The 71,892-nt window shown below is 40.4% G+C and overlaps 2 protein-coding genes across 2 annotated transcripts; one reads left to right on the top strand and one right to left on the bottom strand.

Annotated features, from left to right (window-relative positions):
- Positions 1-18,904: 18,904 nt before the first annotated feature.
- Positions 18,905-29,342, bottom strand: ANKRA2 (ankyrin repeat family A member 2). Its single transcript, XM_052659152.1, has 9 exons — positions 28,903-29,342; positions 26,488-26,879; positions 25,704-25,862; positions 23,591-23,656; positions 21,469-21,566; positions 20,854-20,979; positions 20,531-20,597; positions 19,937-20,017; positions 18,905-19,364 (listed from the first exon to the last, which is right to left on the bottom strand). Exons 2-9 carry the CDS (start codon positions 26,774-26,776, stop codon positions 19,309-19,311), a joined length of 942 nt encoding a protein of 313 aa, XP_052515112.1. The 5' UTR covers positions 26,777-26,879; positions 28,903-29,342; the 3' UTR covers positions 18,905-19,308.
- A 209-nt stretch (positions 29,343-29,551) lies between these two features.
- Positions 29,552-46,800, top strand: UTP15 (UTP15 small subunit processome component). The gene is made up of 13 exons (XM_052659236.1): positions 29,552-29,660; positions 34,396-34,559; positions 35,533-35,625; positions 35,713-35,897; positions 36,988-37,166; positions 37,627-37,752; positions 39,538-39,673; positions 41,340-41,424; positions 42,796-42,945; positions 43,668-43,769; positions 45,224-45,357; positions 45,525-45,583; positions 46,040-46,800. The coding sequence occupies exons 2-13, from the start codon at positions 34,470-34,472 to the stop codon at positions 46,258-46,260; spliced, it is 1,560 nt and encodes a 519-aa protein (XP_052515196.1). The 5' UTR covers positions 29,552-29,660; positions 34,396-34,469; the 3' UTR covers positions 46,261-46,800.
- The last annotated feature ends 25,092 nt before the right edge of the window (positions 46,801-71,892 follow it).

The raw sequence follows: 71,892 nt of genomic DNA, 5'->3' as shown, positions 1-71,892 counted from the left end.
TTATTAAAATGTCTTTATAATGAAACTATTATATAATGTGTGTATACATGTGTGTGTCATGTTCATACATCAATATAAGCATATTGACATTTATGGGAAGTTTTGATTACTGGAAGTGACTGGCAGTGGATGTACCTGAGCCATTCTTGTGCAGAATCTTCAGTCCCTGGGAACCCCAAGGACCTAAGTATGACCCAGGCAGCTGATTTAACACCCACCAGCTTGGTTACTCAGGGTTTACCTGCAGCTGCCCTCCAGGTAAAGTTGTCCAGGAGCCAGAGTTTGGAAAACCCCTATTGATACTTTAGGTGCCTTGAAGCCATTGGCTGAAACACAGAGAAGGTATCATTGGGTGGCTCCGGGATGTGACCCAAATGTTCTTGTTTTGCAAAACTATTTTATTTATTTTCCAAAAAATTAGAAATGCCACCTTTTTTACGACTCAGATCTGAAGGCATGTCCTTCGCAGTGGAGGAAGCAGAGACTTCCGTCACCTGTAGGAGAAGGAACAGGCCTGACTGTTCTGATGCACAGTGATTTATTGGGGTTACAGAACATGCTGGAGCGAAGCGAGAGCTCTCTGAGGGACAGCTGCGCTGAGGCTCTGCCATCTTGCCTCATTAAAGACTGCGCTGTGAATGCTTGTGAAAGAGAGGGAGAGGGGAGGGAAGGAGGGGAGGAGGAAATTGGCAGGTCCAAGCTTTTAGGAAGCAGGTGTCAGGTTCAACAAGAATCATTTCGTCCCACTAAAGATAATCTAGAAGGGTCTTTTGGGGGAAAGTATACCGTTTCTCAATATGTAGGAGTTCTAAGCCAAACTGTGTCCTCTCCAGGCAGTTAGACATGTCTGGGCAGATGGATGAATTGTAGGAGCCATGTTGTTCGGGGTGGAGGCTCTTCTCTGGGAAGGTTAGTGAAGAGGTTCAGACAGGGAGGGATGGAGAGAGAGCAAGCTGAATGCGCCTGATCCTGGCTCCTGGGCTGGTCCTCTGAAATCTGAAATTATACCCGGGCCTTAGAGAGAGGGGAGGGGTGGGGAAGGTGAGCAAATGCAACCAGGACTAAAGGAGCTGGGTTTGAGTTTTTTAAATTGAAGTATAATTGATTTACAATGTTGTTTTAGTTTTAGGTATACAGCTGAGTGATTCAGTTATTCATCTATGTATATTCTTCTTCAGATTCTTTTCCATTGGAAGTTATTACAGGATGTTGAATAGAGTTCCCCGTGCTATATAGTAGGTCCGTGTTATTTATTTTATATATAGTAGTTTATATCTGTTAATCCCAAACTTCTAATTTATCCCTACCCTGCTACCCTCTCTGGTAACCATAAGTTTGTTTTCTATGTCTGTGAGTCTATTTTAGTTTTGTATATAGATTAATTTGCATTACTTTTTAGATTCTGCATATAAGCGATATCATATGATATCTGTCTCTTTTTTACTTACTTCACTTAATTTAATAATCTCTAGGCCCATCCATGTTGCCTCAAATGGCATTATTCCATTTTTTTAAATGACTGAGAAATATTATCCTGTATATATATCAATCACATCTTCTTTCTCCATTCATCTGTAGATGGACATTTAGGTTGCTTCCATGTCTTAGTCACTGTAAATAGTGCTGCTATGAACATGGGGTGCATGTATCTTTTTGAGTTAGAGTTCTCATCTTATCTGGATAAGATGCTCAGGAGTTGGATTGCTGAATCATATGGTAGCTCTATTTTTTAGTTTTTTAATGAACCTCCATACTGTTCTCCATAGGAGGCTGCACCAGGTTACATTCCCATCAACAGTATAGGAAGGTTCTCTTTTCTCCATACCCTCTCCAGCATTGGTTATGTGTAAACTTTTTCATGACGGCTCTTCTGACTGTTATGAGTTTAGGGTTATCATGGTTTTGATTTGCATTTTTCTAATAATTGGGCTTCCCTGGTAGCTCAGCTGGTAAAGAATCTGCCTGCAATGCAGGAGATCCCAGTTCAAATCCTGGGTCGGGAAGATCCGCTGGAGAAGGGGTAGGCTACCCACTCCAGTATTCTTGGGCTTCCCTGGTGGCTCAGCTCGTAAAGAATCCTCCTGCAATGTGGGAGACCTGGGTTCAATCCCTGGGTTGGGAAGATCCCCTGGAGAAGGGAATGGCTACCCACTCCAGTCTGGCCTGAAAAATTTGTCCATGGGGGTGGCAAAGGGTCAACACAACTGAGTGACTTTCACTTTTCACTTTCTAATAATTAGCAGTCGTGCCTTTTCATGTGCCTATTGGCTGGCTGTATGTCTTCTTTGTATGTTTTCTAGACTGAGGTTGTTTTTTTTTTTTGAGCTGTATAAGCTGTTTGCATGTTATTGGTATATAAGGAACTGTTTTTGTGAAGTTTTTAATGTTCAGATGGCAAAGTGGGACAGAGTCTGGGAGAGGGATTTTCTCCTTGTTTCCTTACACCTGTTAAAAAGTTCAGCATCAAAAATCAACTGTGGTTAAACAGAAAAGGAATGGACTGAAAAGCCATCATTTCACAGAAATGCCAGGAAGCTTGAAAGGCAGGCTGGTGGAAGGCTGGAACAAGGGAGACCAGGCATCTGTAAGCCCATAGTGATGTCTTGCCATTGAGGATATGGCTGTGACACTTGGTACAGAATCTGCTTCTCCCAGAAACTGGACATTGCTGTGCTCACTGCTGCCGCTGCTATGGACTCCACTGTTCTTAGTGCTCTGTGTCAACAGACACCAATTAAAAAATCTGGAGTGGGAGCATCTGATTGGTTAAACCTTCATCACATACTTGCATTTTAGCTGCAAGGGAGGCTGGGTAAAGGAGTAGCTGGGCCTTCTGGCTTCTTTAAAGGGAAGCGATTTGAGGCATTGTTTTAGGAGTGTTGCTGCTGCTTTATTGATTACGCCAAACCCTTTGACTGTGTGAGTGAGCGAGTGACTGTGTAGATCACAACCAACTGGAAAATTCTTCAAGAGATGGGAATACCAGGCCACTTTATCTGCCTCCTGAGAAATCTATATGCAGATCAAGAAGCAGCAGTTAGAACCAGACATGGAACAACAGACTGGTGCCAAATTGGGAAAGGAGTATGTCAAGGCTGTATATTGTCACCCTGCTTATTTAACTTCTATGCAGAGTACATCATGAGAAACGCTGGGCTGGAAGAAGCACAAGCTGGAATCAAGATTGCCAGAAGAAATATCAACAACCTCAGATATGCAGATGACACCAGCCTTATGGCAGAAAATGAGGAGGAACTGAAGAGCCTCTTGATGAAAGTGAAAGAGGAGAGTGAAAAAGCTGGCTTAAAGCTCAACATTCAGAAAACTAAGATCATGGTATCTGGTCCCATCACGCTATGGCAAATAGAAGGGGAAACAATGGAAACAGTGAGAGACAATATTTTTGGGGGCTCCAAAATCACTGCAGATTTTGACAGCAGCCATGAAATTAAAAGACACTTGCTCCTTGGAAGAAAAGCTATGACCAACCTAGACAGCATATTAAAAACCAAAGACGTTACTTTGCCGACAAAGGTCTGTCTAGTCAAAGCTATGGTTTTTCCAGTAGTCATGTATGGATGTGAGAGTTGGACTATAAAGAAAGCTGAGCGCTGAAGAGTTGGTGCTTTTGAACTGTAGTGTTGGAGAAGACTCTTGAAAGTCCTGTGGACAGCAAGGAGATCCAACCAGTCCATCCTAAAGGAAATCAGTCCTGAATGTTCATTAGAAGGGGAAGCTGAAACTCCAATACCTGATGCGAAGAAATGACTCCATGGAAAAGCCCCTGATGCTGGGAAAGATTGAAGGCAGGAGGAGAAGGGGAGGACAGAGGATGAGATGGTTGGATGGCATCACTGACTCAATGCACATGAGTTTGGGTAGGTTCCAGGAGTTGGTGATGGACAGGGAAGCCTGCCATGCTGCAGTCCATGGGGTTCCAAAGAGTTGGGCACAACTGAGTGACTGAATGACTTCAGGAGCACCAGGGAATGGGTGAATTTATACAGGAAATAAAATGTGCCTGGTCTGGAAAAGTTAGCATAAAGCCAAAGATAATGACAAACTGATTGTCAGAATAAATTTGTTTTAAGATGAATCAACCAGTTATCTATTTACTTACCTTTATGTACAAAAGAAAAGTTCTAAGACAATTTGTTTTTTAACAAATATCATTTGTTTGAATGACATGTATACATGCCATTACACACTTGTCCAAACCCATAGAGTGTATAACACCAGAGGTGAACCCTAATGTGAACCATGGACTTTGAGGGATTAAAGTATGCCTCATATTTTAATCATCCTTTGTAGCAAGGGTTCCGCTCTGGTGGGGATATTGATAAGGGTGCATGTGAGGGAACAATGATATATGGGAAATCTCTGTATCTTCGCTTAATTTTGCTGTCAATCTAAAACTGCCCTAAAAACTTAAGTTCTTAGAAATTAAAAAGTAGGGACTTTCCTGGTGGCACAGTGGATAAGAATCTGCCTGCCAGTGCAGGGGACATAATTTCAGTTCCTGGTCCAGGAAGATCCCACATGCTGTGGAGCAAGGAGCAACTAAGCCGGTGTGCCACAACTACCGGCCCACGCCCTAGAGCCTGTGAGTCCCGGCTACAGAGCCCACGAGCCCCGAAGCCTGTGCCCCACAGCAAGAGAAGCCACCACAGTGAGAGGCCTGGGCCCCGCAATGAAGAGCAGCCTCCACTCTCTACGCAAAGCCTGCACAAAGCAAAGAAGAGCTGGCACAACCAAAAATAAATTTGTTTTAAACATTAAGAAATATATACATTTCCCTAGTATATAAAGTACTTTTTACATAAGAAAAAGGACAATAACCTAACAGAAAAGTGGGACAAATGAACACTTAAATACCAGTGGCTTAGCTTGTGAAAAATTATCCAATCTTGCTTGCAGTTAAAGTGGGAACGAGCCACCATTTAAAATCATTAGCATGAAGATTAAAAACCTAGAAACCCTGGAGGGATGATGAACAGCCTTCACCTACTTAAAGATCATGACGGTATTCGCCTACGTTTTCCTCCAAAGATTTGTATTTAGTCTAGATCTATAATCCGTCTCTAGATAACGTTTTAGTAAGATGTGAGGTCTGAAATTTAATTTTTTCTCACAGTGATATTTAATGACCCAGGGCTGTTTACTTAAAAAAAAAAAAAAAATTTCCTCCACCGAGTCTCAGTGGTGTCTTTGTGTAAATTAATTGACACATATGTATACATCTGTTTCTAGATTCTCTATTCTGTTCCATGGGTTTATTTGCTTTGTCAACACCTGTCTTAATCACTGTAGCTTTAGAGTAAGTCTTGAGATTGGGTAATTTAATTCTTCTACATTGTTCTTCAAGTTTTGACCATCCATTTCCATATGCTGATATTAATCAAAGTGTGTTTTTTAAAATAGTCATCAGTGATTCTTGTTGGTTTCTTGTCCAGTCTCTCAACCAGAATGTTTAGAATTGTACATTGAAGATTGAATTTAAGTCTACCATTTTGCTATTTGTTTTCTATTTGTCCCACCTATTCTTTGTTCCCATATTTTTCATTTCCTGCCTTTTTGAACCAATCAAGTGTATTTTTAAAATTATCATCCCGCTTTATCTTCTCTGTTAGCTTTTCAGTTCTGTTTTATTCTTATGCTTATCTGCTGGTCAGGCCTCGCCAAAGGGCATTTCGTATATATTGTGTTTGTTCCTCTTTCTCCTGTATGGAGAAGCCAGTGCTTCTCCCCATTCAGCCCAGGTGCTCCACAAGATGCTGACTCTCAGTTGAATGGGTATGACTGGTGGGTACTAGGGTAAGCTGTCTCCCTGACCAGTTCAGAGACAAGCACGTGCCCTAACTGCAGTGAATGAGGCTAGAGGAGAGGTTTCCTGGAAGCTTCTGAGGACATTCTTCCTCACTCAGTAGAAAGGGATATGGGACACCTCTTTCTCCCAATGGGCTGGACAGAAACTAAGAAGCATATAGTCCCAGTTACTGGAAGTCACACTGTGAGACCTAGGGCAACCAGACAGAGGATAAAGCTGGACTGCAGCCAGCAGAGTGCAGAGTCTGAAGAAATCTGGGTCTTACTTGACACACTGCTGAGCTGCTCTAAACCAGCCTTGCAGTGCGCCTAACTCTGGGCTTCCTCCCATGTGAACAAACACATTCGCTTGTTTATTTAAGCCATCTTAGGTGGATCTTTCTTTCTTTTAATTAACTTTTATGGGAGTATATTTGCTTCACGATGTTGTGTTAGTTTCTGCTATACAGCACAGTGGATCAGCCGCACACAGGCACATATCCTCTCCTTTCTGGACTTCCTTCGCATTGAGGTCGCCACAGGGCATTAAGATATATCCTCATTGTGAGAATAAATATTCTCTGTGCTCTAGAGTATATTCTCACTGTGCTGTGCTCAGTCGCCTCAGCTGTGTCTGACTCTTTGTGACCTCATGGACTGTAGCCCGCCAGGCTCCTCTGTCCGTGGGATTCTCCAGGGAAGAATACTGGAGTGGGTTGCCATTTCCTTCTCCAGGGGATCTTCCCGGCCCAGAAATCAAACTCAAGTCTCCTGCTTTGCAGGTGGATTCTTTACCCTCTGAGCTACCTGGGAAGCCCATAGTCTCATTAGTTACCGGTTTTATACATAGTATCAATAGTGTTGTCTTATTTTACAGCTAAAAACATCCTAATAACAGATGCAAGAAGTATACATTACTTTTATATTCAGAAAAATAATAAAAGTCAAGGTTTTAAAATGTCAAAGTACTAGAGATCTGACATTTGCTTCCTAAAGCCACAGAAAGAATTTTCTTCCCCCAGTTCTTTCCTGCTAGACAATGGGTTTTGTTATCTACTATATCATAGTGGTTTGTGGTTGGTTAATCTGTATAACACTGAGAGCCGTGAGGCACTGTAACAGTGACCCCAGCAGTCAGCACAATGCTTGACGTTTGTGCTAAGCTGTAAAGCAATAGTGGTTGATCTATTTGATTTGTCCCCAAGTAGGAAGTGACTTCGTAGTAGGAGGAGGAGGAGGAGGCTATGTGGGAGAAGGAAATGGCAACCCACTCCAGTGTTCTTGCCTGGAGAATCCCAAGGATGGCGGAGTCTGGTGGGCTGCCATCTATGGGGTCACACAGAGTTGGACACGACTTAAGCGACTTAGCAGCAGCAGCAGGAGGCTACGTGAAAGCTGACCAAGAACACCGTGCTCTCTTGGAGAGGGCCCCATAACATCTCATCAGCATAGGCAGGGCAGCATTATCCCTAAAAGAAGAACCATGCAACAGCACAGAGTGGTTTATTTTCTAAAGAGGGTGGTCAAGCCAAACTCTGGCTTGGTTGGGTAGATGGGCTCTTCTTTAAATACGGATGCTCTGGGGACTTCCCCGGTGGTTCAGTGGTTAAGACTCCACCTACCAATGCAGGGGGTGAGGGTTCAATCCCAGGTCAGGGAGCTAAGCTCCCACTTCTTGTGGACAAAAACCCAAAACATAAAACAGAAGCAATATTGTAACAAATTCAATAAACACTTTTAAAATGGTCCATGTCAAAAAAAATCTTTTAAAAAAATACTGACACCCTGTTCCTGACACAGATGAGGCGGCCTCTGTGAAAGGGACTCACTGAGGCAGAGGTGTATGCAATTGACTTACTTCTTATCGACAGCCTCCTTGGAAGAGGAGCAAACACCATCACAGCAAGTAAGAGGAGAGAGTTTTCATACAGGCATGCATCAGGGAGGAGGGGTTACCTGGCCCTGTAGATGAACCCTGTGAGTTGGCATGGGTTCAGGAGGCCAGGGCTTCAGTCAGTGCCTGTGTCTCCAAGGAAATCCTAGAACACAAAATAACAAGATAAGCTCTTTGGTATTTCTGGGTGTCAACTTCTGTCTTGGGTGTTCAGGACTCCTTTTTATCCAAAAGGTAAGCAAGATAAGTAAGCAGTTATGAGGCATCAGATGTGGGCCTCTGTCTTTCAGAAATGCAGGTTAGCAAAGGATGTTGAGTCATAACCAATAGCTTGCTGAATGACAAGGTGAATTACTCACAAAAGGTAAGATTAGGGTTTCAAAATTCTTTATTTTGTCACATAGCTTTAAAAGGGAGCATGTTAATCTTTACCAAAAAATCAGAGCAGGTACCAACAGGCCAGAAAGGATAAGCTAGGTTCTTTATAAACAAAGATGGCGATGTGAGAGGCAAATGTTAGGATGTGGTTTGAAATATACTGGTTCCACCAGCCAAGAGCTAATCTCCCTTAGAGCACTGGTTCTGAGCTTTGACTATACATTAAAATCACCTGGAAAGCTATATGTTCCCATAAGGCATCCTAGACTGAAAAATCAGACTCTCTGGGGTTTGGAGTGGGGCAGGCCTCGGTGTTTTCTAAATCTCTCTAGATGATTCCATCATGGGAATTGAGAACCAGCTTCCCTTGGAATGGAACTTTCTGCCATCACTCGAAGTTTCTGGGCCCTCTGCTTTCTCTCAGGATGTAGGACTTTCTGTTGTGTCAGTAGGAGCAGTGATGCTTTGACACAGCGGAACAAGTGGCATATGGGAAACTCAGTAATAGACATATTCAAGACTCGAGGGGCTTCCCTGGTGGGATGAGAGGACGAGATGGTTGGATAGCATCACCAACTCAATGGATATGAGTTTGAGCAAATTCCAGGAGATAGTGAAGGACAGGGAAGCCTGGCGTGCTGCAGTCTGTGGGGTCGCAAAGAGTTGGACACGATGCAGCGACTCAAAACCAACAACAAGCTTTGAACATACGTCAGTTAGTACATGACATTTTTTCATTGAGGCATAGTTGATTTACAATGTTGTGTTAATTTCTGCTGTACATCAAAGTGGTTCAGTTATACATATATACATTCTTTTTTATGTTCTTCTCCAACCGTCTCTTATATCCTCCTGCATTGGCAGGCAGGCTCTTTACCACTAACACCACCTGGGAAGCCCTTGTCATAGGATATTGAATATAATTTTCTGTGCTATACAGTAGGGCCTATTGTTTATCCATCCTGTATATAATAGTTTGCCTCTGCTAACCCCAGCCTCCCAATCCTTCCCTCCCACAGCTCCCTGCCCCTTGGCAAGCACAAGTCTGATCTCTATGTTCCTGAGTCTGTTTCGTAGATAGGTTCATTTGGGTCATATTTCAGATTCCACATATAAGTGATATAATACGGTGTTTTGTTCTCTTTCTGAATTGCTTCACTGTGATAATCTCGACTTGCATCCATGTTGCTGCAAATAGCATTGTTTCATTATTTTTTTCTATCTGCGTCGTGTCCCACTGCCTATATGTAGCACATCTTCTTTATCCATTCGCCTGAGTGCATGACACTCTGAACTTGTGTGGAATGAGGGGAGATGAGTTTCAGCAAAGCCATACTCGCCTGCTATGCAGAGTCACTGCGTAAGATCTGCAGGACAGGGCAGGGCCCTGGGTCTATGCTGGTCTCCACCGCAGCCTTGGGGCCCAGCCCAAGTCAGCAGAGAGCGTGGGCTCGATACGTGTGTGTTGAGGGGGATTGAATGGCTGTTTCAGGGGGACATTTCTTGTTTCAAACATTAAACCTTTTGGAGGAGAGATGGTGAACATAAAATCACTGAGCACCAAGAAGCTATTTAAGATACTTTCCATAAACTGATTCTGGGATATGAATACATCTGACTATTCTCAGGGAATGTGAAGAAGGAAAATAACAGAAACATCTACAAGTTTAAGGCACTTCCCAGGTTCATAAAGTAACATGAACAAATCTGAGTGGAGAACAGTTTCACTGAGTTTATGAATAAGCAATAAAACGCAGGGCAGATGTACCATATAGTGGCCTGTACTCTGTTTCACAGAGAGGAAACTCAGCAGGCAGTGAGTTTGGGATGGTGTAGTCTCAGTGTAATAATTACATATCCAATCATAGTTTCAGCCTCGGAGCATAAGCTCACCACTAACATTTCACACTTCCGGTCATTGACATGATGGTAACGCAGGTCGATCATGATTAACGCAGGTCTATCATGATTGTGTGAACCAGCTCCTATTATACAGCTCAGAAAAGGCTTCACTGTCTGAACAGGAAAATCTACACAACAGGCCATAAACCTGTGACGTTTACTTTCATCAGAAAACTTTTACACGAATATCTGTGGTTTGTACTCCTTCTCTGAAGTGATTGCACCTCCTGTCTAAAGGGATACCTAAAAAAGTTTCAATCATGTTACAATCCCATTCCATATCTTTATTGCTATTTTAAAACCAACCTATACATATTGTAAACATTTCTAGGCAACAAAAAGTGTAAACAGTTACTCTTGCCATCCTGGGTTTTATCAGTAGTATCCACTACAAGGAGTAAGGTGGTAAACTTTTGAAGCTCTTATTAGGTGTATAAACCTGAGAAGCACTGTCACAGAGAACATTTGAATATTAAAGAGAAAGGACACTTAAGGTTTTTATAATAGCCAGAGTTGGCCTACCTTTCATTCTATTTATTCTTTGCAACTATCAGATTTGGAAACTGTATTTATCACACAGAAAATCACCTAATGGATAGAAATGTATTCAATGCCACCTACTGGAAATATAAATAGCGATATTGCAGGAAGCATGTAAAAAGATAGCATATGCATATGAAACCAGTTTGTTCTACCAAAATACATAGGTTTTAACTTTTGGTATGGATAAAGAAACATGAAATGATAATGAAATTATAGTTTTTTTTTTAAAAATATCAGTCGCTAATTATCATTTTAGGAGAAAATTCTAAGCTACAAACTTTAAAAATCTTTATAGTTTAGTGGTTAACACCCCCATTACATCTTCCATAAAAACAACCATTTTTCAAGCTATCGGCAATATTCTTTGAAAAGTTCAAGAATATTAACATGACTAACCTTTCTCACTGAGTTCTCTGATTCGCAGCTTCTTTAATCGTGGAGTGGATTAGTGATCGAGTCAGGAGGAGGATGTGAGCAAGGCCTTGTCACCAACACTAGCACGCTTACATTAGTTTACCTCTCAGCTGCTGACAGAAGAGCCGCTACAGGGGTGATGAGCTTATCGCCAGGCTGGCTTTCACTGAGGTACTAAGAAGGGTCGTGGCCACATGGGCTTCCTCGAGGCCATGTGAGATGAAGGCCGCCTGAGGGTTACCTAGAGAAATGTGGTTTGATTCACCATATACTGTTTATTCAAGGTCCCAGACTTAGTGAAGTTACATGTTAATTTGGGTATTTCTGTCTGCTAGAGAAGCAATTTCTTCTGTCATTTGGGAAAAGATCCCCCAGATGACAATTCCTGTCCCTGTCAGACTTGCATATAACCCAGCAATCTTATCTTAGCATTGTTACAAATGCCCAGCCTCTCAAACACTCTTGGAATCAGTTTTCATATCTTACTGGTTTCCTTACTGAAACAGAGCAAGACCCTGTGATCCTTGTCCCTCATGTCCTCTGCCTGCCTTTTATCTGTGGAAAACCTTTAGCCAAAAAATTAGTTTAATCAGAGAAGTGAGAAAATGTAGAAACAAAGGAAAACCGTCCAAGAATACCAATAATGCCCAATGCCAAGCAAACAAATATTAATAATTCAGCCTTTAAGCATAGTCAAGGACCTTTAGTTCCTTATCAAGGGCTATAAATAATATCCTGAGCCATATCATGTGGGCTGTCTTAGATACTGGAACTCCCGCAAAGTGGAAGAAGTTAACTACAGGATGGCCAGACGATAGTCATGACATAATCTGCCACAATTCTGAGAATTTGCCTCAAGAAATTGGGAACAAACTGAAGATTAATTGTACTTAAAACAATCACTGTGATGCTGGTCAGACCACTCAGGACCAATTTCAAGATGACTGTCAGACCTGACTGTACTGTTGATGTCTATAGCTCCCTCCACCCGCCTATTGAAGCTCTTGCCCAGTTGCCCACTGGTTGTAGGAGGGGAGATGGCCTTTGGATAGGTGTTCCCCGCCCCACCCACCAGTGGCCAGCATCCAGAATGGAGCTCACGTTCCTTTCCTCCACCCTTACCTCTTCATTGGCTTTTGAATGGCAAGCAGCCAGACGCCTTATACCATCAGTTAATAAGCTGAATTAAGTCTTTGTCACACGTTCATTTTATTCACTTTAGAGAGTCATGTGACCTTTCGAAAGTTGTATTTGATCAGTTTTGAAGGTCATCCACTGAGATGGGCTGAGAGGATTAACCCGATGGAGACACGCTTAATCTATTTGTGGGCACATGTTTTCTTGGCTTTTGAAGTGAATCCTGGGTGACAACACAACTCTCTAGTTATTTTTTTCTTTTTCTACTGATATTATCTGCTGGTTTTTATGTCTGGCTTGTACACCGTCAGTCAGTCAGTCTTGAGCAGCAACGATGGGTGTTTACTATCATGGTCTGACTAATGGGTGATCTCTAATGAAGACCTGTTCTCTGTTGGGTGAGAGATGACAGAGAATCCAGTTAGAAGTCTTCTTTGTTTTTGCTTTTTTAACAAATCTGTTTGTCTGCTTGCAACCTTAAATCAATTAAGAATTACATGCTCACTGTAAGAAAAGTAGCCTTAAGCTTTTGTGTTTCTGTTTCACTTCTAATCTGTAGCTAATGTGCAAAGATAGAAATTTTCCCTCTGTGTGTCTGCATGTTTATAATGGATAAATTAAACAAAAATAAAATTAAAAATATAATTAAGAAAGGCCTTCACCTCTTATTATATAATAGAAATATTTTCCTAACACTAGAGGCTATTAAAAAGCGAGATTATGATGTCTCTTAAAGGAGCACTGTTATGATTAGTTTTTAAACATAAGCACTTATATGGGTCAGATATTCCTTCAAAACCCAGAAGACAAAGAAACTGAACCTCCTCTAGTATTTTGTATGCTAGAATTTTAAGAAAAATATTTTTCTTACAGAAATTGCTAGGTTGGAAACATTTTAAGGATTCTGGTTTATATAATGAGAGTCCATTTCCAGCATTACCTGGAATCTTGTTAGAACTTGAAATTCTTGAGTCTCAACCCAGACTGACTGAATCAGAAACTCTGTGGATGGGACCCAGAAATATGTATTTTAACAAGCCTTTAGATGGTTCTTTTCATACTCTTCATGGGGTTCTCAAGGCTAGAACACTGAAGAGGTTTGCCATTCCCTTCTCCAAACTACCTTCTTCAAACTACCTCACAATTGCACTCATCTCACACGCTAGCAAAATAATGCTCAAAATTCTCCAAGCCAGGCTTCAACAGTCTGTGAGCCATGAAATTCCAGATGTTCAAACTGGATTTAGGAAAGGCAGAGGAACCAGAGATCAAATTGCCAACATCCATTGGATAATCAAAAAAGCAAGAGAATTCCAAAAAAAATCTGCTTTATTGACTATGCCAAAGCCTTTGACTGTGTGGATCACAACAAATTGTGGGAAATTCTGAAAGAGATGGGAATACCAGATCACCTGACCTGCCTCCTGAGAAATCTGCATGCAGGTCAAGAATCAACAGTTAGAAGTTGGCATGGAACAACAGACTGGTTTCAAATCAGGAAAGGGGTATGTCAAGGGTGTATATTGTCACCCTGCTTATTTAACGTATATGCAGAATACATTATGCGAAATGCTGGGCTAGATGAAGCACAAGCTGGAATCAAGATTGCTGGGAGGAATATCAATAACCTCAGATACACGACCATTATGGCAGAAAGTGAAGAACTAAAAGATCCTCTTGTTGAAAGAGGAGAGTGAAAAAGTTGGCTTAAAACTAAACATTCAGAAAACTAAGATCATGGCATCCGGTCCCGTCACTTCATGGCAAATAGATAGGAAACAGTGAAAACACTGAGAGGCTTTATTTTATTTTGGGGGGCTCCAAAATTACTGCATATGGTGACTGCAGCCATGAAATTAAAAGATGCTTGCTCCTTGGAAGAAAAGCTATGACCAACCTAGACAGCATATTAAAAAGCAGAGACATTACTTTGCAAACAAAGGACTGTCTAGTCAAACCTATGGTTTTTCCAGTAGTCATGTGTGAATGTGAGAGTTGGACTATAAAGAAAGCTGAGCACCGAAGAACTGATGCTTTTGAACTGTAGCATTGGAGAAGACTCTTGAGAGTCCCTTGGACAGCAAGGAGATCCAACTAGTCCATCCTAAAGGAAATCAGCACTGAATGTTCATTGGAAGGGACTGATGCTGAAGCTGAAACTCCAATACTTTGGCCACCTGATGCAAAGAACTGACTCCTTGGAAAAGACCCTGATGCTGGGAAAGATTGAAGGCAGGAGGAGAAGGGGAGGACAGAGGATGAGATGGTTGGATGGCATCACTGACTCGATGGACATGAGTCTGAGCAAGCTCTGGGAGCTGGTGATGGACAGGGAAGCCTGGCTTGCTGCAGTCCATAGTGTTGCAAAGAGTTGGACATGACTGAGAGGCTAAACTGAACTGAACAAATGGTTCTGATATACACTAAAATTTGAGAACTAATTGATTAATCCAGGGGAAACTGCTTAGTTCAACTCGTTGTTGTTCAGCCTCTCAGTTGTGTCCAACTCTTTGCTACCCCATGGACTGTAGCATGCCAGGCTTCCCTGTCCTTCACCATCTCCAGGAGCTTGCTCAAATTCATATCCATCGAGTCGGTGATTCCATCCAATCATCTCATCCTCTGTTGTCCCCTTCTCCTCCTGCCTTCAATCTTTCCCAGCGTCATGGTCTTTTCCAAGGAGTCAGTTCTTCACATCAGGTGGCTGAAGTATTGGAATTTCAGCATCAGTCCTTCTAATGAATATTCAGGACTGATTTCCTTTAGGATGGACTGGTTGGATCTCCTTGCAGTCCAAGGGACTCACAAGTCTTCTCCAACACCACAGTTCAGAAGTATCAGTTGTTAGGCATTTAGCTTTCTTTATGGCCCGATTCTTATATCCATACATGACTACTGGAAAAACCATAGCTTTGACTAGATGGACATTTGTCTGCAAAGTAATGTCTCTGCCTTTTAATATACTGTCTAGTTTTGTCATAACTTTTCTTCCAAGGAACAAAAGTCTTTTAATTTTGTGGTTGCAGTCACCATCTGTAGTGATTTTAGAGCCCAGGAAAATAAAGTCTGACACTGTTTCCATTGTTTCCCTGTCTATTTGCCATGAAGTGATGGGACCAGATGCCATGATCTTCATTTTTTGAATGTTGAGTTTTAAGCCAACTTTTTCATTCTCCTCTTTCACCTTCATCAAGAGGTAAAACTGTTTATTGTTGATTGAAAGTACCAGTTTTAGTGAAGTCACGTTAGCTTGTAGATTTCTGTCCTTAGAGATGCCAGTAATTTCTGTCCTATGGAAAAGATTATGGCTTATGATTAAAGGTTAGGGTTTATGGCTTTGTTGGGCATTAATCAGATTTGTGTCTCACTCAGCAATCTTTTACTAATATTGCCTAAAATACCTAGCTCCTGAAATTAGTTTTAACACCTTACTGGTTTCCTTACCAGTTAATTCAGTTCAGTTCAGTTTAGTCACTCAGCCGTGTCCGACTCTTTGCGCCCCCATGAATCACAGCACGCCAGGCCTCCCTGTCCATCACCATCTCCCGGAGTTCACTCAGACTCACGTCCATCGAGTCTGTGATACCATCCAGCCATCTCATCCTCTGTTGTCCCCTTCTCCTCCTGCCCCCAATCCCTCCCAGCATCAGAGTCTTTTCCAATGAGTCAACTCTTCTCATGAGGTGGCCAGAGTACTGGAGTTTCAGCTTTAGCATCATTCCTTCCAAAGAAATCCCAGGGTTGATCTCCTTCAGAATGGACTGCTTGGGTCTCCTTGCAGTCCAAGGGACTCTCAAGAGTCTTCTCCAACACCACAGTTCGAAAGCATCAATTCTTTGGCACTCAGCCTTCTTCACAGTCCAACTCTCACATCCATACATGAGCACAGGAAAAACCATAGACTTGACTAGACGGACCTTAGTCAGCAAAGTAATGTCTCTGCTTTTGAATATACTGTCTAGGTTGGTCATAACTTTCCTTCCAAGGAGTAAGCGTCTTTTAATTTCATGGCTGCAGTCACCATCTGCAGTGATTTTGGAGCCCAAAAAATAAAGTCTGACACTGTTTCCACTGTTTCCCCATCTATTTCCCATGAAGTGATGGGACCATATGCCATTATCTTCGTTTTCTGAATGTTGAGCTTTAAGCCAACTTTTTCACTCTCCTCTTTCACTTTCATCAAGAGGCTTTTTAGTTGCTCTTCACTTTCTGCCGTAAGGGTGGTGTCATCTGCATTCCTGAGGTTATTGATATTTCTCCCGGCAATCTTGATTCCAGCTTGTGTTTCTTCCAGTCCAGCGTTTCTCATGATGTACTCTGCATAGAAGTTAAATAAGCAGGGTGACAATATACAGCCTTGACGTACTCCTTTTCCTATTTGGAACCGGTCTGTTGTTCCATGTCCAGTTCTAACTGTTGCTTCCTGACCTGCATACAGGTTTCTCAAGAGGCAGGTCAGGTGGTCTGGTATTCCCATCTCTTTCAGAATTTTCCACAGTTTATTGTGAACCACATAGTCAAAGGCTTTGGCATAGTCAATAAAGCAGAAATAGATGTTTTTCTGGAACTCTCTTGCTTTTTCAGTTAATTAGCTGAATAAAATCTTTGACAGGTGTTAAAATTACATAAGCATAAAAGCTTTAAACTTTTCGAAAATTGGAGTTTTGTTTTTTTTTTTAAATTTTTGATCCTTCCATGCAGGATGTGGGATTTTAATTCTCCAACCAGGGAACAAACCCACACCCCTGCAGTGAAAGCAAGGATTCCTTTTTTTTCTATTAAAAATGTTTATTGTCAATATTTTGCTTTGTAGAGATAACAGTTGTAGCATGCTTTTCTACTTTAATACTTGATGATTATTTGATTTGCTATTTTTAAAAATTTATTTTTAATTAAAGGATAATTGCTTTACCATATTGTGTTGGTTTCTGCCAAAGACCAACATGAATCAGCCATAGGTATATGCCCCCTCCCTCTTGAACCTCCCTCCCCATTCCACCCCTTTAGGTCATTGCAGTGCCCTGGTTGAGTTCCCTGAATCATACAGCAAATTCCCATTGAAAAAGCATGAATTCTTAACCACTGGATGGCCAGGGAAGTCCCTTGAAAAATTTTGCTAATGTATTTCATTCACTCTGTGGCAGTAATGAGCCCTAGTCCTGTACTAGGCAGTGAGCACGTTGACACAGGACTGTTTTTGTTCAATATTTAACCCTCACATCAAGCAGTGTCTGGCACATGAGCTCTAAATAAATTTTTATGCAATCAACAAACACTACCTAAAAGGTATTTAATTTTTAAAAGGGGAATTTTATAACTGGCCCTAGTTATCATTCCTATTGTTTTAATTAACTTTGTCTATTTCTTAAAAGAGTTTTCTGGGGCTTGTTATCAGGGACCCTGGGGCTAAAAGGTATAGCATTGGAAAGGGGAATTTTATTCAAGATACTCTCTGAGATCTGTTGGTTGTCAACCTGAGTCAGACCAGGAGAGAAGTGGTTATTTTAGAGTCAATCCCAGCATATGTGTTTTGGTGCCTGTTCTCTTGTGGAGAGCACTTGCAAACAATACTCAAGAGTGATATGCCCAAATGGATCACTGGATTTTGTTACTTTATGGTTCAGCAGTAATGAATTAGCTTGCAATGCAGGGGATGCAAGAGATGTTGGTTCTATCCCCGGGTTGGGAAGATCCCTTGGAAGAGGAAATGGCAACCCGCTCCAGCATTCATGCCTGGAAAATTCCATGGACAGAGCCTGGCGAGCTACAGTCTATGGAATCACAAAGAGTCAGATCACAAAATGACTGAGTGCATATACCCACATAGACACACACACGCACTACGAATGGGAACTAACACTTCACGGGCTATTAGTAAGAAAAAGAACCAGATGGAAGGGTGAGTGGTGTTAGGTAAAATCAGTTTAAAGCATGTGCCTGACATGGTGGAAGCACTAGTACCATTTTCACATGACTGAGCTTGCCTTTGGAGCAAACATCTACCATTTTTTTCTCCCTGTGGTTTTCCTTAGGCAGTCTGTGCCTCCTGCCTTCCAGGTGGTCTAGGGGCAAGAGTGGGTTGTTAAACAGTCATCCCCTTTCTCCCCTCAACTCCATACAGTGGTGCATATATATCCAGGGGAAATGGATTTCTGCCTCCTGGAAAATTTAATCCTGAGCCCAATGATGAATGAGGGGATTTAAGCATTACAAAGAGGCACCCAACATGGCTGGCCATGACTTCCTGATTGAGATAGCTGGTCTAGTTTCAACCTTTGGGACTGGTTACTTCTTCAGCTTTTCCTTTCATTAATTCCCGTTTGCTTAAATGAGCTAGATCAAGTTTATATGGCTTGCAGCCCACTGTAGTAACTGATGTCACACGTTTTCCAGATGAAGTGACTTAACCCAAGTCCCACCCTCAGTGGTCACATCAACTGCGAGCTCCTGCTCTCTCTTCCAGATGCTGGTGCAGCGTGAGTTTATAGTGCTCCTGGAGTGGAAGTAAAGAACATCTGACTTTCATTGAAGAAATGAGTTCTCTTTCCCAGACGACTTTTCCTACCGAAAAGCTTATTCATGAGAGAAAAATATTCTCAATATACTTCTAAAAATGGTAATAAGTCTATGCTGATTAACTTACATTGAATTTATTTTAACTGTATTGTTTGATCTAATGGAGTACCCTGGTAGGACAGAAGGGTTAAACTAAAAATCCTAAACAATTCCCTTAATAATCTTATGTAATTATAAAGAAAAAGCTGCAGGCAAACAGCAAAAAAGGACTTTATTCATTTATAACATCATTTTGTAAACAATCACACTGTGCATTTTGAAATTCAATAATAACAAATTTTTTTCTATGGATTTATAGCAAACCCTATATAAAGTCAATGAGTTAATACAAGAGTGAAGATGAATAGGGAGGAATAATCTTCTGAAAACATTAAATTACAGCACTTGATACAAAGACAGATAACCATCTGTATCATAAAAATTTACATGCCACAAAACACTCACTTATAATTTTAAATATGCAGTAAAACACATTTATTTTAAAAAAAACATCAACATTAACTTTTTTATAAACCAGTGACTCAGAGGAATACTTATTAAAACTTACTAAAAATCAGTAAATATTGCAACTGAGGTAAAAATTTATAAGTAAACAAAACTATCATTTATAAGGGCCGAAGGTAAACTGAAGGGCAGACAACACTTTCTGACAACTCTGTCTACTCCTTGATGTTCTGAAGCAGTTTCAACAAATGGGACTCAATAACCTGTTGAACTAAAACAGACAGGTGATCAAGACTACAGCACGCTCATTACAAAATTTTAAAACCTATCCAATTCAACTTAACCTCACCAACTTTTTCCTAAAATAATTTCTAATTAGGATATACTCATAGTTTGAGGGAGATAAGATTACAATGCAATACGTGAAACTTCGTCTATCACTGGCTTTAACAGTTGTTCAAGTTATTGGATTTTTCTGTTTTGGGTTCTAAATTTTGGAACTGAAGAAGAGTCCAGAATATAAGGCTGTTCTAAGGAACAGAGAAAGGGCAACTATCAAGCATTGTCTAAACAGTGTGCTTGGAAACATTAAACACATCTGTAAACAGGTGCACACTTATCCTCCAGCAACTAATTATCTGGGTGGGTGAAAAGTAACAGTAACAGACTCATTTCTAGACTTTGTAGGAATCTGTTGATTTTGCCCACAATTAAAAGTATATGTCAGGAGTTAGGATAACATACATGTTCCATGACTGCAAGTGGTGAGAACAGTCTGGACCACTGGCTTCTATTATCATAGAACTTTACTAAAATGGAACCTGAGAATTCTAAAACACTTACCACTTCTATAGCCCAGGGCTACAGCTAGATCCATAGAATTATACCCAGAGTCGGTTTCAATTGTTGGGTCGGCTCCATTTTCTAAACCAAAATAGAAACATCTACATAAACAAAACGAACACCTGGATGTGTTTGTCTATGGCAGCTCATGTGCAAATAGCAGGACAGCTTTTAGCAAATCTGGAGGGTATTTTCGGGATGGTCTGACAAAGTACAGAGTACAGGAAGGGCATAGAATTCACTCTGGTGGGTCAGAGGGAAGACCCTTTAAACATACAGGCATTCTCTAGAGCAACTGAAACTAATACACAACTACAGATAGAACTTTGGCTTAAAGACATTGCAGATAGAGAAAAGAGAAAAAAGCCATGGGTTCACATGTGAGCTCTGAAAGCAAAGCAGCAGGGACAGATGCTGTGACTGCAGGCATGGCGTGGGATGGAGCTGTGGCTTACATGAGAGCCTTAGGGAAGGGGGTACTCCAGGGGTGCATAATGTATTCAGTGACAGCTCATGATGCTTGTGAGGCCAGCTTGTAAAAAAATAACATCTTCATGTGGCATTTTCTAAATATTTCCACTTTTGCCTGCTTACCTAAGAGCATTTTTACACATTTCACATGATTTCCGTGTACAGCGTAAAGCAAAGGTGTCCCTCCATTCTGGGGGGAAAAAAAACAGGTGATTTAGCTTTTCAAGGATAAGATTCAAATAATTTAGTGCTGCTGTGTGAAGCTTTACTAAGAATTGGGCATGTAAAAGTAGTTCAAGCTAATTTAAAAATTTTGTGAGGAATACTTAAATCAGAATTAGGACAGTAACTTTTTCTTCTAGGTGTTCCATTAACGAAAGGTATTCTTCTAAGTGTTTAATAAAATATAGTTTTCCAAAACCTAAAAATCAGTATTATAGACTCACCCAATCGTATTCATTTACATCAACTCCACAATCCAGCAGCATTTTGACAATATCTGTGTAGCCCTTACTACAGGCCAATGACAGTGCACTTTCTCGACCTTTTCCTAAAAGCTGAGGATCAGCACCCTGGAGTGGGAAATGGAGAGAAAAGACTTCTCAGTTTTTTGAAAATAAGAATATTGTTACTTTCGTCAATAATAATTATAGGTCAGGTAATGTTCTGGGGTTAACACAGTACTAACACAAACGTCTACTCCTGGATGCTCCGTTATCAAGGTCATCCGAAGGTCTTCCTTTCTCCCTTGTACCTGGATCCTAACTGTCTTGCCACTTGGAGCCAAATTACATCTTCTCCAAGAAGCTTCTCCTACAGACTTTTTCCCCATTGCGCTTAGGAGGGGCTGGGCATTCACTTCTCTCTCACTGCTTCATGAGTGACTAGACTTGCCTGTTTAACTAGATCCGAGTTCCACAAGAATATGAGGAAGAGCATGTAAACTTTCTGTTTTTGATCCCCTACCATTACATCTAGCTGGCTGGAGATACGAAAACTACTATATACTTAACTGAACTTGAGTAACTGTACATATACATTGTCTGAGGCGTTCTCCTTACATTCTGAAGTAGAAACTCTACCACAGCTATTTGCCCGTGTGCTGCAGCCCACATCAGAGGGGTAAATCCTTCTTCGTCCGTGTGGTTGATAACATTTTCTATTTAAAAGAAAAGCAATTTTTGTGATCTAATTTAACAACCACATATTAATATCGCTATGAAAATACTGGCATTCTAAAAAGGTGACTATTACGCAATGAGGTTCATACTGTGCTGATTCGGGTTCACTGAACTACTGCGTTTTTGCAATTTTCAGTCTGAATGTATTAAAATATGCCTCAATGTACATAGCTGAGTTCAAACAGTATATTACTAAAAGTATAAACTACCGAATACAACATAACGCTAGGTACAGGGCAGTCCGTAGAACACCAGACTCAGAATCAGGAGACCAGGGTTTGAACGCTGACTGGCGCTTTCCAGCAGTGTGACTCTAGGTGTATCATTTAATTTCGCTAACATCCAGAATAAGACCTTGCTCATCTCAACGTAAAACTGGGAGGATCACGATAAAAATTAGGTTAATGATAGCCCTTAGCATTATAAAAATACATAGTATAGAAAGTCCAAAATCTTATTAAAGCTAGTGAACATTGCTGCCTTTGAATTTTCTCAAATTTTTGGTATTGTAATGTGAATGAAAACGGAATCATTTGAAAAACAGCTTTATGCAATTCTACCTCTAAACCAATTTTTGTTCCCTAGACTCAGTCTACTGGGTCCACAGTTTCGTCCCTAAATTTATTTAGTATATTGAGAATAAGACCTTCATGTACTTATAAACAAAAGATAAAATAAGTCTTTCTTATAAAAGAATGACGTGATTCTAAATGATGAAATGAGCCTTCTTATAAAATAATGACATGATTAAACCACTCTTTAATCATATGCCCTGCATTCAACTGATAATGTTGGGACAATTGGCTAGTTTTTCAAAAAATGAAAATAAGAGTAAAGCTCCATATTTACCTCATTACATCAAAACATGTTCCACACAGGTTAAAGAAATGTAAAAAAGGAAACCACAGAAATTCTAGAATAAGGCATGAGTGAATTTATTTATAAACCTGGAGTAGGAAATCATCTCTAAGCAAGATATGAAACTCAGACGTCACAAGGATAAAAGTTTACCACTTAAAAATGTTAAGCTTTTGTTTGAAAATATAAAGTCAAAGGAAAAGTGGGAAACTGGGAAAAAATTATATGCAACATAAGCAAAAAGTGAACTTCTTTAATTTAGGTAAGAGCTCATATAAGTCAATATAAAACAGGCAGTTCATACAAAAAGAAATTCAAATGGGCCATAATTTTAAAAAGGCAAACAAAACCAGGATGAAATACCATTTTCCACCCATGAGATTAGCAAAGATTAAAGTCTGATAGTATTCCGTGTCAGTGAAGTTATGGGGAAGCAGAAATTCTAACTCTGGTGTAAGGACAGGGCAAACATCTGGTTATATATGTATACAAATAAAAATTCACGTACCTTTTGATTCAGTAAATATACTTATAGGAATTTACCCTATGGATATACTTTAAAACAATGCCAACAATATTGTTAAAATAAAAACAAACTGGAATCAACTACTACCAGGGGGACTCATTAAAAAATAAAGAACATAGCATATACACATGCAATACACTGCAAAAGTACAGACCTATTAAAAAAGAATGAAACAGATCTTTGTGTGTTTATATGGAAATATCTCAAAATTTAAGTGAAAAAAAGTAAAGTGTAATGCAGAGTGTATATTTTTTTTCAAAAAAAGCATATACATATTCTCATATGTAGCCCCAAGTATGAATAGAAATATTCTCCAGAAAAGTCTTCTGAAAATGTAAGAAACTTACAGTGTGTGCATTTGGAGAAAAGTCTTAGGGTGGTAAGTGAAGCTGCAACTTCTATACATGACATTACTATTTTTTAAATAATCTATATTATTTAAATAATCTTATTATTATTTTATTAATTATTTTAAAAATAATCTATTGGGTTATCTGCCTGGTGAGATTATGCAACCATTTCTTTTTTTATACTCTTTTGTATAAAAATAAAATAATAACAAATCTGACAAATCCTATTAAATTTGTTTTAAATACATTCTTAAAAATAGGCTAGTACCTTGTTCGATTCGAGTAGCCAGGTAGAGCATCTCTCCCTGGGCAGCCAGCTGGTGAACAGATAAAGCTGAAACAATACCATGAAGAAGTTTCATGTGTATCTGTAGGGTACACTATCATCATCTTATTGTTTATGTTCGTGTAGCAATATTCTTCTCCAAAACACAATCCATCATTTTATTGTTTAGGAGACGCGCGTTCAGTCCCTGGGTTGGGAAGATACCCTGGAGAAGGGAATGGCTATCCACACCACTATTCTTGCCTGGAGAATTACATGGACAGAGGAGCCTGGCAGACTATAGTCCACGGGGTTGCAAAGAGTCAGATACCACTGAGTGAGTAACACTTTCACTTTTCAACTTAAAATATAGCCTAACATTTGCAAATGTCAGCATTATCTTAAACATGTAAGAGTTTGAGAATTGACTCATATATGTTTAAGGTAATTCTGACAGCTGCAAAGTGTTACTGTCAATGAATATGCTAACTGTTTGATCAATTATTAACAATCTGAATTGTTACTGATCTTATAAATTAAAGAAATGGTTTAGGTACTGAATTTTTAAAATCTCTCTCGGAACTTTCCTGGTGGTCCAGTGTCTACGACTCTGTGCTCCCAATGCAGGGGGCCCGGGTTCAATCCCTACTCAGGGAACTAGATCCTGCCCCAACTAAGACCTGGCACAGACAAATAAAAATAATAAGTAAATAAAAAGTTTAAAATCTCTCTTTGTCCAAGCTTATAAGGAAGTTGGGTCTAAAAGACTCTTGTGTTTTAATTGACTGAATTCCTTTAAGTCCCAAATATTATTTCTTGAAATAATGGGCATTTCTTAACTTTAGGAGAACTGAAGAAATGAAAAACTAGCCTTGAGAGTAAATTCTTGAGTGCAGACCTAGCTCTGGCCAATTAGCTGTGGGAGCCTGGAGAGCTGATTAAACATTTTTGTCTGTTCATGAGGGTTGTGAACCACATGATCTCCAGCTGTTTTTTTAAGCTCAAAAACTCTTTGGTTTTGGGGAATTCCCTGGTGGTCTAATGGTTAGGACACAGTGCTCTAAATGCAGGGGCCTGGGTTTGATCCCTGGTTGGGAAACTAGGATCCCTTAAGCCTCTCAGTATGTTTAAAAAAAACAACAACAACTATGGCTGGAATATTTTAAGGTAATCTCTTTATTTTAAAGCCAAACAGGCACAGTTATATCATAGCTCACTTTAAAATTTGTATCACTCAATCCTTGACTGACTTAATACAGAAAGGAAAGCAATTGGGAGCCACATGCAAATTTACACAAATGTCAATAAAACAAAAATCGGCCTGAGGTGGAGTTAAGAGTCATGAACTCTTTCTGGCTTACCTGTCACGGCATATGATTCAAAATCTGGAAGGATATAATGTTTCCAAAGTAAAGACATATATTTCACCATGCTTTAGGATATAGATACATTTACCTTATATTCTCAAATACAGTTCCTAACATCAAACTGCTGATTGGTTTTCTCTCATTAAGAAATCTGAACTATATAGAGTATTTTCTAACTTACATAGAAAATCTTCATTTCTTTTAGAATAATTCTACATTTTAAAAATTGTAAATTCAAAGTTTTTAAAGAGGTGGTTTCATATTCATATTATATTCTGATTAAAAATTATATTAGAGATCACTCAGTTTTTACTACAAATCAGTTGTTGATCAGTGATCTAGTTTACAAGTAAAACCCACTCCAAGAACACAAAAAGACAATGTCTTGCTTTTCCCAAAGTTCAGAATAACTCATTTTTTAGTTTTATAATTCATTTTTTTACTATAGTTTTTTATTAAACTTTTTACTATAGTTTTTATAGTAAAACTATGAAGGTTTTAAGAGTTAAAGTTTCAATCCATTCTCAACAGAGAAACATAAAACATGATATATTTGAATATGCAATAATATGTGAAAAAATTTTTTTAATATAAATTTATTTTAATTGGAAGTTACTAAAACTATCAGGATATCACTTATGCTTTCCAAAACAGGATATGCATTTAATGAAAATAATGTTTCAGCCAAACTCTTGAAACTATTACATTAGCAATAACAATATTTTCATACAGCAGTGGGAAATACTTACAATTTGCTAACAGAGGTGTGGTTGAGACCTCATTTCCTCTGTGTTTGTTGGTTAAAGTAGTGGACTGCTTTATGGGTGAGAAGTGCTTTGTTGTAGACGGAGTGTAGACATGCCTTACTTGAATTCCCGGAGAAGGAGATGTATGGATATTGCATTCAGCTAGGTAAAATTAAGTTAAACACATTAAAACAATATTTAAACAACAAAGCATTTCAAAGTTCTATGTCAATGTTTACATTAAAAAAATACAATATGTATAATATCTTCAACTGGTTCTCAAGTGACATTATTTTTTGCCATAAAAAATTTGTACTAGTAAAAGTTCCAGAAAAAAAAAAATCAATATTAATCTTGAGCAATATTATCCAGAGAGGTTTTTTTACTTAGTAGATGGTTATAAAAGTAAATCTACAGTATGATGACAGATTTCACTGCATTAAAGCACAGGAAGCTAATGCCAATCACATATTCATGGAATTAATTCATTTATAAAAGGCACACATAATTATTTTTCTCCTATAATTTTAAAAGGTACAATAAGAAACTTTAGTAGAGAATTTGTAAGTAAACAAAGGTCAAACAAGAAATAAAAAAAAATCAACATGTACTTATGGACATTATATAACATGAAATTATTTAATTCTGGTTTCTGTGAGATTCTAGAAAACCATATTACAAGGTGACTTCCAAACTTTCTTCCCAAACTAAAATTTCATGAACAGAAAGGAAAAAACAAACAAACAAAAACAAAACAAATGCAGATATTTATACCATAACTTTCAACCTTTAAATAGGACAGATGCCACCTCCAGGTCAGAGTTAACTTGATCTTGAATATTTTTACTATCCTCTTCATTTAAGGACTTCACAAACCGAGAACAGACATTCATATCAAATCGGTTAGGCAGTATGAATTTCATTCCCATGGCAACACCCTGAGCTGACCCTTCTTCTGCACTTGAGTCCAGCTGATGTTCTATTTTAATGTCTGGCATGCCACTTAGACTGTAACTGCTAGGACACTCTTCCACTATCAGCTGCGCTCCAATATCCAGATTTGCTGATGTAGCCATGATTTCAACTGAGTTTCAACAGTTAAAAAATTTCTTCATGATTTCCTCTTGGTTTTAGAAGAATGGTACACTATGCATTCTTTGAATTTGGGTATTAAAACATCTGAAAGAAAAAAATTAAAAGTCTATCAACTTAATGTACAGAAAATAATCATTTTCAATCACATATGCAAACAGTGCTCTTACAAGCATCAGTAGAGCATACAATGTTCAAAGGTAGAAAAACCTGGGTCTGAATCCAAGTTTCACCATTTATTAGCTGATGTGAATCTGTATAAGTTCCTCAACCTCTCTAAGCCTCAGTCTCACTTGTAAAATGGGGATATACCAATAATCTCACAGGATCTTGACGAAGATCAGATGAAATACAGTAACATTTTCACCTCCATTACTAGGTCCCAACAAACCGTTCTTACCCTTACCTTCCCTTTCCTATTCCTGAATACCGCAAACTGGAGTTTTTAAAAATCAGGCTAACAACAAAAATAAACTTTTCACGTAAAAAATATTAACCTCTAATCTGAGGTTCATTTTTTAACATACTGTTTATAACTTGCTCTCAGTTTGAATTTAAGAAAAAGGTAGAACCCATTTGTACCCAAATATATCACGATTCCTGAGTAGTGAAAGGCTTTACAAAGTCTTGGTTATGATAACTGAAGACATATTAATCAGTTTTTAATTTTTAATTTTACTTTATTTTGCTTTACAATACTGTATTGGTTTTGCCATACATGGACATGAATCAGCCACGGGTGTATATTAATCAGTTTTTGTTCAGATCAAGTGTTGGCAACTTAATACAGGTTTTTATTAATATGAAAAATGACAATTTTCATTTTTATGAAAAATAAAAAATAGATTATGAATTGGTTTCCTTTGCTTTAGCATCTCTAGGATATTAAATTTAAGTATTACTTTGGCCCCAATCTTTGTAATTAGTAAGAAATAAGGATTAATGATTTTTATCCAAATATTGTCAAGACATAAACTCAAAAAATGTGAATTCTCAAAATACAGGTTATAAGCACACCTGTTAACTGAATCATTTACCACTGTTTTAAATGAGTTTTCATTAAGGTAATCACTGGCACTTTCCTATGGACCTTAATATATATAATCTGAAGAGAAATTTCATTTTTGTACCTAAATTTGCTTCTAAAAAAAGAACTCCAAGATATATAATTGTCCTAGATATATAGTCACTGAGACAGGAAGAAAATAAATAGCATCCAGTTAATTTTTTCATAGTCTTTCCAGTGGCTCAGTTGTAAAAAATTCGCCTGCCAATGCAGAAGATGCGGGTTCAATCCCTGTGTCGGGAAAAAGGAAATGGCAACCCACTCCAGTATTCTCGCTTGAGAAACCTCATGGACAGAGGAGCCTGCCAGGCTGCAGTCCGCGGAGTCGCAGAGTGGGAGAGGACTTAGGGACGAAACGAAACAATTTTATCACGTTAAGGCCACTGCCTCTTAGAAATTTTGAGGGTGCAGGGTGTTTCAAAGTTGTAATTAATTGGAACTAAAAGAGGATCACAGTGGAGCAAAAGTTGGCAAATCATACATTTTACAGATAGCCCCTGTTTACAGTTTTAGAACATCTTCCGAGATTTTTATAACAATCCTTTTTATGTTTTTATTTAATTTTTATAACAATCCTTTGAGTAGCCAGGGCAGGTAATCATAATCAATGTCCACCGTAGAGAAGAGAAACAGGGAGCTCATGACTCCCATCACTCGGTTCATTAAAATAAAAAGCAGCACTAAAGCAAAAGAAACCAATTCTTTCTAAACCAAGTGGAAATAGAATGCTTATCTTGGCACCAGTCTAGAGAGGAGGAGAGGCAAAATTGACAGGTTAAGCCATAATTTTTAAGTATACGAAAAGAAGGGGAGGGAGACGATCCAGAAGAGAAGGCGGGGAGATAAAAAGAAGTAAAGCTAGGGTCACCTCAACCAGTCAGAGCCCAGGGAGAAGGGGTAAAGCGGCCCTAAAGAAATAAAATGGGCAGCTGGGTTATTCCCCAGTGAGTGCTAATAACAGGAACTCCCCGCCCCCCGTTCTTCTTCATCCTGGAGCTGCCCTACGAGGAAAGGAAGGTGCTATGAGAATGAATGATGCCTCACAGGCGACAGGTGTCCCGGCGTCCCAGGACAGGAACCCGCTGGAGGGGAGACTGTGGCAGGAGGGAAGTCTCGTTCTGTCGCCACCCGCCAGCTCTGCCCGAAAAAAATCCCAGCGCGGCTCCGGCACGGCGGGCGGAAACTGGCTCAACCGCGGCGGGCTGGCCCCGGCAACAGGGCCCGGAGGCTGCCCGGGTCGGGGCGCAGGGCCTGGCGACCACTCTCGACAGTCCACAGCGAGTCGGGCCTCTCCATCTGCGGCCAGAGTCACTGCAGGACCTCAGCCAAGCCCCGGCCTGTTGTGATCGCGACGTCACTTCCGATTTCTGCTTTCGGTTTCCGGCCAAAAAGCGTTCGGCGTCGTTGCTGCCGAGAGAACGTCCAGGTATTTTCCCGCCGCTGTGCTGCGCGATCTTTACAGTCCCAGTAACTACAGAGAGAGCGTCACTTCTCCCACGGATCTGGGTCTATCGCCAGGCCTTGGCCTCGCGCTCTGGCCACGCCTCCTCCTCCACCATAGCCCCGCCCACAGGACCCGCCCCTGCGTCACCCAGGCTGCGTGCGTCTCGGGAGCCTGCGCCCTGACGTCACCTTCGTGCGACGCGACGGGCTCTCCTGTTCGCGGCGTGTTTCAGGGGTTTCTCAGAGTATCCACGTGATCTTCTGCATGTTCTCCTGCATAGTCAGGAAGAGGACTGGTGGGGTCCAAGAAATTCTCCTTGACGCTGGGGTGTCTCGGCGGACCGTCCGGGCCCACGGAGGTAAAGGGGGCTCCCAATGAAGGTACCCCAGACTCACATCAGGCCTTCCTTGCTATCTAGCATGTTTCCTTGGGGCTTCCCGGTCTCCGCGGAGTGGCTAAAGCAACTCCTTAAGCAACCTTTCAGGATCCTCGCAATTTAGTTTCTACCTAGATTTTCCTCCTCTACGGTCACTGTCCACTTCTACTGTCCTCCGTTATTAGTCCCTGGAGTAATCCACACCCTTTCAAAGTAGTAGGCAGATTTCCATCTCTGTCTTTGCTTATGTGGTTCTCTCAGTTTCAGGGCCCGCTCTTATTAAGTGGTTAATTGGTTTTAATATTAAAGGCCCAACTGAAATGCACCCTTGGAATGTTTCTGGTAGCCTCCCAGTTAAAGTCTCGTCTGAGCGTTCTGTTTTCTGTATATTACTTATAGCGTGCTTTTGGTATTCTGCCTTGTGATGTAGTAGTACCTAGTTTTCATTCAGTCCCGGTTTTTTTTCAGGCTGTTAGCACTCTGATTGTTTTCTTCCTGTTCATTTTCACGTCACTTCTTGCGTCCGTGCTTTTGCACCGTCTTGCTTCCCCTCTCCTGCCTCTGATGTTGTTCGTCACTTTAATCTGGCAAACCACTGTAAAGTACTTCTTTCGAGGCAGTTATGTTCTCCATCGCCTGTATAGTTGACCCTTGAACACTGCGGTGAGGCAGCTTTCGGGGCCCCTACCTTCTTGGGAGGGATAACTTACAGTGGACTCTCCGTGTATGGGATTCCTCCTGGGCTCTACTTGTGCTTTCAACAAGCTGCAGTTCTGTAGTACTGTGGTATTTACTGTTGAAAAAAAACCTGCTTCTAAGCAGACCCACACAATTCAAAACTGCTGTTCAAGGGTCAGCCGTGCTCTAGTGAGGGGCTAAGGCCCACAGACAGGCTAGATCTGGCCAACTGTCTGTTCTGGGGTCGTCAGTGAGCTATGTATGCTTTTTATAGATGAATGTTTGTGATTTGTTTGATGATGAATATGTGCTAAGTGGCTTCAGTTGTGTCTCACTCTCTGCCATCCTATGGACCTTAGAGCTCCCCAGGCTTCTCTGTCCATGGGGATTCTCCAGGCAAGAAGACTGGAGTGCGTTGCCATACCCTCCTCTAGGGGATCTTTCCCACCCAGGGATCGAACCTGAGTCTCCTGCATCTCCTGAATTGACAGGCAGGTTCTTCACCACTTTGCCACCAGGGAAGCCCTATTTGATGACAGGACACATCATTCAAAGTACATGAAACTTTCTCCCCCTTCTCCAAAGAGTCTCTTTCATTCATAAACAGAATATCATACTTACAGTTATTTGGGGGTAGCTTGTTAGTAAAAAATTTGGAATTTTTTCTTTCTTGGTATGTAAGTAACTACATAATATCCTCCATTTTGCCTGCTGGCCTACAAAGCCTAAAATATTTATTCTTTGGCCTTTTACAGAAAAACTCTGTGGACTTGTGCTTTATAGCAGTGTTTGCACCACCCATGGTTTTAATTTTGTTTCCCATATAACCCAGCGCAATGCTTCCTTTTGTTCCTTTCACAAATATTTCTTTGAAACTGAAGTGTTAGTTGTTCAGTCATGTCTGACTTTTTGTGATTCCATGGACTGTAGCCCACGAGGCTCCTCTGTCCATGGGATTCTCCAGGCAGGAACACTGGAGTGGGTATAGTCATTCCCTTCTCCAGGGGATCTTCCCAACCCAGGAATCGAACTCACATCTCTTGCATTGCAGGCAGATTCTTTACTGTCTGAGCCAGGGAAGCCCCCACTGAGCAATTGTTTTTAGTCTTCCAGACATGAAATGTTCAGTTTTAGTTTGGCCCCTAGAGTCATGTCTGACTCTTTGCCACCCCATGGACTGCAGCATGCCAAGCTTCCCTGTCCATCACCAACTTCCAGAGCCTGCTCAAACTGATGTCCATCGAGTCGGTGATGCCATCCAGCCATCTCATCCTCTGTCATACCCTTCTCCTGCCTTCAGTCTTTTGCAGCGTCAGGCTCTTTTCCAATGAGTCAGTTCTTTCCATCAGGTGGCCCAAGTATTGGAGTTTCAGTTTCAGCATCAGTCCTTTCAATGAATATTCAGAACTGACTTCCTTTAGGACTGACTAGTTTTATCTCCTTGCAGTCCAAGGGACTCTCGAGTCTTTTCCAACACCACAGTTCAAAAGCATCAATTCTTGGGTGGTCAGCTTTCTTTATGGCCCAGCTGTCGTGTCCATACATGACTACTGGAAAAACCATTGCTTTGACTAATGGGGGAAAAAGATCATTATGATGCCATATGATTATGTGAATTGACAGAAATACAGTCGAGTAGGTTATAAAAGACAAGCCCGTAACCTAGCCAAGGAGGTCAGAGGTTTCCTGGAGGATGTGGTTCTTGAATATTAAATGATAACATATTGAAAAGCAGAGACATTACTTTGCCAACAAAGGTCCATCTAGTCAAGGCTATGGTTTTTCCAGTGGTCATGTATGGATGTGAGAGTTGGACTGTGAAGAAAGCTGAGCGCCGAAGAATTGATGCTTTTGAACTGTGGTGTTGGAGAAGACTCTTGAGAGTCCCTTGGACTGCAAGGAGATCCAACCAGTCCATCCTAAAGTAGATCAATCCTGGGTGCTCTTTGGAGGGAATGATGCTAAAGCTGAAGCTCCAGTACTTTGGCCACCTCATGCGAAGAGTTGACTCATTGGAAAAGACCCTGATGCTGGGAGGGATTGAGGGCAGGAGGAAAAGGAAACAACAGAGGATGAGATGGCTGGATGGCATCACTGACTCTATGGACGTGAGTTTGAGTGAACTCTAGGAGTTAGTGATGGACAGGGAGGCCTGGCGTGCTGCGATTCATGGGGTCGCAAAGAGTTGGACATGACTGAGTGACTGAACTGAACTGAACTGAGGAGGTAGATAGAGATCTTTCTTGCCAGAGAGGACAGATGAAGACAGATACTGAGACAAGGAAGAGCATGGTGTGTTAAGTGAGGAAAAAGAAGTGAAGCTGGAAAGATAAGCAAGGGCAAGATTACAGAGGGCCTTAATTCTGTTTGAAGGAGCTTGCACCTTCTTTTCCGGGCAGTTTTGGGCTTTGTAGCAAAAGCTAGATTTGCGTGGTAGTTCGGTAACTCTGACGGCTATTTGGAAGACAGACAGAATTAGGGAAACCTTATATTGCACTATTTCAGTAGTTGAGAAGATGTGAATTAGGGCAGTCTAACTTGGTAGTATGGACATTATGGAGTTTAGAAAGATTTGGAAGGTAAAATCAGCAGCTCTTGCTAAATATTACATGTTAGAAGTGAGAAGGAACGACAAGTTAAGACTGATTCAAGATTCCTAGCTTATGCCAATTACCAGCTGAAATGAAGAGTCTCAGGAGTATATGAAGGCTCTGACCATGTCTGTTTCACTCTGCATTGTACCCCAGTGCCTAAAACAGTGTGTTACTTTGTAAGTACTTCAGTGAACAGAAAAGTTTCCCTTTTTTAAATCATGAATTGCCATGTTTCCTCAAAGCCTTTAAAATATGTTGCACCTGTGTATTTTGGTGTTACTGATACAGTGTTTTCAGACTTTTGAGAATAGATGAGTTGCTCTACTGAATCATTCCTCTGTTGCAAATAAATGGTTTTGGAAAGACATTTCAGCTTAATTGCATGTCAGTTAAAAGTTTTAATTAGTTGTATGGCAGAAACCAGCACAACATTGTAAAACATTTAGGTAAAGTTATTGTAAAGATCCTATGGTATGTGAAGAAGTTTATGCAAAGAAACACTCTTGATGTTGTGAAAAGTTATTTTTTAAACCTTAGATTTAATAGAACAAATGTGGAATTATAAAAGCTTTAATTAATCTTTATTCTGTCACTTTAATTTAGAATTTCACTTCAGAATTGTTTTATTCTTTTCTTTCTTACGTTTAAGCCTTTTAAAATTAACTAACTTAATTTTAATCTTCTACATCAGAATATTAGATTTTTATTTTAAGCTTTTAAATTTAATTTTATTCTTCTACATTAAAATATCAGCTCTGCTTTCTTTTTGGCAGTGTTAGGCTTTCAGGAAGTCAGGTGCCTAGTGAAGTGAAGTCGCTCAGTCGTGTCCAGCTCTTTGTGACCCCATGGACTGTAGCCTACCAGGCTTCTCTATCCATGGGATTTTCCAGGCAAGAGTACCAGAGTGGGGTGCCATTTCCTTCTCCATGGGATCTTCCCAACCCAGGAATCGAACCTGGGTCTCCTGCAATGTGGGCAGACGCTTTACTCTCTTGAGCCATCAAGGAAGCCCGAGGTCCCTAGACTGTGTTCTTACAGGTTAAATGTTGTCTTAAGTTTAATTTTAGGAAGCATTTGTAGTTGCAGTTTCATGTTAATATTTTTTGTTGTTAATAAATGAACGTTCCAAGCAAGTGTGTTTCTCTCTGCTTTGGCAACTGGATGGCTGAGCCAGATTTATTCCCAAGGGCTGTAAATTGGTCAGTGAGGTGTGGGAACATTTGTGTGTAGTCTCTGCGTATAACTGAGCAGATAGTTCACTCTGGTGGCCCTATCTGTTTTTTTCTTGTTTCCTTTAAATTGTCTCTTCTGTATTAACGTTAAATGGTTACTGATCACTGATCTGTAAGCTACCACACAACCTTTGGAAAAGACACAGAGTGAGAATCATAACTGTGTATAGGTTTATGAATAGTAGTAATGTGTATATAAAATTTTTTTTTCAGACATAAGACAGTCACTTTAATTACACCAGTTTCAAACTAGTTACCCTTGGATAACAGTGCAATTACATGAAAGTATGGCTGGTTATAAGCCTGTAGCAATCCAGACATATCCTGTACTTGGTGAAAAAATCACCCAAGATACACTGTACTGGAACAACTATAAGGTAAGTGTAGACAAAATTAAGGGGGTACTGTTTTGCACTTAATGCCAATTTCTCCAGCATTTGTTAGACTTTGGATATGCTAGTAAAGAGTTAATAACTAAAAATAATCTGTCAGTAGCTTATAGTTTGGGTGGAAAATTTGATGTCTGATTTTTTTTTCTTGGAGTTATATAAAAGTCCATATTCCCTAATCAGTTTAATAATACAGGTATCTAACACACGGTAGATGATTAATCAGTGCAAGTGAATTAAATTTTAGAATTTGAATCTCATATGAAAGAAGGTTTAAAAAAATTTTTTTTCCTAATCTCAGGAGGAAGAGATGTAAAATGAATTCTGTGCCATCTGAAAAGGCTAATTAAACGATTTTTCTTTATAAAAAAGATGATTGACTTAATAGAAAAATAGAGGTTGGGATTGGAAAGTTTATAGGAAAGGAAATTTAAGTGGCCAATAAATATACTAAAAGAGCTCCAATTTCACTCATAACTGAATAAATGCAAGTTGGAACAATAATTGGATAATTATTGAATAATAATTTAGATACCTTTTCATGTATAATGTTGGCACAAATGAAAAATTTTGATCATCATTGCTGCTTGAGGTAGGGAAAATTGGTGCAAACTTTTCAAAGGGCAACTCTGGCCTTATCTCTTAAGATAAAAATAACTTGTGGTCTTGTAAGTTACACAGCTTGCAACTTAATCAGTGAATAAACTCTCCAAAATTTGTGTATGTTATCCTTATGTGTAAAGATGCTTGTTGAAGTATTATTTATAATATTAGAAATCTCAGAAAAACCTGTTTGTTAGTAGTGGACTGGTAAAGTAAATTATGGTATATCTTATAATGGATGGTAAAGCTATTGCTCATATGAAAAGTTAGCTAAGATGTGTTAATGAAAAAAAGGCAAGGTACAAAGTAGCCTGCATGGTTGTAACTCTGTTAATACTCTCTATTATTTTTCATTAAGACACCTGTTCAGATCAAGGAGTTTGGTGCAGTGTCAAAAGTAGACTTTTCTTCCCAGCCTCCATATAACTATGCAGTCACAGCTTCTTCAAGGGTAAATGTCATATTTTTCTTTTACGTCGTTTATATTTACTGCTGTTCTTGAGCCATCTAGTAAAATGCTCTGTTTTTTATCTTGTAGATTCACATTTATGGCCGATACTCCCAAGAACCTATAAAAACCTTTTCCCGATTTAAAGACACAGCATACTGTGCTACTTTTCGACAGGATGGTAGACTCCTTGTGGCTGGTAGTGAAGATGGTGGTGTTCAGCTTTTTGATATAAGTGGGAGGGCTCCCCTCAGGCAGTTTGAAGGCCATACTAAGTAAGAGACACTTGTTGTTTTGTTTTTTTAATTGAAGTATAATTAGCATACATTCTGTTAGTTTCAGATGCACAACATAATGCTTCGGTATTTGTGTATATTGTGTAATGATCGTCACAATAAACTGGTTAGTATCTGTCACCATGCAGTTACAGATAGTTGTTTTTCTGTACTTTTGTTTTGTTGTAAGTTCAGTTGGTTTTACAGGCTTTGGAAGAGAGTTCTGTGACGATTCTTTACCTTTATGGACTTTATTTCCTGGTTGTTCTAAGACAGAGTGCATAACCTGGTTCAGTCCTATGGTCCATTTTGATGGGGCTCATGAATGCCCTAGAATTTTTTGTGACATTTTAGGAAGTGTGTGTTTCTCTATGTAGACGTCCTATAGCTTTCATTAACTTCTCAGTGAGTTTTGTGACCCCATTGAGGTTGTAAAGGCACCCTCACAGCTATTACGGAGAATGCAAGAGGCCTGGATTATATTAGAGTTTGCTTTTTGAAATCAAGTTGGAAGGTGGGATTTTTTTTCTACTTGTATTTGGTGTTTTGCTTCTTAAAAATTAAACAGGCGAAGGCAGTTTTATAACTTTGTTTCAGGATTACCAATGTCATCACTGATTTTAAATCTCAAAAGTGTTTTTTATAGTATATTATCAGGATAGTCTTAGTTCATCAGTGAAATGTTTTAAGTATAGCAAATTCATGGAACATGATCCTGCTTAGTGTCAAGTCTCCTTAGAATTTTTTAAGAACTACCCATTTTTAAATTTTTTAAAGTAACTTTGTGCCAACATTTAGAACATTTAACTTTCCACTGAGCAGCAAAGTAGAAATGTTAACATATCAGAAAATATAATTTTAAGGCCGTTGTTCAGTATTTTTATTTTCATAGTACAGGGGATATATACATTTTAAATTGGCTTGAGGATAAACGTGTTTTAAAGATTTTTTAAGATTTTCTTTTTCTCTCATGATTTCTCTCTACAATTACTTGCTGGAAATGAGCTGCTTTTCTTGTTATTTAGGATGTTAGAAGATAGCAGAAATAATTTTTTCTTGCTTTTTGATATATTGATTCTTGATTTTTCAGAGCAGTTCATTCAGTAGATTTTACAGCTGACAAATATCATGTGGTTTCTGGGGCCGATGATTATACAGTTAAATTATGGGACATTCCAAACTCCAAAGAAATTCTGACATTCAAAGAACATTCTGATTATGTGAGGTGTGGATGTGCTAGCAAACTGAACCCAGATCTCTTTGTCACAGGTTAGTGAAATCTTTTTCTTCCCTCTTGAAGTTGGTAATTTTATTGATATACTTGGATGTTGTTTTGGGATTCTTTTTCAAAGAGATATGTATGTATTTATCCTGTTGTTTTCTTTTCTTTTTCTTCTTTGGGGGATTGTTCTTAGTGGTGCTCCACATGTGATTTGAAACATCGTGCTCTGATTTTCAGAGCTCCCCCAGTGGTCAGGAAGCAGAGGTGATGCAGTCCAGTCGTCATGGGCGTCTGTGTCAGACTCCCAGATGACTTAATCGTCTGAAGGCAGGAATAATGTAAGGTTCCATGTAGGTTAGTGTTTCAGAAACAGACAGTGGTAACAGACGGTTTAGAAGTACTGTATCTTCTTGAGTATACATATGTCTTTAAAATTTCATCTAAGCCTTTTTTCCTTTTAAAAGTTTTGTTTGAATAAGCACACACACACACACATTTTTGTTTTAGGGTCATATGATCATACTGTGAAGATGTTTGATGCACGAACAAACCAGAGTGTTATCTCTGTTGAGCATGGACAGCCAGTGGAGAGTGTCCTGCTTTTTCCCTCTGGAGGTCTTCTGGTATCAGCAGGTATTTCTTTTAAAAATTGCTTCACCAATATTGTTTGTCTCAAGTCAGGTATTTCTTTGTCAGTGTGCACTTGAATTGCACATTTAGTTTTTTGCTCAGACAGGTGATAAGTGGGATAGGCAAGCAGTTTTTATTTACTGAGTACCTTCTATGAACCAGGCACTGTGCTTTTATAGACGTATTCTCTCCAGTCCCCTACTGCTACTGCTAAGTCACTTTGGTCATGTCCGACTCTGTGTGACCCCATATACAGCAGCCCAGCAGGCTCCCCCGTCCCTGGGATTCTCCAGGCAAGAACACTGGATTGGGTTGCCATTTCCTTCTCCAATGCATGAAAGTGAAAAGTGAAAGTGAAGTCGCTCAGTCGTGTCCGACCCTTAGTGACCCCGTGGACTGCAGCCTACCAGGCTCCTCTGCCCATGGGATTTTCCAGGCAAGAGTACTGGAGTGGGGTGCCATTGCCTTCTGCTGCTGCTGCTGCTAAGTCACTTCATTTGTGTCCGACTCTGTGTGACCCCATAGACGGCAGCCCACCAGGCTCCCCGTCCCTGGGATTCTTCAGGCAAGAACACTGGAGTGGGTTGGCCATTGCCTTCTAGATGTGCTTAAAAGATAGTTTTCTGTGTTTTACAAAATAAAGAGAAAGTTTTAAGTAATTTGTCCAAGAAAAAGTGGTAAGTAGCAAATCAGCAGTCTCAGAATTTGAGAGCCCGTGTTGTGTACTTACCCAGAAATCCAGGTCGGACTCCTGCTGTTGTTCCTACATATGAGATCTGTAGCTGCTTTTGAAAACACAGGTTCTTTCAGATCTAGAATTAGGCTTCTCTCTTTTTACGTGACTCTTGATTGAAATGGCCTTACCCAGCAAAGAACTGATAGTGCTGGAGGAGGAGATAATGTGGCTCAGAGTGGCCTCAGTGTATTTTTTGTCAAGTTGAAACTAAGGTGTTTTTTTTCATTATTGTTCATAGTGCATTTTCAGATTTATAATGGAAGTAGTAAATTGGCTTTTTTCATTTGTTAAGTCAAAATTCATTAGAAGAATACATAGGTAGTGTATAGCTTTGCTTTGTTTTTTTGCTTAATTCTAAAATCCAAATAGAAGTTATCCCATTTTATACTCTTTTCCTCATACCTATTTGAATTCAAAATAAGTTGATAATATTGTCAGAGTTTCTATTTTTCTGGCTGTTATTTTGAGAAATGGAAGTACGTACAAGTTGAACAGGGAGAATGGAGGTCTGTGTGCCAGTCTCCGTCTGTCACTATTAATTGTGTGACCTTGGGCAATCCCTTAACCAATATAGATAGACCTTGAAAATGAGAGGTCTGTCTGACCGCTGGGCGAGGTCAGTGGTTTCGAACTGTGGTCTCTTTCATGAGCTGCTGCCCGTGGGGAGACAGGGCAGGCCCTTTTTCACAGTCAGGATGGGTAAGAACTTTGTCCCCACCAACCCCAGCTTCCTTGTCCCCTCCCACCCCTAGCTCTCCAGCCTCTTTTTCTGTTTTACCTGCTAGACTTTTGCTTAATACTTACTTGAAAGAAAAGATGCCAATTAAAAAATTTTTTTAAACCATTGGATTAAATTGCTTTTAAGAATGCTTCCAGTTCTTAGAGTAAAAGTTACAGAGAAGTTTTTCAGTTTTGTTGGGATTCACAGAAATTTTAGGAAACGATATCTTTGTTATTCTTTCCCATTTTTGTACAAAATTCCTTTGAGGAATGATTTTATGGTGGTTTTCAGTTGTTTTCCAAATTAAACTAATGATTATTTCTTTTTGTAGGAGGTCGGTATGTTAAAGTCTGGGACATGCTAAAAGGAGGACAGTTGCTAGTGTCTTTGAAAAATCATCATAAAACTGTGACATGTTTATGTCTCAGCAGCTCTGGACAGAGGTTACTCTCTGGCTCACTGGATAGGTTAGCATTTTAGTTTTCTTTCTTAATCATTCTTAGTGTCCTTATGTTTACTGCTTGAAGAAATGTTATTTCTGCACAACTTGTGATAGCATTAACATGCTGCCAGATGATTTCCATGAAAAAATCTGTTGAGTTGAAAATAGTTTTGACCTTTCATTTATACATAGCAAACTTATTTTCTCCTTTGGTGTAATTTTTTGCTTTAATTTATATACTTCAGGAATTTATTGAATCATTTGAATATTCTTTTAAAATAATTTGTTATTCTGTAGTTTTCTTTTAAAATCATTATTATATATTTTGAAATACTTATGAGTCTGTGTATATATATTCTAGCTTATATTCTTTGAAATTTAAAACTTTGTATAAAAATTTCTATGTGTTAATGTCTGAAAATTACATATTTCTAAATATTACTATTTTCAGTAGGTATTAGTGTTTCACTAGTTAATGTTCTAGAACAGTGCTGTACAACAGAAACACAGTCTGAGTTACATATGTAATTTTCAGTTTTGCCAGCCATGTTTAAAAGGTAAAATTAATAATATATTAACTCTAAAATATTATTTTAGTATGTAATCAGCATAAAATTATTAATGATAGACCAGAAACAAGTTCAGCCTCATATACGTGCCTGATGATACTTTATGATTTAAGTGAAATATAGTTGTATTTAATAGAAAAATATTTTTATACTGCCTCAATTTTAAAATTAAGTAAAATAAATTCACTTCTTTTTCAGTGGCCACATTTTAAGTGCTCATGAGCCACCTGTGGCTAGAGCAATGACCCAGTTCTAGAGTTTACTTTCATTTATCTGTTGTCGCTCCTTTTATTTCCATATTTCTTTTTTCACTGTTATGTAAAGCCTTGGTTTTTCAGCATATTTATTAAAAAGTATACATATTTTAAAAGCTAGAAAATACTTCTGATACAGAGGAACTTACCATGTAAATATAAAGCAGATTCCCTGCAGTAGTATTACTAGACAGTTTGGGACTTGATTTTTAGATGTGCCCCTTCAAAAGCTCTTGGTAAGTTAGCTCTGTTCATTGTAGTTCTCAACCCAGAGTGCCTTTTGTCCCTCAGGGGCTGTTCGCACTCTCTGTGGACGTTTTCGGTTATTGTCACAGCCTGGGGTTAGAGTGTTCTTGGTATGTAGGGAGAGGAGGTCACAGATGCTCCTGAAGATCCTGCAATGCACAGGACAGCCACCATTACAAAGAATTATCCTGCCCACAGTGTCAGTGATGATGAGTGAAGCCGAGAAACCCTGTTCTTTTGGCTTTGATGGACTTTGATGCTGTTTCTTTAGTTTTGAGTTTCATCTTCAGGAGACAGTGATCTATCCTTCTGGTGGCTGGTTGAAGCCTTTATGCACACAATAAAAAAGAGTTCTTTTTTTTTTTAAATTTATTTATTTTAACTGGAGGCTAATTACTTTACAATATTGTATTGGGTTTGCCATACATCAACATGAATCCGCCACGGGTCTACGTTTTTAAAAGAGATTCAGTGATAAATTACTTTGTAACTAATATTACTAATCATTTTTCTTCATTGTTGTATGTTTTACTATTCATATATTGAATTTTAAAAAATAGTAATTTTTTATACTCATTTCTAAGATGCTTTGTGACAAAGCTCTTTTTTCTTTTCTGGTTAGGAAGGTGAAAGTATACAGCACAACTTCCTACAAAGTAGTCCACAGTGTTGATTATACAGCTTCAATTCTGAGTCTTGCACTTGCAGTAAGTATGCTTTTAGCTCTTTAAAAAAAAAACAACTTTGTCTGTTAAGTGAAACTAACATAAAGTATTAGGGTTTATCTTTGCATTTGAAGAAGTATTATTTTCTTCTTGTCATATTAGATAATTGGGTTAAGACAATTGCTGGAATATATGAGTTGTCTCAATAACTAAGCGTGAATTCAGATTTAGGTCCTACTCATTGTACAACTCAAACTAACTGTAGTGTTGTGTAGGCATTGTTAACATTAAGGGCAGGACCTGGAAAGTAGATAAATCTGTCTTCAGCACATTTACCTAAGGGGTAAACACTTCAAAAAGTCAGGTTGGCTCTCTCTAAGCCAAAAAACAAAAGGGCGGGTCGGGGGGCGGGTAGACAAAGGAGCAACAAAATGAAATGTCTCCTTTTCTTTGGTAACTGCTCTTTCTGGAGTGTTTAGTGTCAAGTTTCATGAGCTATTGAGGAGGAGGAATAGGTTTGAACACCTTACACAGCTGAACTGGGAGTGGGAAAGAAGTTGTAAAACGTTTTCTTGACAAGATGTCGGAAAGTGGTGCCACCGCTGGGGCTCCGTGCTGGCGCTAGTGGGAAAGAATGCACCTGCCAGCGCAGGAGATGTGGGAGACGTGGGTCCAGTCCCTGGGTTGGGAAGATGCCCTGGAGGAGGGCAGGGCAACCCACTCCAGTTTTCTTGCCAGGAGAATCCTGTGGACAGAGAAACCTGGCCGGCTATAGTCTATAGGGTCATAAAAGGGTAGGACACGACTAAAGCCACTTAGCACGGGTCCACACACGTGTGCTACCACGTCATTCTTTTTCTAGGAAGAGGGTATGGGGAAAAATTATTTTGGAAATATTTCCTAAGATGTTATTAACTGTGTATTATTATACCAACTGGCAGTGATAATTTCCAAGTATAATTAAAAAAAAGAAAATTTCTCGGTGGTGTCTGACTCTTTGTGACCCCATGAACTATACAGTCCATGGAATTCTCCGGGCCAGATTACTGCAGTGGTAGCCTTTCCCTTCTCCAGGGGATCTTCCCAACCCAGGGAAAGAACTCAGGTCTCCCTCATTGCAGGTGGATTCTTTACCAGCTGAGCCACAAAGGGGAAGCCCGAGAATACTGGAGTGGATAGCCTATCCCTTCTCCAGCAGATCCTATCAAACAGTAGTATCTTAGAGGAATAAAATGATTTTACTTTAACTTTTCACATAGGTCAGTCATGGTTAGGCAGAGAATCAGTATCCTAATGGAACTCTTGATCAAAGTATGGACAAGTAGCAAGCACATTATAAATGGTATTTGGAAGAAAAAGCAAGATGAATTATGAGTTCCTAATACACTAACTTACTTTTCTAATTGCTCTTAGCATGAAGATGAGACAATAGTTGTAGGAATGACCAATGGAATACTGAGTGTTAAACATCGGAAATCTGAAGCAAAGAAGGATTCGGTGCCCAGGAGAAGGCGGCCTGCATATCGAACTTTTATTAAGGGAAAAAATTATATGAAACAACAGGTATTTGTATATTTCATATGTATATTTCTTAAAAGATGAAAGTTGTTAGAATAGCCAGCTTCATCCCTGCACATTACTGAAAAAGTGTAGTTCACCTGGCAGTTAGCTTCATTTTTAACTTGATTTTACTTTTCTGTACATCATATTTATCTCCAGATTGCTAGATTGGGGACATTAAATTAATAAGTAATGGGGATGTAACTGTCCAGTTTTCCTAAAACAATTTGTTGAAGAAACTGTCTAATGATACTTCTTAATGCCCTGAATCTTGGCAGCATTACTGTGCTCAGAACAGTGTCTTTCACACACTGTCTGGTTTGATCTTCTAAATCACCCTGAGAAAGAATAATATCTCCATTTGACATCTGAGAAGATGGAGATAGAAAGAAGTTATGATTGATCCAGGATTTCTTTATTGGGACCAGGCGGTTGCTCAGATTCTTGTTTTCTCTTTCTACTCAGTGACTGCTTGCTGTGTAACGAGAGTTGCAGCGAGCAGTGTCTGCCCAGGATGGAGATGTTGTGTGTGGATCCTAAGTTAAAATCACAGGCCACTAAGAACATGGTCATGTGGCAGATTGTTGTGTTTTCATTTGATTGACTTCATGGGCTTATGACCCTTATTTATGATAGGGTTCAAGGACACTGTGGAACTATGATTATTTTGAATGAAACTCTGTTTGGATATTGATTTTTCTTTGTAAATTTGCTTTTCAATGCAGGATGACATTTTGATCAACAGACCATCAAAGAAACATCTAGAATTGTATGACAGGGATCTGAAAAACTTCCGGATCTCTAAGGCACTTGACAGAGTCCTTGAGGTGAGTCAGTAACGTGTGTGCGATTTTTCTTTTTGTAAAAACTTTTTTTTTAGAGCAGCTTTAGGTTCAGAGCATAATTGAGGGGAAGGTACAGAGCTTCCCCATCTGCCATCTGCCCCACACATGCATAGCCTGTATATTTGTTGCAACTGATCAACCTACAAGGACATTATTTTTTATTTTTATAATTCATTTTTAGCTGCACTGGGTCTTCGTTGCTGTGTGGGCTTTCTTTAGTTGTGACAAGTGAGGTCTTCTCTCTAGTTACAGTTCACGGGAGTGTCCTGGTGGCTTCTTTTGTTATGGAGCATGGACTCTAGCCTTGATGTACTTCTTTCCCAGTTTGGAACCAGTCAGATCACCTCATGGCAAATAGGTGGGGAAACAGTGACAGACTTTATTTTCTTGGGCTCCAAAATCACTGCAGATGGTGGCTGCAACCATGAAATGAAAAAGACACTTGGTTCTTTGTAGAAAACTATGACCAACCTAGACAGCATATTAAAAAGCAGAGACATTACTTTGCAGACAAAGGTCCATCTAGTCAAAGCTGTGATTTTTCCAGTAGTCATGTATGGATGTGAGAGTTGGACTATAAAGAAAGCTGAGCGCTGAAGAATTGATGCTTTTGAAGTGTGGTGTTGGAGGGCCCCTTGGACTGCAAGGAGATCCAACCAGTCAGTCCTAAAGGAAATCAGTCCTGAATATTCATTGGAAGGACTGATGCTGAAGCTGAAACTCTCCAATCCTTTGGCCACTTGATGCGAAGAACTAAGTCATCTACAAAGACCCTGATGCTGGGAAAGATTGAGATGGTTGGATAGCATCACATATTCAATGGACATGAGCTGGAGCAAGCTCCTGGAGTTGGTGATGGACAGGGAAGCCTGGTGTGCTACAGTCCATGGGGTTGCAAAAAGCTGGACACAGCTGAGCAGCTGAACTGATGAACTTGAAAGTGCCGGGCTTCAGTAGTGGCAGTGCATGGGCTTAGTTGCATGGGCTTAGTTGCCCTGTGGCATGTGAAATCATCCCAGACCAGGGATTGAATACAGGTTTCCTGCACTGGCGCAGGCAAATTCTTAGCCACTGGGCCACCAGGGAATTCTGGAGCTTGAAAAAATTTTTTTATTTTTAACTTTTTATTTTGTATTGGGGTATAGCCAGTTAACAGTGTTGTGATAGTTTCAGGTAGACAGTGAAGGGACTGTTCATGTATTCATTCAGCTGTAAATGTATCCATTCAGCTATAAATGTATCCATTCTTTCCCAAGCTCCCCTCCCTTCCAGGCTGCCATATAACATTGAGTTTATTTTTAAAAGAATTATTTTGTTTCTTGCCATGACTCAAAATTGGGAAGGAAAAAAACCCATTTAAATTTGGTAATTATTAATGAGTACTAAGACTGATTCTTTTCTTGTGCTGCTCATGTTGACTCTGAAAAATTTTCTAGCCCACTTGTACGGTAAAGACACCCGAGGTTACAGTTTCCATCATAAAGGAGCTAAATCGAAGAGGAGTCCTTGCGAATGCCCTTGCAGGTCGAGATGAAAAGGAAATCAGTCATGTTCTTAATTTTTTGATAAGGTATGTTTTCTGTCTCTGAAATGCATGTATTTTGCATCTGAAATTTTATCTCCAAATTTACTTTTAGTTTGAGCTTTGTAGAGAACTGACAGAACAGTTTAGTAAATCTGCTTTAAGGATTTTTTAAAAGTTTACAGGTTTCAGTAAACAGATTTTTTGCTTCGTAGGAATCTGTCTCAGCCAAGATTTGCCCCTGTTTTGATTAATGCTGCTGAAATAATTATTGGTAAGTAGTTGCTAAAATTCTAGCATGCTTGAAGAAGTAGAGGTGTCAGATAATGAAATCAAATAGATTGAAATACCTTGTCTTTATCAAGTCTCCAGTAAAGATTTCATGGAGAAAACAATAATAGTAAATCAGTGCATTTTAAAGTAGAGTAGAATGTTTACAATGGATTGGCTTTCAATTGCTGGCACTAGGGTTAATACAATTTAAAAAGTTTTTTTCTTTAAATACCTACAATGACCGTGACTAATTTTTAATGAGAAAATGAAAAATAAGTCAGAATTATTTCTCTCTGAAATACATTTATTCAGATGGATTGTTTATGTAAAGCATAAATTGTACAAGTACAGAGTTTTTGGTGTTTTTTATATTTAATATTTTTATACTTTTTCTAAATTCTGCTGTTCATGTTTTGTTTAGAAAGATGTTTATAGTTAATGTTTCCTCTCTTTCTAGATATATATCTTCCTGTGATTGGTCAGTCACCTGTAGTTGATAAAAAGTTTTTGGTACTTCAAGGACTTGTAGAAAAAGAGATTGATTACCAGCGAGAACTACTGGAAACCTTGGGGATGATGGATATGCTTTTTGCTACCATGACAAGGAAAGAAAGCACTTCTGTGTTGCAGCATAATACATCTGATGGATTTCTAGAGAACAATAAGATTGAATCGTAGTGTCTGCTTAATAGGAAACGTAAGAACTCCTAACATGAAATAGATTTGATGCTATTAACTACTGGGAAGAGAATCTCTTTGATACATTAAAAAAATCTATTTGCAGAAGCAATTTTATAGAAGAGACTGGAATAACTATGCTTGGAAAATAAGAAACTTTTTAAACATGGTTTTCCATGTTCTGTTTTGAATTATTTCATGGCATCTTCAGCCGGAAGAGATCTCAGTTTTGGTCATAGTGTATGTCCATCTTGGACAGGTCGACATTAATTTTCATATAGCTGAGTTCTGTTTCAACGTTTGAGTAGACACTCAGAACTCTGGAGAGGGTTCCGACTTAAGAATCCTGCCAGAGGAACAGGGCTTTAGTTTTTCCTTCTGTCGTGGAAAAACAAGAAAACAAATGGCAACGACCAGCGAATTCTGTAATCAGTGCACTTGGGGTCCCCAGGCTCCAGCTGAATGTGGCCCCTTTCCTTGCTGTCGTCATTTGCCCCAGGTCACAAGTGCCACCTCAGCTGGTAATTGGGCTGCATCTGTTCCCGGTGTGGCATCTTAGTGGCCAGCTCCGAATGCTTGACACGAGTTTGACATGTATTCAGAGTGTGTGATGAGGAAGATTTGATAGCTAGAAATTGTGCTTACCAGCCTGTGTGTTCTTTTTCTTCCCGTAATCTTGACTGCTGCTTGGGACAGGGCCTGCAGGTAGGCCTTCGGGACCATATTTATCCTCTTCCCCTCAGTATGCAGCCTTTCTACCAGCTTTTCAGCTTGTTTCAGGTCAGGGGAATGATAAAATTTGCAATTTCTCTTGTGACCAATAGCCTTTCAGCCTTTTTATATGTATATTTGGAGCTTATCTTGCCGCTACCTACCTCTGAAAACCATTTTCTTTGGCCTGTATTTAGGTTATTTTTCCCTCCTCTATTCTTAACATCATTTTGTGTTTCAGAACCCCTTGTATTTTTTATGTTTTTTTTAGGTTCAACGTAAATCACATATTTTATAAAGAGACTCTTATTTTCTTCTTGACTTTCTGGGATGTATCAATTCCTGATGGAGAGTCACTGACTATTCATTTCTAGCACACTGATTTTACACTTGGTCCCTTTTCCACCTTCCCCCAGTTCCTGAAGAAGTTAACTGTTTGTAAGGAAATATGTCTTAGGCTAGAAGAGTCCTTAATTAAAGGAAGATTTGTAATTGCAGTCGCCTCTTAAATTCACTTCCAGTTCTTTGAATTTATATGTGTATTTTTAAAGCAGAAAGAAGTATTCCCATGTTCTGATAAGGATGTGTGCTCAAACAGAGAGTCTGGTTTTCCCTTCATGAATTGATTTAAGCCATTATGAAGCCCAGTGGCTTATAAGAAACCAAGAATTTGCTTCCTTGAGTAATTATGAGATTAGTCAAGATCAGAAGCTGTGTCTTTATGTTGCTGCTGCTAAGTCGCTTCAGTCATGTCCGACTCTGTGCGACCCCATAGATGGCAGCCCATCAGGCTCCAACGTCCCTGGGATTCTCCAGGCAAGAACACTGGAGTGGGTTGCCATTTCCTTCTCCAATGCATGAAAGTGAAAAGTGAAAGTGAAGTTGCTCAGTAAAAATTTATAAGTTATTTTTTAAATTTCATAAATACACTGATAAATGGGATACTAGTAAAGCTGAAAGGTTGAGGTTCTTCCAAAAAAGCCAGTTAAGACGAGTTTTTTGACAAGGATTTTCTCATAGATTATTTGATCTGGTTCTTACCACAACCATCCAGAGTTGGTATTCTCATTTATCATTGAATTCACCCTTGAATTTCCCAAGCTTGAGTTCCTCATCCCAGCACTGTGAACTGGCCTCCTTGCTGGGGCCAAAACCACTCATTCCTTTTAACACAACTTCACCAGAGTGCTGCCATTTTTTAGATGAGATATGTAATAATTATAAATTTTCAAAAAGGCTAGGAAGCAATTCTCATAGCCATCAATAGTTCAGTGTTGAGTTCATGAATAGGTTTTAAAGTTTGGGACAAACTGTAGTATTTGCTATTTGAAGTACTGTTTGTAATTGGCATATTACAATGTAACATTGGCCTTCATTTCCAGCTTAAAACGCCTAAAAATGCCTAACAGGTTTTTAGATTTGTGAATTTTAGTTGAAATATATTTTTAAGATGTTACTAAACCTGCAGAAATATTGAAGTATTTCAGAGAGCTTATTCACTGCACATTTAATTTATTTTATTTATAAAAGTTACAAACTGTGGAAAGTTTTGCTTGTTGGGTCAAATGCTTGTTGCGTCAAATGCTTGTTGATTTGAAGTGCTATTTACAAGAAAATCAAATACCTTCAATGTATAAATGCTATTAAGTTGTTTAAAGGACTCGAGTATAAGTAAGTTTGTTTAAAGAAATTGAGTCTGTTCGACTTGAATCAGCTCTATCAAACATTAATTAAAAGCCTCATTTAAGATGATTGTTAAAATATAGTAATTTTCTGAATGGAATGACTGTGTATGCTTGTGGGGGTAATTCCTTTGTAGAGAAGGGGAAACTGATGATTATAGGGGAGGGCTGCCAATGGCTGGATCAGCGTCCTTGGGAGGAGGTAGGGGTCTGCGTGCCCAAAGGTTGGCTTAGACAGTGTATGAATAGTTTGGGCATTGTTCAGGAAGGAAGACAGAGGTAGGACACAGATGCAGTTAAGTGTGTAGCAGTGATGCTGGTGGTTTGTGAAAGTTCTTTAATGAGTTCCTTTATTGGAAAAAACAACCAACTGAAACAGGTTGGAGAAGGTGGAGATCAGAGGTGTTGAAAGTTTGAAAAGAGAACGTAGAGTAGATATGAGAGAGGTCAAGAGCTCATACTTTGGAGCCTGTCTGCCTGAGTTTCAGTCTTGGCTCAGCCACTCGCTGGCTGTGTGCCTTTGGGCAAGTTATTTTACCACTTTGTATTTCATTTTCTTCATCTGTTAATTAGACACAACCACAGAAAGTGGCTGTGAGAATTAAGTGAGTTAATGCCTATAAAAGTACCTAGACTATTTCTGTTGTTTGCTGCTGTTATTGTCGGGGGAATGGAAATACTAGAGAGGGAAGTAGCATTACCAGCAGAGCTCAGGCCCACGTGCGAAGAAGTGTTATGGACTTTGAGCAAGACCGGTCAGCATGACTGCTTTTCTCTAGTCACGTTTGGCTCTAAGGATGCAGATGGCGGGTAGGCCGAGGTATGGACTTAATCAACAGCAGAGGTTTCATCGGTGAGAGCGGAGTAATTAAGAAAGGGACAAGGGCATTGCTGAGACATGGAAGTAGTGCATAATGCACCGTGGAATCAAAGCTGGGTAAGTAAGGAAACGAGATCATGAGGGACTGAGAATGGCTGGGTTGACGGACTGTTGGTATGTGTGGAGCTGAGCAGTTACAGTTTGGGTATTAAAGGTAGTGAGCTGGAGACATGGAATGTGCTGGTGAACAGGCCAAGATTATGACAGAATGAAGCCAGGAATAACGTCAGAGAGAGTGACAGCAAGCGAGGAGCAACAGTGTTGAAAAATCTAGGGATGACTTCCCTGGTGGTCCAGTGGTTGGAGATGGTGCCGGGGACATAAGCCTGTGTCCCGCAGCTACTGAGGCCCGCGCACCCTGGGGCTCTGCAATGAGAGAAGCCATCGCAGCGAGAGAGTGGTCCCCGCCCGCCCCCGCTCGCCACAGCTTGACAAAGCCCATGTGTAGCAATGAAGACCCAGTGCAGCCAAAAATACATTTTTTTTTTAAAAGAATACAGAGTGGCCCTTATTGATGAACAATAAAGTGGAGTGTTCCGTATGTTGTCAAATGACGTGAACGTTTAAGGAGAGGTTTTCTTGGGAAGGAATGGGGCAGAATGGTCCAGAAGCATTGAGGCTCACCTGCCCTACCTGTTAGGACAGCTGTATGAGGGGTGTGGGGACAACATGAGCAGCGCTCAGGAGGACCGCCGAGGAAGCTGGCTAGAGGGGCACACGGGAAGCAGGCCCCCTCTGCCTCCTGCCTTCCAAACCTTGTGTGAATAGATCTGATTAGTGGAGCCTAATCCTGCATCCAGAGCACTGTCTGCAGCGGAGTCTGAGAGATGTGGTTTCTAGTGTTTCAGCTCTGCAGTTCTGAACAAACCTAGAACGAGTCGGAGCAGAGGATCGGGAAGGCAATCCACACGCTATTCTTCCCCAAATAGTCTACACATCTTCAAACATAACAGCATACGTTCCCTCAACTCTGGGCTTCCCTGGTGGCTCAGATGGTAAAGAATCTACCTTTGATGCAAGTGACCTGGGCTTGATCCCTGAGTAAGGAAGACCCCCTGGAGAAGGGAATGACAACCCACTCCAGTATTCTTGCCTGGAGAATCCCACGGACAGAAGAACCTGGCAGGCTATAGTAAATGGGTAGCAGAGTCGGACACGATTGAGTGACTTAACACACACACACACATACACCTTCAACTCTATCAACAAATGGGAGTACCCTATACTTGCTGTTGTGCATTTCACTTTCCACTTACTGTGCATCAGAGAATCTGCCAACTTAGTACATAGAGCTCTGCTTCATCCTTTTTTTTATCCTGCTCTATCTCACTGAACCAGATGTGCCATAATCAGTTTAGCCAGACTCTTTCCATTCTTGCACAGTTATGCATTGAGTAGGTTTTTATGTAGGCTTTTGTGCATTTTGAGATATATATACTGGGATAAATTGACATGAATTACCCTAATCTAGAGTGTAAGTCTTTGTCTTCCCACCCCAAAGTAACGTCTCATCCCTGCTGCTCATTTTCATCTAAGGAGGTGCTACCCAGCTTTCAGTCAAGCTCCATCCACCAGAATCACTTGCAAAATGTGTTCCTTAAAGACCTCTTCTCCCAGGTACTTTGTATTCCATAGATTGAGTGAGGGTGAGTAAAAGTCGCTCAGTCGTGTCTGACTCCTGTCCACCCTGTGGACAATAACCCACCAGACTCCTCTTGCCCATGGAATTCTCCAGGCAAGAATACTGGAGTGGGTTGCCATTTCCTTCAGGGGATCTTCCCGACCCAGGGATCAAACGGGGTCTCCTGCATTGTAGGCAGATTCTTTACCTTCTGAGCCCCCAGGGAAGCCCCTTAGGGTTAATGAGATACTTTAACCTTATTAGGGGCAAGGGCTACTCATATTCCCACTCTACATATGGTGACACTGAAGTGACGCAGGAAGTTTAGGTGACTTGTCTAAAATCACACGGTTGGTTTGTGCCAGATCTGGGGTTTGAACTTAGACAGTCTGGTTGAAGAGTACCTAGTCTTATCCATTGCAGGAATATTCTAGAAACATGGAATATGTCTTTTTTCATCTTTGTATTCTCGATATCACCACGATTCCTAGTTGGTGCTTAGTAAATGTGCTGAATAACTGAATGGAGTGAAGGAATGCTTACTGGATCCAGTTTGGGCAGTTCACATGAAAACAGCAATGTGATTACTGTGAACAAGATGAAATGGTTGCTTTTTCTGAGAGCTGCAATGTAAAATGTTTCTGGAAATTGGCCTTACTGCCCATTGAGAATTTTAATCAGGTGGAACTTAAACCATGCGTCAGAACCCCTAGCTCACTAGTAGTCCACGAGGTGGCAGTATTACTTTGAAAACCATGAGAAACCTGCTTTTTCCATAGCCTTTTCTCTCAATCAAGTTTGTGGTGCTGAGTAGTCAGGTGAGTTCTCTCAGAAAACAATGAAGATACTTGGTTATTGTAATATTGACACAGTGGGTTCAGAAGTCATCAATAATTATTAGATGCTAGCCAGAAATGTGGAAACAAAATCTAACCAACACCTATTTTTAATTAAAGATGAAACTTTTCAACAATGTAGAACAATGGAAAGAACATGAGCTACGTGATCCTGGGTATGTCCCTGGGCCTCGGCTTCCGCATCTGTCACGTGGAGTTAATGTCACTTCCTTTATAGGGTTGTTGTGAAGATAAATGGAATGACATGCCAAAGTGCGTTAGGTCCTTTACTGTGTTACTCACGTTTGTGATTATGAAAAGAATGCTTGCCCTGAACCTCTTTGGAGCTTTTTCTTAATTTCTCTGATTATTAACATGATTTGTATCACTTAAAGTTTAGGCTGAAGCTTTCTAGTATAAAGGATGTTTTTAAAATAAATTAATTGCATACACTAAAATAAGGGGTTTAACTGATTTGAGAGAGACTGCTTACAAGTCTCTGATTTTGAAAGCAAATGGTATGATTTGCAGTATGTACAAATAAGACCCCTATTCATGAAAGTAAGATGTGAGTTCCCATTGGATTATTAGTGTTTTAGATGAAATTTTAAGCAGAATTATGTCTTTAAACATATATTAATGCAGACTTTTCTTTATTCAAATTTACTGTACTAGCCGTGACTGTGTGATGGCTATATTGACCAGAAGGGTTTTAGTTTAGAATTCTGTTAATGAGGGTTGACAATTTTTCAATAAACGCTACTCTAAAACACTGCACTCACATAAGGTTTTTCTTAATTGAGATATAATTGAAGTTATATTAGTTTTAGGTGTACTAAGATAGATGCTTGACAAAGTGTTCCCAATTAAAAAAACAGAAGGCTCTAGTCAAAAGCAGTTTCCTCATAGGAAACAAGTGGAAAGCAGTGGTCAGATATTTTTCTTTTACTGTTTTCCCCTTAGGAAAAAAGATTTTGAGGCTCACCTGTCTAACCCATTCTTATCTTTGAATGGGAAAAGATCCACATGATAAGAAAGAACTGAAAAAACAATTGCATGAAATTTGTTGCTAGAAGCATGTCTGAACTTCATTTTCCTGTAATTCCTAGGAGAACACTATGAGGTCATACACATGATTTTCCACGACAACATTATTACCATAAACATCCACATAACCTAGCGATTTTATTTACTTATCTTGTGAGTACAAGTTAATTTAAGATAGCGCAAGACAGTGCATCATTAGTGGTAGGAAACTCAGTTCAGTTCAGTCGCGTCCAACTCTTTGCGACCCCATGGACTGCAGCATGCCAGGCTTCCCTCTCCATCACCAACTCCTGGGGCTTGCTCAAACTCAGGTCCATCGCATCGGTGATGCCATCCAACCATCTCATCCTCTGTCATCCCCTTCTCCTCCCACCTTCAATCTCTCTAGTCAGTTTGTAAAGAAGACCATGTTTGATTCTGCTTTAACAATAAGAGTGATCAAAACTGGAAAATGATGGACAAGAACGATAATAATGGTTAATACTAATAATATGCTTACTAAGGCATTATTCTCACCAATGTACATATACTAATTAATTTTCACAACTTTGGAGTTGGTACTATTCTCTATCAAAATTACTGTTTTTGCAGTAAATGTGTTAAGTTAATGCAAATAAAACACAATTAGAAACAAGGTCATAACTGTGTGAGGTGATGGATATGTAGTTTGGTTGTAGTAATCACTGTATATGTATATCAAGTCACCACACTATAGAACTTAGACATATACACTCTTTATTTGTCAATTACACCTCAGTAAAGCTGAGGGGAAGGAAAGAACAAGCCGCTTAAAGAATTAACCACAGATGTGGGGAATCTAAGTCATTAAAAAGTGAACACATCAAGCTCTTGCAAAGAACCTCAGGTAACTGGTTGTTCTTGTAAACAAAACATTGTCTCTGCTGTTGCTGTAAGGAAGCTGTGTGATCAGTGATAGATTTTCTTAGAAAACAGGACGTGAGGGTCACTTGATAGTCAGAGAAACACTCACGCTTAATGTTCAGCTCAGCCAATATCAACTGTTACATTAATAGTCCAAATAGTAACATGGATTACTTCTCCTCTGGGTTTCTTTCTCAGCAGTATAGGAAATAAAAATATGAGCCTCTTGGATCCATCCTGGAAAGACAGAGGTAAGTACAATATTTAAAATCTGAGTGGTGACTCACTTAAATAGCAATTGACAAAATGTTGAATGGATAAGAGAAGAAGTAAGCTGTGAAATAAATAAATATCTGCTACTTGAACGCTGAATCCTCAGAGGCAAATGTCAGACTTGAGATGGAGGTGAGTAGGGCTACTAGAGTGGAAGGTGGCTTGTTCCCTCAGGGCTAAACAAAGAATGAGTTTTCTAGCTCTCTCCTAAGAACTAAATAAAAATGGAAGCTTCAAGGATATAAGGCTTCCAAACCCTAGGATTTTTATTTTATTATGTTTTCATTGTGAAGTCATTTTAGTTTTACAGGAAATTTCTAGGAACAGTGCAGCTTCTCTCAGCTTCCCCCAAAGTTCACAACAGTCAAAACCAGGAAACGAACATTGGTGCACGGCTGTTAATGAGAGCATGCCAGGGCCTCCAGTTTGCTCCCTGATATCCCTTTTCTGTCCTAGGGTCCAATTCAGGATCCTACATTGCATTTAGTTGTTGTGTCTCCTCAATCTCCTCCAATCTGTGATGATTCCTCAGTCTTGCTTCCCTGGTAGCTCAGCTGGTAAAGAATCCACCTGTAATGCAGGAGGAACCCAGTTCAATTCCTGGGTCGGGAAAGATCCACTGGAGAAGGGATAGGCTACCCACTCCAGGATTCTTGGGTTTCCGTGGTGGCTCAGCTGGTGAAGAATCCACTTGCAATGTGAGAGACCTGGGTTCGATTCCTGGATTGGGAAGATACCCCGGAGAAGAGAAAGGCTACCCACTCCAGTATTCTGGCCTGGAGAGTTCCATGAACTGTATAGTCCATGAGGTTGCAAAGAGTCAGACACAGCTGAGTGACTTTCACTTTCCTTGTTTTTCATGACCTTGACACTTTAGACTGGTCAGTTATTTTGTAGAATGAGCCTCAATTTGAGATTGTCTGATGTTTTCTCATGATTAGATTCAGGTTACGAGTTTTGAGCAAGAATATCACACAAGTGACCTTGTGTCTTTCTCAGAGTGCCAGGGCAGGTGTTCATGATGTCTATATGTCTCATTACTTTAGCTTTGATCGCTTAGTTAATTAAAACACTGCAGGCCAGGTTTCTCTACAATTAGGTTATTATTTTTCCCTTTGTAGTTGAGAAATATTTAGGAGAGAAACTCCTAATCTCAATTATGCAAATATCCTATTTTCAGCTTTTGTCATTGTTATTCAGTCACTCAGTCGTGTCCAACCGTTTGCAACCCCGTGAATGGCAGCATGCCAGGCTTCCCTGTCCTTCACTATCTCCTGGAGTTTGCTCAAACTTATGTTCATTGAGTCAGTGATGCCATTTAACCATCTCATTCTCTGTCTCCCCCTTCTCCTCTTGCGCTCAATCTTTCTCAGCATCAGGGACTTTTCAATGAGTCAGCTCTTCGCACCAGGTGGCCAAAGTATTGGCGCTTCAGCTTCAGCATCAGTCCTTCCCATGAGTATTCAGAGTTGATTCAGCTTAAGCTTTCCCAGTTTCGCCCACTAACTGTGGTTTTGGTTTGCATTTCCCTGATAATTAGTGATGTTGAGCACCTTTTCGTGTACCTGTTGGCCATTTGGATGACTTCTTTGGGAAAATATCTACCCAAATGTTATTTGGATCCATTTTTTAATTGGATTATTCTTTTTCTGCTGTTGAGTTGTGTGAGTTCCTTATATTTTTTCTGTAATACCCCTGTATCAGATGGGTGCTTTGCTGATACTTATGGACAAGCTCTTTGTGAGGGGTTAAAAGGGGAAGGATCCTCCAAGCTCCTTTCTAAAAACTGGTTTATTACTAAATCCTACTTCAAAATGGTATCATATTTAATTTTAGCTAATAGGATTGCTGCCAAGAAATGCAAATGATTTAGTTTCTATACCCTATGAAGTTTTTGTTCAAATGTATGAGTTCTTAACCTGTGGACCATGAATAGGGCTTTGATAGGGCTAATTCACAATTGGGCGAATATGAGTGAATGTGTATTATTTTAGGTTGAAAATATGAGCTTTTCCCCAAGTTCTCAAATGTGTCTGTGACCTTGTTCCCTCTACCTCCTGATTAAAGAAGCCGTTTCTTTAATCAGCTGAGTGGACAAACGTAGATCTTTCTTTTGTACTTACTCAAACCTGAAGCACTGGGTTTGGCAACACAGATAGAGGAGGCCAGAATAAACTTTAATCCAAGTTGATCATTTTGGTTGGAGGAAAACATTCATACAATGGATGAAAGACGATAAGCTTTCCTTTTATGTTGCCAGCTACACAGATTTGGCTCAGCATTGCACCATGAGGTATGTTTAACTTATAGAGAAACAATTGCATTTTGATGCCAACGAAAAAAGCAAATACGTGTTTGGTGTGATTAATGATACTTTCCCACTGAGGCTTTAATCTTGCAGTGTAATGTTTGCTGATTGTGGTTTATACAGTTCGTCATGCAGTCAGTGTCAAAGGTGTAAGTCACCCAGCAGCACGTTAAAGGCTTTGTGGAACACCATATCCATCCTTCTCTCAAGTGCTCTTCACCTGCTTCTTAAGACAGCTCATATTGTGTGAAGGAAGAAAGCAGTGTTTTCTACTAAGGAGTGTTTTAAGGATGGTATTTTGTATTTGTCATCAAGGCCATTTTGTGTGTTATAGTGTTAGTCGCTCAGCTGTGTCTGACTCTTTGCAACCCCAAGGACTGTAGCTCACCAGGCTCCTCTGTCCATGGAATTCTCCAGGCAAGAATACTGGAGTCGGTTGCTGTTCCCTTCTCCAGGGGATCTTCCGCACCCAAGGACTGAACCCAGGTCTCCCGCGTTGCAGGCAGATTCTTTGAGCCAGATTTATCTGAGCCACCTGTGGCACATTTTAACAGTGCTGAAGTGACTGGCAGAACAAATAGATGCTGCTGACGCTGCTGCTGAGTCGCTTCAGTTGTGTCCAACTCTGTCGATCCCATAGAAGGCAGCCCACCAGGCTCCCCCATCCCTGGGATTCTCCAGGCAAGAACACTGGATTGGGTTGCCATTTCCTTCTCCAGTGCATGAAAGCGAAGAGTGAAAGTGAAGTGGCTCAGTCGTGTCCGACTCTTAGTGACCCCATGGACTGCAGCCTACCAGGCTCCTCCATCCATGGGATTTTCAGGCAAGAATACTGGAGTGGGTTGCTGTTCCCTTCTCCACTCAAGGACTGAACCCAGGTCTCCTGCGGTGCAGGCAGATTCTTTACTGTCTGAGCCACCTGTGGCACATTTTAACAGTGCTGAAGTGACTGGCAAAACAAATAGATCCTGAGCTACACGCATATGATGGGGGCAGGGGAGCCGGGAGAAAGCGATGAACAATGAGATTTGTTGATAGTATGTTTAGTAATCTGGTATATCATGAGCATTCTCGGGATCAATAGGAATTATTTATAAAATTGTTAGTAGAAATCATAAAAAATATTTGTCATCTATAAAACCAGATGAAAAGTTTTACAGAGAAGTTGCGAAAAGCGCCTGCCATTCTTTGCTCCTTCTTCCTTGGCTTATTGAGCTCCTTAACCACTGGGTGGTTCCAGGCTGTTCCTGCTCATCTCCCACTGCTTCACAAACTGCAACTAATTCCAAAGACCTCACATTTTAAAAGGGAAAGACAAGAGAGTTTGTATCTACAACCTTGAGGTTGCAGATGACTATGAAATGTTTCCATTTGTCACACATCTACATTTTGGAGCCCCCATCCAGAAGCCCTAAGGCCCCATTTTCACCTGTTGCTGTAAGTCCCCTACCAGCAAGTCTAGGTAGGGTGGGAAAGAGAGATTTCGGGATGATAAAGGTGACTTGTCTGTTAGAAAAGTTGGAGGTTGAATGGGAGCCTATCTTTTGCATATTAAGCAAGACTTTCGTGTCACTGGCACTTTAGGCATGAAAAAGGAATATATGTGTATTGGGCTGAGGGTTTGAAAGGGAAAATAGGAAAAGATGCAAAGAATAAGTCTATAGTCTCTAGAGATGAAGTCTTAATAAGGGGCTGTTGGGAGATGTTCCTTCTTGTCCAGACTCCAGAGTAGAATGGACACCTCTTTCTGTACGGTGAGGGGTGGAGGTAACACTGAAACCAATGTTTATTCAACAAATAGTGATCTGTTGCTTCTGCTAGATTTTGTACTAGGTGTCAGAGATCCAAAGATGATTGAAACATACTCCTGATCCTAGTGAACTCAGCCGAGGGAGATGGAAGCTGACACAGACTGTCACGATGCTGCATAATAAGTTTAGTGATCAAGAAATACACAGAACAAGAGGGAAGTGTAGATAAGTTACCTAATCGAGCTTGGCATGCAGGAACATTTTCTGGAAGCAGAGCCTGAGCTAAGACCGGAGATCAATAGACTTAGGAGATCAGTAGGAAAATACCGAGATCTTAAATATTGTTTTTAGAAGCTATGCGGCTGAGCAGACCAAAGAGATGGGAAGTCTGGGGCTGGTGAGGGAGCCAGATGCACCAGGGTAGGAATGGTCAGCATGGTGACTGGGGTTAGTTTGACCATAAAGAAGTATATGACCCCCGAGGGCTTTTGAAACTCACTGCAAGAGGCCATGTAGGGTATCGGTTATGATACCGGATATCGGGCTGAGTTTCTTTCTTGATAAAACGAGCATTTCAAAGTGTTGTTGTAAGAGTTAAATAAGTTAGTATAAGAGCCCTGGTATGTACTTAGCATCGGTGGTAGTCTTGGTTCTGAGGCTGTGGTCCATAGTGAAATTCCTTACAGCCCTGGTGAATGAGACCAGTGGCTGATGAGGAAATGGCTTTTTAGGCAGGATTGCCAACAGTACTTCAGAAGGGAAGCATGGGGAGCACTGGTGTTTCCCAAGGGCAGAGCTGGAGAGGAACCTAACAGAATTACCCGGGGAGCATTTTCAAACCACACATGTTCAGGATGTTCCCAGCGTCTGCTGACTCAGTGCCTCCAGGTGTAGGGGCCAGGCATGAGTGATGGGGAGAAGGCTTTCAGGTAACATGTCTGCTCAGACCTCTGGCCTGAAGAGCATGGCTGGCTCCGCCTAACTGTGGGACCACAACCCGACCAGGGAATACATTGAGTGAAGAGCGTGCCAGGCACACCCTGCTGCTGGGTCGTTTTCCTGAAAACACAGAAGAAATCAGATCGTTTCCCTTTCCACCCTGCAATTTGATGCTCCCACGTGCAAATGTCAAGAGATGGGGTGAGGCAAAACATAAAAGGACAAGAGCAACAGAAGAGCTTTGCTGTCGAAGGGATTAGGGTGTGGTGCCCTATGCTTTAGAAATTTGACTTATATTAAACAAGGGAGGGTCGGGGGAGCTTATGCAGAGCCTTTGTGTTTCTTACATCACAACCATCCATAGAAAATGTTGATGTAGGTGGATTTTCAAAAGGAGGGAACACTGATGGGACTGGTCAGGCTTGAATGCATCTCTGTGTCCCACAGGGGGCTGTCTGTTTCTCAGGAAGCACTCTAAAATGAATATCTTGCCTGAGTGCACCTAAAGGAAATATCGTTAATGTAAAACGTATTTATAAACTATGATGCATAAAAAAGGAAAAGAAGCAACAATTGTTAGGTGTCTAGAATTTCAAAATTTCAAATGTCCCACAAGGAGAATTCTACAATGTCACTTAATGTCCCTGGGGAGGTTTAGTTCCCATAGCTTCCCTCCTGACTCTGGGGTACTGCCATGCGCTAGTGACATTCTGGTGTGGGCTGGTCTGCGTGCTGCTGGCTTTAGAGCTTTCATCAATGTCTATCAGTTGACAGTTCTGTTTGCTGAAATGGCTCTTGTCAAGACATCCAGTCTAGTCAAGGCTATGGTTTTTGCAGTGGTCATGTATGGATGTGAGAGTTGGACTGTGAAGAAGGCTGAGTGCCGAAGAATTGATGCTTTTGAACTGTGGTGTTGGAGAAGACTCTTGAGAGTCCCTTGGACTGCAAGGAGATCCAACCAGTCCATTCTGAAGGAGATCAGCCCTAGGATTTCTTTGGAAGGAATGATGCTAAAGCTGAAGCTCCAGTACTTTGGCCCCCTCATGCGAAGAGTTGACTTATTGGAAAAGACTCTGATGCTGGGAGGGATTGGGGGCAGGAGAAGAAGGGGACGACAGAGGATGAGATGGCTGATGGCATCATGGACTCGACGGACATGAGTCTGAGTGAACTCCGGGAGATGGTGATGGACAGGGAGGCCTGGCGTGCTGCGATTCATGGGGTCGCAAAGAGTCGGACACGACTGAGCAACTGAACTGAACTGAACTGAAGGCATGCAGTATCGTGTTGATACTAGGGGTTCACAAAGAGATAAGTAAGTCCTTTAGAAGACCTTTGAATCCAGAAAGGAAGACATAAACAATAAAGAAGCCTATCATTTCACCAAGTTCTGGCTGAGTACTAGCTCCAGTCTTCACCAGAGTCTCAAAAATGCATGTAAGGTTCATGTTATGTTCTTCACATTGAGGGTAACTGAAGCACAGCTAGAAAGTTAACTTGCTAGAGGAAAATAGTTAGCAAGGGGGAAGTCAGGTCTGTCTGATAAAGGCTGCTCTTTCCACTTGACATTGTCTCTTAACCAGCAACATGATTAGCAATCAATTAAAGCACAATGTGGTAGCTATTGTTACAGTGGTATCTTCGAGGCACCATGAGTGTATGGGTGAGAAGGGACAAAGGCTGACTTCTGTCGTCACATGCAGACCAGAAGTCTACGCTGTACTGTAGTATAAGGGGTACACGGTTAAGTGTTACTATACCTATTTAGGAAATTGGAGAAATGTCAAAGTTTCTGAATGGAGCTGGGCCACACATTTTTTTAAGTTCAGATATGTAACTACAAAATTAGAAATTAGCTACTTAAAATTAAAAAAAATTTAATTGTAAAATACACCTAACATATTTACTATCTTAACCATTTTAGGTGTATCAGTCAGTCAGTTCAGTCGCTCAGTCGTGTCTGACTCTTTGCGACCCCATGAATCGCAGCACGCCAGGCCTCCCTGTCCATCACCAACTCCTGGAGTTCACTCACACTCACGTCCATCGAGTCAGTGATGCCATCCAGCCATCTCATCCTCTATCGTCCCCTTCTCCTCCTGCCCCCAATCCCTCCCAGCATCAGAGTCTTTTCCAATGAGTCAACTCTTCACATGAGGTGGCCAAAGTACTGGAGTTTCAGCTTTAGCATCATTCCTTCCAAAGAAATCCTAGGGCTGATCTCCTTTAGGATGGACTGGTTGAATCTCCTTGCAGTCCAAGGGACTCTCAAGAGTCTTCTCCAACAACACAGTTCAAAAGCATCCATTCTTCGGCTCTCAGCTTTCTTCACAGTCCAACTCTCACATCCATACATGACTACTGGAAAAACCATAGCCTTGACTAGACAGACCTTTGTTGGCAAAGTAATGTCTCTGCTTTCTAATATGCTGTCTAGGTTGGTCATAACTTTCCTTCCAAGGAGTAAGCATGTTTTAATTTCATGGCTGCAATCACCATCTGCAGGGATTTTGGAGCCCAGAAAAATAGTCAGCCACTGTGTCCACTGTTTCCCCATCTATTTCCCATGAAGTGAGGGGACCAGATGCCATGATCCTAGTTTTCTGAATGTTGAGGACTGCTGTATCACACAGTAACTCTGTTTTTAGCTTTTTAGGGAACCTCCATACTGTTTTCCTTAGCGGCTGTACCAGTTTACATTCCCACCAGCGAGGTAGGAGGGTTCCCTTTTCTCTAGCATTTGCCTTTTCTTAAACTTTCTGGGATATTTTCTCAACATTGTCTTCAGCCTTGTGTTGAAGTTTTAAACTTTACCACCTAATTTTTTCAGTCTAAGTATACTTTCTTGTCCTCTATCCCCTTTTCATAGCTTCCTGTTCTTATTTGGTAGACACATTATTTTCTTTTATACCTCTGGAATGTACTAATGAGAATTTATGGAAATTTATGGAACTAAGGAGCCTCTTGATGAAAGTAAGAGAGGAGAGTGAAAAAGCTGGCTTAAAACTCAACATTCAGAAAACAAAGATCATGGCATCTGGTCCCATCACTTTATGGCCAATAAATGGGGACACAATAGAAACATTAAGAGACTTTATTTTCTTGGGCTCCAAAATCACTGCAGATGGTGACTGCAGCCATGAATTAAAGGACGCTTGCTCCTTGGAAGAAAAGCTATGATCAACCTAGACAGCATATTAAAAAGCAGAGACATTACTTTGCCAACAAAGGTCCGTCTAGTCAAAGCTATGGTTTTTCCTGTAGTCATGTATGGATGTGAGAGTTGGACCATAAAGAAAGCTGAGTGCTGAAGAATTGATGCTTTTGAACTGTGTTGTTGGAAAAGACTCTTGAAAGTTCCTTAGACTGCAAGGAGATCAAACCAATCAGTTCTAAAGGAAATCAATCCTGAATATTCATTGGAAGGACTGATGCTGAAGCTGAAACTCCAATACTTTGGCCGCCTAATGCAACGAGTTGACTTATTTGAAAAGACCCTGATGCTGGGAAAGATTGAAGGCAGGAGAAGAAGGGGACAACAGAGGATGAGATGGTTGGATGGCATCACCACCTTGATGGACATGAGTCTGAGCAAGCTCCGGGAGTTGGTGATGGACAGGGAAGCCTGGCTTGCTGCAGTCCATGGGGCTGCAAAGAGTTGCTCATGACTGAGCAACTGAAGTAAACTGATGGAAAGTTCTGTTTTCTTCCTCACACTATGTCTGTTTTATTTTTCTTCCCTATAGCTTAAATTTTAATTTCTATAGTTTAATTCTATAGTTAAAATCTGGACTCTTTGTCATAGTGTGGCTTTTCTTATAGAAATATAATTGTCCATATTTGAGACAATATCCAGGCTTCAGTGTTTTTAAAGCTCCCCATGATATTCCAGTGGTCTATGGCAGCAGGCAGGCAAACTACAGCCTGTGGGGCAAACCTGGCCCACTTTGCTTTTGTAAACACAGGTTTCTGAAACCCAAACAAGCTCATTTGTTTCCATATTGTGGCTCACTATTTTTGTACTACAGTAGCGGAGTTGAGTGGTTTTGACAGAGACCATACAGTCCACAAAGCCTAAAATATTTATTATTTAATATTTATTAATGGCCCTTTACAGAGGAAGTTTGCTGGTCCCTGGTCTAGAAGAAGGCAGAGGCCATCTTGTAAGCCCTGAGCTTGTCCATCCCTTCTGTCGTGGTTGCTTCCCACGCTCATCTATGGCTGAAATGATTTTTCAAAATTAAAAATGAATTATTTACACTATGCAATAATGTCAGCGAGTGATCATTTAAGATGTTTTCTTTGATAGAACAACTTCCTTTTTATGGCAGGGCTCTGGATAGGACAATATATTATTGCAAAACAAGAAGAGTTAAAGACGTGTTATTTTTGGACTCTTTTTCCCCATGTCTTTCAATTTTCCTTGGCATATTATGGATGATTCTTAAGTCTCTTTATCTGAGTTGGAGTCTCAGGACCTGCATAAGGTTACTTGCCCTACCTACCCCCTTAAAGTCCAAAGGAAAAGCTCTGCCAAAATATACAACTTCAGTGGTAAATGGGGATGGAGTCTTTGCAGAATTGAAAATAGCAACAATAAAACAGTTCTTGTGCATTACACTTAGCATTAACTATCTTGGTCTTTTGAGTTGGATTCAGAAATTTCAGGACATTTAACTCAGGCTATTAAGCAATTCTTGGATTCTTTAGTGGCACGATTCCAAACTTAGTTGTTGGGTTATATATTAGGAGCAATCAAATGGATCTGAATGAAAAAACTGAGTTAAAATGTATTTATAAAAAAATGTTTTTTGGGGGGGACTGATTCATACCAATTTTATTTATAGATTTTCCTGTATTTTCCCTTCCTCTGCCTGCCCTTTGTAAATGGAAAAACAGGATCTCAATCCTCTTTAATGAGTAATAGCTGCCCAAAGCTATTCGTGCTTTTTAAGGCTTCCAAATGACATCATGTGCAGAACACTGAAGCTGCGTTCTCACCATCTGTCATGTCACCAGAAGTCTTAAACATAATTACAGCCCATGTGACAGCTGCACACACATTATTTCCCACCTGTATTACCTCCTCCCTATCTAATTAAAATGGTGTTAGAATCTCAGTTATCAACTCTGTTTTTTCAGGGCTTATGTTATATAACTGTGAAGACTTGGGATTTAATAGCTTCATGTGAGTACTCAGCAGGTGTTAGGGGGTTGGAGAAATATTAGATAATGAGTTGTTCTGCCCCATACCTCATACCTGAGCTCTCCAGCAGTGCTCTTGGAAGGAAAATTGCTGATGATGGGAGATTTACAGACACATGCATTTGGGGCATTATCCAGCTGGCCTGCCTTACACAGAACTGCCTGGGAGATCAAAAAGGGGCCTTGGAGTTAGTTTAAAATTTAAGAAGTCAACAACAACTTGAGGACAGCTAGAGTAGAGTAATTTTACAAGGATAAAACCTAAACAAACCAGTGATGGAAATAAACAATCACTTTTTAGGATAAAAACTGTTAGAGATTCTGGGAAAAATCATTGCCATTCCTTGGATGGATCAAGAATATAATTTAATGCCCTTCACAAGTCAAAAAAGGCTAGCTTTCTTGAAGGGCAAGGGGATTTCAACAAAATGATTTTCTAGAAAGCCTGGCGTGGGTGGTTTAGAAAAGAGGAAAGAAACTGTTGATCTGGGCAGCTGGAAACCAGCTCACAAATAGGAGTCAAAAAATGCGCCTGAGCTAGAGTCTGCATACTTCCTCAACTGGCCTTGCATTTCAGAGGGTCCAGGAAGGGTGGGCCCCTCTTTACTTGAAATCCTTGAAACATCACTGTCTAATGGAACTTTCTGCAATCATGGAAATGGTCTGTATCAGCGTTGTCCAATTGGTACATGTGGCTACTGAGCACTCAAAACATGGCTAGTGCAATGAGGAACTGATTTTTAGATTTTATTTCATTTTAATTAAGTAGTATCATGTGACTTACAGCTATAGTAGTGGACAGTAAAACAATCAGTAATTTTTGTTGAGGTTAATGTATTGAATAATAGTGATTAAGGTGATATTGTTTAGCCATAAATGGCTACATTTACACCTCTAGGAACTGATTAGAATTGATGTTTCTTATAAAACGGAATCTCATTATTATGTTTTCTTCTTTTTGAAGAAAATCCCCTGATGAGTTCCTGAGATGGGGGTCCTAGATCTGGAAGGCAAAAAGAACTGGAGCTGAAAGAAGGTCAGTGTTACAAAGGAAGGGTCTCTAGATAGTGTGAGCCCCTGTAGACTGGCTCTGAAGGTGCAAAAAGTCTCCAATGGTAGAAACCAGCTGATGAGGAACAGTGTTTTGTCAATGGAGCATCCCTGCTGTTCCTCAAATCACGCACATGGGAAGTGATGAACTCTGTAGGGTGTTAGGGCTGACTCCAGTCAAGGTGCAATTTATGTCTTCCCCATTTCCTTGTTCATGTAAATATCAGTATGCAAATATCAACCACAACAGGCTTAGTGTGCTTTCCTAAAACTACCTGGGACTGAAACAGAGCACACAGCCGCATTATGGCTGGGGACTTCTGTGGGCCCTAGGCACTTTTGCCTTCACAGGTCACTTCCTCCATAAAAAATTAAGTCAAATAACTACATTTTAAGACTCCATTGTCACAAAGTCAAATATACTAATACGTTAAAACATTTTCTTTGACCTGAAAGTTCATCTTTTTTCTTCTCTTATAAAAGAAATTAAAACAGTTTGCTGGCTTCTAATAGTGTAGCGGGCTTTGGGCACTGAAACTGCTCTACCTGGTGGAGATGTTGGCTCTGTTTGAGAGGTTGTACCTTCACTTTAGGAAAGCCTTCACACTCAAAATTGGCTGGAAATTATCTTTTCTTAAAAGATTGCAAAATATATTTTGTACATAGTTGTTGTTGTTTAGTCATTTTGTCCAACTCTTTGTGACCCCATGGACTGTAGCATGCCAGGTTTCTCTGTCCTTCACTATCTCCTGGAGCTTGCTCAGACTCATGTCTATTGAGCCGGTGATACCTTCCAACCATCTCATCCTCTGTTGCCTCCTTTTCTCCTTGCCCTCGGTCTTTCCCAGCATTGGGGTCTTTTCCAGTGATTTGGCTCTTTGCATCAGGTGGCCAAAGTATTGGAGCTTCAGCTTCCATTGGTGTACAGTAAATATTAATTGATTAGAAATATTCAGAAATGTCAAGACTTCTAACAATATGAATATTTCTCTACTTTTTGTTCCTAATGGCAATTCTGGATCTCTCATTTGGCTCCTTAGAGTATAGTCCACAGACCAGCAGCAGTGGCACCACCTGGAGCTGGTCAGAAATGCAGAGTATTAGACTCCAACTGATACTGAGTCAGAATCTGCATTCTGACAAGATCTCCAACTGATTCACATGCATGTTACACTGAAGCACCACTGGCCTGCAATTTAAACAGGATGGTTCATCATTAGCAGAAATGAAAGAGTTGATTCTCTGAACCTCATATAATCGAGGGCTAGCTCTTACCCTTCTCCAGGGGTAATTAATTCAGTTTTTTAGTCCAGTTTTTTCCAACTTTGGCAGATCATTGGAATCACCTGGAGAGAGCTTAAAAAAAAACACACAACCCAAACAAAAACTCCCAAAATCTCAATGTGTGGGCCTCATCCCCTAGAGATTCTGAAATAATTGGTGTAGGGTAGGATTGTGGGAATCAAGGTCTTACTTTTAAAGCTTCTAAGGTGATGCTAATGTGTAGCCAGAATGAGAACTGTGAGACATTCCCCACAAGATTTTTCCCCCGGTTTTGATCAGTTTGGCTTCTTTTCTCTGTGTTTCCCGAAACCTTCTCAGTCTGAGCAATCAAGTGTATAATCCAGAACTAGTTTCTTACATCAGAGTCTGACATGCTCTATTAATTCTCAAAGCTCTGAAGTGTTATCCTAATATTCCATACCCTGAAATATTAATTGCCACCATTTCCTGCATCCTTATTAAATGTCCCATAATCACCTTCAGTCATTTAATCTTCACAATGATAATAAATTCTATTTATATGCTCATTTAACAGTTGAGGAAATGGAGACTTAGAAAGGTTAACTCGTCCTAAGCTCATCTTATTTCTAGTTCCAAAACTTGTCCCCCCCGATCCCAAATCTATAGTCTTCTAGTATCATGCTTTTATTTAGGAAACATTGAAAATTTTCCAACTGCTATGTCCAAACATTAGATTTACAATGTTAGTCAATCTTTGAGAATTACTGGCAAAGGAAATAGAATGAGGAGCAGGAAAGAATTAAGTAGCTAGTAGAATTTGGAGTGGTTATATTCCATTAAAGAAAAGTTTGAAAATTATGATGTATATTTTTCCAACCTGAATAACTAATATGATAGTTCACTTAAAAAAAACAAATATTAAATACTCCAGAGGTGCCCTGTGTTAGGACTTTAGAGATTACTGGGGTAAGAGATAGTCTTTGCCCTTGAAATGACAAGCAAAGAGGATAAATAACTGTAATCGTCCAACACATGACAGTGAATAGAATCAGGTGCTAAACTGCGTGGTAAGGTCATTAAGCTTTGCCAAGGTTCAGAGGTTGGCAGAAACCGGACAACGAAGAAAAGATTTATGGATGAGCTCTGACTGAAGTCTGTAAGGATGAATGGGGACTGAATAGCTAGAGAAGACAGAGTTGAGCTGGGACACGGGCCTAATACTCACTGTCCCAGCAAGAATTTTCCCAACTGAATTACCAACCTGTTTTCTTGTTGGCTGAATGTCCCTTCTCTGGGGCCAGAGAATAGTCTTTGAATTCTAAACAAATGCCATCCTAGCCAAGCTTAGCACAATCTCAGTGTCCTGAGTGACCTATATCTGGAGCAACAAAATCAATCAGACACAGGGACTATTTACACAATTGATAGTTTCCTGCTCCATACATTCACAGGCTTCTTTTAAGGTGATAGAGTACACTTTGCTTAATATTTGAAGCAAGAGAAGTTGAAAGCCAGGTACTTATTTAAATATTGATCAAGCTCAGAGCTTGATAGAAGACAAGAAAACTGCAGATAGCATGATTATATGTCCTCAGGTGCTGAGGGTTCCACAAACACTAGTTTTGCTTGTTTGTTTCCTTTTAGTGGAGAAGGGGTTTGGGGGTAACTTCTAATAGTTGGTCCTCCTCCCACACTTTCTTATTTTCTTCTCTCTGACAGAAGTACTGAAAAAAAGGAGAGGGGAGAAAGAAGAAAATGCACAGTGCTAGTGATGTAGAAGAGGTGGCAAGAATACACAGAAGAACTGTACAAAAAAGGTTCACGACCCAGATAATCACAACGGTGTAATCACTCACCTAGAGCCAGACATTCTGGAATGTGAAGTTAAGTGGCCCTTAGGAAGCATCACTACGAACAAAGCTAGCGGAGGTGATGGAATTCCAGTTGAGCTATTTCAAATCCTAAAAGATGATGCTGTGAAAGTGCTGCACTCAATATGTCAGCAAATTTGGAAACCTCTGCAGTGGCCACAGGACCGGAAAAGGTCAGTTTTCCCTCCAATCCCTAAGAAAGGCAAAGCCAAAGAATGCTCAGACTACTGCATAATTGTACTCATCTCACACGCTAGTTGGAGAAGGCAATGGCAACCCACTCTAGTACTCTTGCCTGGAAAATCCCACGGGTGGAGGAGCCTGGTGGGCTGCAGTCCATGGGGTTGCTAAGAGTCGGACATGACTGAGTGACTTCACTTTCACTTTTCACTTTCATGCATTCCTGGAGAAGGAAATGGCAACCCACTCCAGTGTTCTTGCCTGGAGAATCCCAGGGACGGGGGAGCCTGGTGGGCTGCTGTCTATGGGGTCGCACAGAGTCGGACATGACTGAAGCGACTTAGCAGCAGCAGCAGCACACACTAGTAAAGTAATGCTCAAAATTCTCCAAGCCAGGCTTTAGCAATATATGAACTGTGAACTTCCAGATGTTCAAGCTGGTTTTAGAAAAGGCAGAGGAACCAGAGATCAAATTGCCAACATCCACTGGATCATTGAGAAAGCAAGAGAGTTCCAGAAAAACATCTATTTCTGCTTTATTGACTATGCCAAAGCCTTGGACTGTGTGGATCACAATAAACTGTGGAAAATTCTGAAAGAGATGGGAATACCAGACCACCTGACCTGCCTCTTGAGAAACCTGTATGCAGGTCAGGAAGGAACAGTTAGAACTGGACATGGAACAACAGACTGGTTCCAAATAGGAAAAGGAGTATGTCAAGGCTGTATATTGTCACCCTGCTTATTTAACTTCTATGCAGAGTACATCATGAGAAACGCTGGGCTGGATGAAGCACAAGCTGGAATCAAGATTGCTGAGAGAAATATCAGTACCCTCAGATGTGCAGATGACACCACCCTTATGGCAGAAAGTGAAGAAGAACTAAAGAGCCTCTTGATGAAAGTGAAAGAGAAGAGTGAAAAGTTGGCTTACAGCTCAACATTCAGAAAACTAAGATTATGGCATCCTGTCCCATCACTTCCTGGCAAATAGATGGGGAAACAGTGGAAACAGTGGCTGACTTTATATTTTTGGGCTCCAAAATCACTGCAGATGGTGATTGCAGCCATGAAATTAAAAGATGCTTACTCCTTGGAAGGAAAGTTATGACCAACCTAGACAGCATATTAAAAAGCAGAGACATTACCTTGTCAACAAAGGTCCGTCTAGTCAAGGCTATGGTTTTTGCTGTGGTCATGTATGGATGTGAGAGCTGGACTATAAAGAAAGCTGAGTGCCAAAGAATTGATGCTTTTGAACTGTGGTGTTGGAGAAGACTCTTGAGAGTCCTTTGGACTTCAGGGAGATCCAACCAGTCCATCTTAAAGGAGATCAGTCCTGGGTGTTCATTGGAAGGACTGATGTTGAAGCTCAAACTCCAATACTTTGGCCAGCTGATGCGAAGAGCTGACTCATTTGAAAAGACCCTGATGCTGGGAAAGATTGAGGGCAGGAGGAGAAGGGGATGACATAGGATGAAATGGTTGGATGGCATCACTGACTCAATGGATATGAGTTTAGGTAAACTCCAGGAGTTAGTGATGGACAGGGGGGCCTGGCATGCTGTGGTTCATGGGGTTGCAAAGAGTTGGACATGACCGAGTGACTGAACTGAACTGAGGTGATGTAGAAAGGAGCGTAACAAGTAAGGCCTCTAATCCATCCAAGCTTTTGCTCACTATGGATTGGAAACCATTTTTGTCCAGTGTGTTGGTTCATCTCAACTCCAGTAGACATTTACGGTTGGAAGTATGTTTTAGTTTTGAAAAGAATATTATTGTTTTTATTTTTTGTCGAGTACTTTGAAGACCTGGCAATGGGCAGGAACTTACTTGTCTTTAAAAGGCCATGCCTGAGGCCAGGCCTTGGGGTCCCAGATCTGTGAAATAGGAGCTGGGATTGTAGCATGGAGTCTGGTGTGCAATGACAGGGTGTGGCCCCTTTATCAAGGCAAAAGGCTGGACCTTTGCGACTTCGGACGCAAGGCAGGGTTTTCTTGCTCTCCTCTTCAGCTTTGCCCTCTTGCTCTGGTTGCCCTATCCGCAAGGTGGCCTGGGCAAGGTGAGAACAGACAGGGAGGCGAAATTGACCACTGCCTGGGAGGGGTGTTGGTGACAGCTGGTGAAGGGGTGTCTTGGTATGCAGTTTCTTTGGCCTACTCCCCTGTCCTGGTTCTGTCTGGTTCTGACAGGTCTTTATAGGAAAACCAAAACAGAGACTCAAGGTAATTATGAGAAAAATCAAATGGGTGGTTGTTTAGATGGTAAGTCGAGTTAGACTCTTTTCGATCCCATGGATTGCAGCATGCTGGGCTTCCCTGTCCTTCACTAATTATGAGAAAGATCAAATGGGTACTTTTGTCTTTAAAGCTGCTATCATTATCTGACATCACTTTTAGGAAGGCCTGGCTGATGGAGAGGCTTCTCTGCTTGGGGTTGTGCTCAGTTCTAACTAGAAAAGCGCTGTGGATGGTCAGGGATTCCCTCTTATATTGCTGTTCATGGTAAGTAACAGGGTTTTCATGCTTTTGAATTATGATGACTTCTTTTTTAAAGTTCTGATTTTAATTTTTTTTTGTTGATTCTTTTTTAAAAAGTTAATGTTTATTTTAATTGGAGACTAATTACTTTACAACATTGTGGTGGTTTTTGCCATACATCGACATGAATCAGCCACGGGTGTACATATGTCCGCCCATCCTGAACCCCCCTCCTACCTCCCTCCCCATCCCATCCCTCTGGGTTGTTCCAGAGCACCAGCTTTGGGTGCCCTGTTTCATGCATCGAATTTGCACTGGTCAGAATTATGATGACTTCTAATGAGGCCCTTGCGGGCGTGAACACGCAGAGAATCACACAGCTGCTGAAGCTCTGGGCTGAAGGATCGTGAGCCTCGAGAAACAAGAGGCGTCTACTGATGTTTAGGTAAGAACTGGAGCACGTTCAGTCACAACGGTGGTGGCTTTTGGCCGAGGGCAGCCTGGGCCTTCCTCGGGCCCTGCACATCTCCTTTCAGGAGCGGGCAGCCGGCCCCTGACTCCGGTAGGATCCCGGGCGCAACCTCGCGCCCGCGGTGCCGCAGCCTCTCCCGGTCCTGGTGCTGGGGGCCGGGGGAGGGAGGCCCAGGCGAGCGGCCGGCGGCGGCGGGAGG

Source organism: Budorcas taxicolor, chromosome 20 (assembly GCF_023091745.1).
Source record: "Budorcas taxicolor isolate Tak-1 chromosome 20, Takin1.1, whole genome shotgun sequence".
Taxonomy (NCBI): Eukaryota; Metazoa; Chordata; class Mammalia; order Artiodactyla; family Bovidae; genus Budorcas; species Budorcas taxicolor.
Note: the sequence above shows the minus strand (reverse complement) of the source record. Positions and strands in the feature narration are given on the sequence as shown.

Coding starts and splice junctions, on each gene's coding strand:
- ANKRA2 (XM_052659152.1), bottom strand. CDS start 26,776: ATGGCTACATCAGCAAATCTGGATATTGGAGCGCAGCTGATAGTGGAA. Junction 20,018..20,530: donor ATGTGTAAAAATGCTCTTAG/GTAAGCAGGCAA, acceptor ATTTTGGTTTAG/AAAATGGAGCCGACCCAACA. Junction 19,365..19,936: donor AGCCCTGGGCTATAGAAGTG/GTAAGTGTTTTA, acceptor TGTCTGTTTTAG/TTCAACAGGTTATTGAGTCC.
- UTP15 (XM_052659236.1), top strand. CDS start 34,470: ATGGCTGGTTATAAGCCTGTAGCAATCCAGACATATCCTGTACTTGGT. Junction 35,898..36,987: donor CAGTTTGAAGGCCATACTAA/GTAAGAGACACT, acceptor TTGATTTTTCAG/AGCAGTTCATTCAGTAGATT. Junction 45,358..45,524: donor GTTCTTAATTTTTTGATAAG/GTATGTTTTCTG, acceptor TTTGCTTCGTAG/GAATCTGTCTCAGCCAAGAT.